Raw genomic sequence first — 72,089 nt, forward strand, 5'->3', positions numbered from 1 at the left:
AGATATAGCGCGAGAAAAACTAAACCTCCTACTGATAGATAAAGCCAAAGCCAAATTAACAATGGGGAAAAGAACACTTTACGAGTTTGGAAATAAACCAGGTAGAACCTTAGCAAACGCCTTGAGAGAAACACACAAAGGTAACCAGATCGCACAAATAAAGACATTAAACGATGAAACAGTCAGCACACCACAAGAAATCGCAAATAGCTTCAAAAAATACTACGAGAAACTATATCAGCTGGAGGAGAAAAGGTCAGTAGAGAAGGAAAGAGAGAAAACAGAAAAAGCCAGGGAATACATAACAGACACTCTGATGCCAAAAATACCAGAGGATATAGCAAAGAAATTAGACGAGCCAATCACAACAGGGGAATTTATGGATGCCCTAAAAATATTAAAATTGGGTAAAGCACCAGGCCCAGATGGGTTTACCCTAACATATTATAGATTGTTCTCGGAGAAACTGGCACAAAGATTTACATCAGCTTTTAATTCACTAAGGGAAGGAAATAAAATACCAAACGAAACACTAATGGCACACATAGTGGTTATCCCAAAAGAAGGTAAAGACCCCTCACAATGTGCCAGTTACCGCCCTATATCACTACTAAACGTGGACTTAAAAGTTTTCACTAAGATTCTTGCTACTAGGTTAATAGAATTTATTCCAGATCTGATACATCCAGATCAAGTGGGATTTATACCAGGAAGAGAGGGAAGAGAGAACACACAGCGAGTGGTAAATGCGATATACCTAGCTAAAAAGCAAAAGAAGTCAATGATATTAGTAGCCAGCGACGCAGAAAAAGCGTTCGATCGAGTGGAATGGTCGTTTCTGAAAGCAACATTGCAGTATATAGGACTGAGGGAAGGAATGCTGAGTTGGTTTACGAACCTTTACTCAGAACCACGTGCGAAAGTTAAAATAGAAGGTAGGATATCTGACCCATTTAACATTCGAAACGGGACAAGACAAGGCTGCCCTTTATCGCCCATAATCTTTGTGTTGACTATGGAGCCTTTCCTACGGAAAATTCGAGCGAATGAGAATATTAGGGGGCTAGCAGTTAAAGGAGAGATACAGAAAGTTGCGGCATTCGCGGACGATTTAATTTTTTTTATAACATCTCCAATTATCTCCTTGCCGTGTCTAATGACAGAAATACGAGAGTATGGAAAGCTGTCCAACTTTAAAGTCAACTACGGGAAAACAGAAGCATTAGGAATAGAAGTAAAAACGGAAGTACTGGAGCTGATTAAAACAAATTTTGATTTTAAGTGGACAGACTCCCATATAAACTATCTGGGCACAAAGATAACGGGTTGTTTAAATAGACTTTTTGAGCTCAACTATGTAACGCTGGCAAGGCGTATAAAAACAGACCTAGACAAATGGGACAGTGGGACCTTTACGTGGTTTGGGCGGACAAACATATTGAAGATGAATGTGCTCCCAAAAATTTTATATATAATACAAGCCCTACCAATCAAAATCCCTCAAAGCTATCTAAGAGAATTAAGATCAAAATTCTTGAAATTTATATGGGCAGGGAAACCAGCAAGGATAAGTAGGACCATTCTATCTCTACCCAAGGGGAAAGGTGGGATTGGATTCCCAGATCTGATAAAATATCAGGAAGCAGCACATCTAGCTAAAGTCGTGGATTGGTGTGGGCGGAATAAAAAGCCGTGGATAAGAATGGAACAAGCTACGGTAGAGGTACCATTAGAAGGACTGGCATGGACCCCAGATAGGGAAATAACACCAGAAGTTAAAAAACACCCCATGATAGGAGCGACTATACGAATTATTAAAAAGATTTTTGCAAAAACAAAATTGTCAGAGGATCCAAGCCCACTTGCACCGATCCTGGGAACTAATGCCTTTCAAATGGGAATGACAGATCCAAAGTTTAAGGCCCTGCGACAGAGGGGTATAAATAGGGTGATCCACTTCTCAAAAGAAAATCGACTAATGACAAGGGGAGAGATGGAAAGAGAAGGGATGCAGGAACTAGACTTTCTGAGGCGGATGCAATTAGAAGCATTTCTTCGAACAAAGGCAGGTATCTACACGATAGTCAGGGCCCCATCTAAATTCGAGCGGACATGCCTAGGAGGAAAGTCAATAAGACACTCCCTGTCCTATTTCTATGCAATATTAGTAAATCTAGATATACCACAAGAATTTAAATTCATACAAGAATGGGAGAGAGACCTGAAATTAATATTCACACAAGAACAAAAAGATAAGATCTTGAGTTTCACGCATAAAGCATCAGTAGCAAGTAAATACGAAGAGGGGGGTTATAAAATATTAACAAGATGGTACAGAACACCAGCGGTGCTACATCGAATATACCCAGAGATGTCAGAAGTCTGCTGGAGATGTCTGGAAGCGGAAGGGACACTAGTGCATATCTGGTGGGAGTGCAGAAAAATACAAGAATTCTGGCAAATGGTAATAGAAACAATCGATAAAATTACAGGACTTAATTTGACGGGTAGACCATCGGCGGTTCTACTATTAGATATCCCAATGACAATGGAAAAATATCAAAATTCGTTGTTAAGACACCTTATCATAGCTGCAAGAGCGTGTATCCCAGCCTTGTGGAAGCAGGAGATACCTCCATCAAGAGCACAATGGCTCGCAAAAGTGGCAGAAATCCAACAAATGGAAAACCTAATATCGACATTGAAAGATCAGGATGGGAGATACCAATCGATGTGGGCCCCATATGAGAGGTATAGGGAGGGGTTGGTGGGGGGTAACGGGGAATAGCCAGCGGAAACCTTCCTCTTTTTATTTTTTTTTATTTTTTTTGGGGAAGGGGGCAGGAGAGGGAAGGACTGTAAGGGACAGAAAGAAAGATAGAAAAAGGGAGAAGTATCGCTAAATCAGGATGGAAGCGGGAGGGGGAATGGTGGGGTTCTTATTTTTATGTTTTTTTCCTTACCATTTCTCTAACAATTCGATGATATAGTTTATGCAAGTGGTTGAACCACAACTTATAAGTCCTGTTAAGCAATGCTTGAAATAAATAAAGAATTTAAAAAAAAAAAGAAATACAGGGAAAAGGTCCCTGCATTATTTCTGGAATTGCAGTCCACACTGGAACTGTAAGTTAGGGCATTAATGGCACCCGCAAGCATCCAGTGCGTTTTTCTATTCGGGTGGTTGCGGACCCGCAGCGGGAACCACCTGCACATATGTTAAACTAGCCTTAGTGCATAGGGAGATAAGTAGGTAGATTCAGAAAGAGTTAGGCCGGCTTATCAGTAGATAAGCCGACCTAACTCAGAATCTACGCCGACTTATGTTTAAGTGTATGCTCAAACAGAGATACTCTTAAACATATCTAAGATACGACGGCTTGCGCCGTCCTATCTTAGATTGCAATATTTTGGATGGCCGCTAGGTGGCGCTTCCATTGCGGTCGGCGTAGAATATGTAAATGAGATACGCCGATTCAAAAACGTACGCCCGGCCGACGCAGTACTTTTACGCCGTTTACGTAAGAGATAGGCCGCGTAAAGTTAGAGCTAGGCTCTAGTGGAATAGTAATGTCAAGTATGGCCGATGTTCCCCGCATCGAAATTCAAAATTTTTACGTCGTTTGCGTAAGTCGTCCGTGAATCGGGATTTACGTCGTTTACGTCCACGTCAAAATCAATAGGCCCATGCGGTGTACTTAGCCACAATGCACACTGGGAAATGTAGGCGCCCGGCGCGAATGCGCAGTAACAAAAAACTTAAAAAACGTAAGGGCAAGCCTGATTAACATTAAACATGCCCCCCTTCTACACATTTGAATTCGGCGCCCTTACGCCCGCCCGCTTTAGGCTACGCCGCCGTATATTAGCAGGCAAGTACATTGAGAATCATGTACTTGCCTAGCTAACATACGGCGCCATAGCCTAAACAGGATAAGCTACGCCGCCGCAAGTTTGCACGGATGTACCTGAATCTACCTAAAGGTGTGAATGTGATAAATGTGTAATTAGATACATAAAGTCATAGCTGGGAATATCAGCATCTTTATACTGCGGCAGGTCGGCACGATCCCATGAGCCGTCATAGCTGTATGTCAGTGCCTTTAAGCAGGATAGCAGGCATGTGCACGCCAGCTGAACTGCAGGGGTGCAAATGCTCATGACTGCCGGCCATTCGCACGAGAGGAAGAACAGGGATGTGTGTGTAAACACACACGTCCCTGTTCTGTGAGGAGAGGAGATGCAGGTTGTGAGGTTTCTCATAGCTAGGAACCACAATCTGTCATTTCCTATTGTGAGTCCCCTCCCCCCACAGTTAGAACACACACTAGGGAACACAATTAACCCCTTGATCGCCCCCTAGTGTTAACCCCTTCCCTGCCAGTGAAATTTTTACAGTAATCGCTTTATAAATGCCAATGGTCCCAAAAATGTGTCAAAAGTGTCCGATGTGTCCGCCATAATGCCGCAGTCCCAATAAAAAAAATCACAAATCATATCACTAGCAAAAAAAATTATAAAAAAAATGCCATAAATCTATCACCTATTTTGTAGACGCTATAACTTTTGTTCAATATCAATATAGGCTTATAGAGATTTTTATTACCAAAAATATGTATAATACATATCGACCTAAACTGAGAAAAAAATGTGTTTTTTTAAAAAAAAATTGGGATATTTATTATAGCAAAAAGAAAAAAAAGTTGTGTTTTTTCAAAATTGTTGCTCTTCTTTTGTTTATAGCGCAAAAAATAAAAAGCGCAGAGATGATCAAATACGCACAAAAACGAAAGCTCTATTTATGGGAAAAAAAGGACGTCAATTTTGTTTGGAAGCCACGTCGCATGACCGCGCAATTGTCAGTTAAAGCGATGCAGAGCCGTATCGCAAAAAATGGCCTGTTCATTGAGCAGCAGCGCCAATCCTAGGGTCACAGGCGCCTAGGTTCAGAACAGCCATGGCTGAAGCGGGTACTGAGACATCCGGGGTCTAAAAGACACTGCATGTATCCCCTGTGCTCCACTGAATGTAATGCAATGCACATTGCACAGTATTACATTCTTAAACTGTCAACAGGAACCCAGAAGTAACATTATACAACAAGAAGGGGAGGAGAGCAGATGTGTGTCCGTTCTCCTCCCTCCCCTCTACCCGGCAGCCAACCACTTGTCGGGCGCCGGGCATATGAATTACAGCGGCAGTTTTTTTTTTGGAAGCGCCTGATTAGAGCCATACGCTCTAATAGGCTTCCTGATAAGAGCAGTAGGCTCTAATAGGCTTCCAAAAGGGTAAACAGCGGGAGCAACGCTGTGCGTTCGCTGATTACTCAGTATTGTGTTAGGGGAGCAAATACATCACTTCCCTAACACTAACCCGCCTCTCAGCAAATCAGGTGTCCTTGGGTCTGGTTACCCTGTCACCTGATTGACTGAAACAACAGGCGCCGCTATTGGACGCCTGACGGGACGAGAGGACAGTGTCGAGAAGTGCCCGCAGGAGACATGAAGGACCCCGCTCGTCGCCGTCACCCGCTGCCCCACCAAGACAGGGTAAGTAAAGGGGGAGAGTCACACTGGCAGCATTTAGGCTCCATTCACACCTAGGCGTTTTGTCACCTGTAGCCCGACGCTACAATACGCCGGAGGGTCGAAATTGCATTGTTCTCTATGGAGACTGTTCACATCTCCTAACGCAGAACGCCGTACGTCGATAGAACGCCGAATTTCAAAAAAGTCCCGGACCCTTTTTCGACACGCGTATCGGGCGGCTTAGGCGTTTCCGCATAGCCGACAATACAATGTAAAAAAAACGCGGTTTAAAACGACGCGTTTTGTCGCCGCAAATCGCGGGACAAAACGCCTATTTTTTGTCGCCGCAAAACGCATACACGAAGGTGTGAATGCAGCCTTAATGGGCACACTGGCAGCATTTGATGGGCACACTGGCAGCATTTTGCACAGTGGCAGCATTTGAGGGGCACCCTGGCAGCATTTAATGGGTAGTGGCAGCATATGGGCACACTGGCTGCATTTGATAGGCACTCTGGCAGCATTTGATGGGCACAGTGGCAGCATTTAATTGCACAGTGGCTGCAATTGATGGGCACAGTGGCTGCGCTTGATGGGCACAGTGGCTGCAATTGATGTTTTTAAAAAAAAATCAGTTCGTTTGCGTCCCCCCAAAAATGTTGGGCACCAGCCGCCACTGTGGAAAATACTTTTTGATAGACAAAAAGTGGATTTTACATACATCTATATGGATCAGACCAAAATGAGGGACAAATTAGGAGAAATGAGGTACAGAGGGACATTGCTCCAAATCAGGGACATTTGGGAGCTATGCTTATCCTGGGGGGAGGTACCCACCACACTTGGTGGGAGAGGTGTGTGGGGTGCAATTACCCTGGGGGGGGCAGGCTGGGGTATGTAGAGATTGCTGGGACCTGTAGTACATCTATAGACAAAAATTAACATCTTATTCCAGGCTGGGAACTGAAGCCCCATTTCATACACAGTGCATGCTGGGAGTCGTAGTTCAACAAGAAGACAGAAATTGCTAGGAGTTGTAGTTCCTCAGAGCCTGAGCGTGTCCGTGAGCAGCAGAGGAGGCGGAGAACCGGACACACTGTGACCCGCCTGTAGTCCGGTCAATTACTCCTCCCTCCGCCCCTCACCTGCATGAACGTGCCTCGTCAGCGCGAAGCACAAACAAACTCAAATATTTCTCCTATTGTGCGCAGGCGCCGTCTAGCCGAGTTACAACCTTTTCGGATTACAGGATTTGCGGAAATGACATCACATTCCAAGCCTCGGTTCGGCGCACAGCGGGTGGAACGCAAACCCGGAAGTCGTAGCCTCCATGGGAACAGGTAAGTGTGTGGATGGTTAACTGCTCACCTCTGGCTTTCTGGGCTGCTTGTTGCTCCATGGTTTATAGTTGTACTTGGCGTCACCTACACTTATCCTCAGGCTTCCTGCAAGGACAAGAGAGAACACATGTTCTGCCATGCAGTGTCACTATTATCCTTTATTATTTTCTTTTGTGAAGCTTTGCTGATATCTGTGAGCTGCACTTGTCATTGTTTTAGAATCCTGTGTGCAGGGAACGAGAACGATCACGAGAAAAGATAGCAAAAATGATAAAATTCACATATAAGGCTTTGTTTATTTGGGACTATTACATCTGTATGCCATGCTGTGCCAGCACGGGCAATGAATAATAGGGCTATCCATATAGGAATGCAAGGAACGCCTGTGCTTCCCGATGCTGGTAAAATATGGCCTGGCATAGATGTCATCGCCCTGTGTGAACGAGGCCTAAACCGGTCTAAAAACAGATATGAGAGGGGAATTCTGTCCAGGTGAGCCTTCCATCTCCGTGTATGATGTCTCACCAATGGATGAGCTATAATATTTGGATTAAAATATAACGCAAGGTCACATAGTAGCCATACAAACTGTCAAAGTAGAACTAAAGCCAATTATTTATTTTTTGGGGGGCTTTTAACAGCTGCCGGTTTATATTTTTTGCCCTCTTTGTACCGATTGGGAGCTTTCCCTTCACTTCCTGTCCTACTTCCCCAACAGGAAGTGACGGACAATACCTTCAAAGTGAAGGAAATTCCTGGTTGCCACCAGAAGATCACCCCTCCTATTTTTGTTCTGGTGACAACTAAAAATTTGGGGGTTTCTTTCATTTCCACTCTTGGTGATAATAGACAAATAGAGAGGGTGAATCTCCCTAATAAGGTCACACACAGCAATAAAAATCTAATAGGGGTTCTAATCCCCCTTCACTCTATCCGGAACCCCCAAAAAAGCTTGTTAGTAACATAGCACATAACGGTAGAAAATATGCATATTTGACACTTTGGCAGGATATTATAGTCGGGTAAAAACGTTGATTGGTAAAACCATCTAGATGTCGATGTACAGTGGATGCATCAGAATAGGCTCGACGCGTTTCATGGACTTCATCCACTTATCAGGAGCAATGCATCCATGTTCTAAAACGTATGAATGACCATTAGGGTCTGATGTAGCAACCAACATAGGGAGCTTGAAATAAATGAGAGATAGCTGGCCATACCTTAAAAAATAAATACAAATATTCACATATGAACTGAAACATGCGATAATGCGTGCCAGAGGTTGTCCAATAATGTCTGAGCTGAGAGCTGAGGAAGGGATCCAATAGGAAAAACCGGGAGCGTGTCCGCAATCCCTCATGGAGTGAGGTAGGTCCTAATCTTGACTAGGGCTGAAGCTGGGGATCCATATACAGCTTGGCTCCATGAGGACAAGGATTTATTTGAATAATTTTTGGAATAATTACACAGATATTTGTACAGTAAATGTTAGGGTTGTCCCGATACCACTTTTTTAGGACCGAGTACAAGTACCGATACTTTTTTTTCAAGTACTCGCCGATACCGAATACCGATACTTTTTTTTAAATGTGTCACCCCACAAATGCAGCCATGTCCCCCCCACAGATGCAGCCGCGCCGTGCCGCCGCTTGGTTAATACGGGCGTGGAACATTACAGCTTTCATTTGAATAGCTGTATTTTTTCGCGCCGCGCTGCGTATAGACACTCCCCCTTGCTCGGGATTGGACGGTTCACCCGAGCAAGGGGGAGTGTCTATACGCGGCGCGGCGGAAACACTACAGCTATTCAAATGAAAGCTGTAATGTTCCCCGCCCGTATTAACCAAGCGGTTATGCGGCCGGATGCAGCAGCGGCGGGGGAAGTATTCTATTTTGGTATCGGGGGTATTTGCGGGAGTACGAGTACTCCCGCAAATACTCGGAATCGGTCCCGATACCGATACTAGTATCGGTATCGGGACAACCCTAGTAAATGTCATAAGGCACTGATTTTCGGTGATCAGTTATATTATAAGTTTTATATATATATATATATATATATATATATATATATATATATATATATATATATATATTACATACACACACACTTAGGTCAGTTTTACATTGTTATTGACTTGTTTGTTCTAAATACTTTCTTGTCATTTTAAAGTTTAGATCTATGAATCTGTAGCATGGAAAGAGATGGAAGCAACAGTCACTGGGACTGGTGCAGTCCTGAAACGCGTAGACGTCTGGAAGACCTGTTCTTTGATGAGCGTGGTTACATTAAATCTAACTCAGAGGAAAGCAGAGAGTTTTGGGTGTTTTTTGAACGCTTTCAGCGATTTCAAAGTGTTCAGAAACAAAGCACAAGAAGAAGTGAGGTGGGAGAGGAAGAAGGGCATACAAATAAACTTACTGGTCTTCCAAAGGAATATGATCCAAGATATCGCATTAACATGTCTATTATTTTGAGCCGAGAGGCTGAGAAAGCTCTTCATGGTCATCACAAGAAAGGTCATAAATCCAGAGACACTGATGTAATACCCAACGACAAACTGACTGAGTTCAAAAAAGCCATCCTTCACTATTTGGACTTTAACCAGAGACAGAGTTTTGGCAAGTTGACTAAGCTTCGGAAAGAGAGGTCAAGCTTGCCTATCTTTCAGTATAAGGATAAAATTGTGCAGATGTTGAGGGACCACCAGGTTGTGGTAGTGGCGGGGGACACTGGATGTGGAAAGTCCACCCAGGTTCCTCAATACCTACTTGCAGCTGGGTTTGGACACATTGCATGTACTCAACCTCGTAGGATTGCCTGTATTTCATTAGCAAAGCGAGTTGGATTTGAGAGCCTTAACCAATATGGATCAAAGGTGAGATTCCATTTTTAGGAACCCGATAATGTATCTAATGCAGAATGTTATTTTTTGGCAATTTCTTAAAGCTGAATTTCACGCAATCGGCTAATACCTAGATAAGAAACTTGTTTACTTGCCAAATAATTTTTATTCTGTTCATCCATTCTGGGTATTTACACAGATCTGCCACACATTACAGTTCTGTTTGGTGGGGTAGAGTTTTTTTTTTCTACAGTTAAAGTGGTTGTTAACCCACACTAATAACTTCATATAATTCTCTTTGTTTCCTAATGATATGTGTTTCCCCCACTGATGTCAGTTGGGAGGAGAGAGCCGACCGGTCACGTGAGCGCCAAGCGGCGCTCTGAAAACAGGTCTAAACTGCATTTTTATATCATTAGGAAACAAAGGGGATTATATGAGACATTTAAAAGTTATTTCAGCAGCAGAAGGGGAGGGGGTGGGCACTGACAGAGGAGGGGGGAGGGGGGAGGAGGACAGAGGGAAACACAGGATAGCTGCAGATGATGGAGGCATGTAAACTGACTACAGTGTCAGGACTCAGCAACTCGGCAGCCATGATAAACCGTGGTCAGTTTACAGGGGGGAGGGCAGAACCAGGCAGGATCAGCCAGGTATTTCAGGTGATACAGGGGGCCAATTTACACAGCACAAGGACTGTAGTTTTGCAGCAGCTGGAGGTCTACTAATTGCATATCACTACTTTTTATTTTTTTTATAGGGTAACACAGGGGTTGACAAATTTGCTCAGAATCTAGGAGCCAGCTAAAAAAGTTAGGAGCCAGAAAACGCGCCCCGTCCCGACGAGCTTGCGCGCAGAAGCGAACACATACGTGAGCAGCGCCCGCATATGTAAACGGTGTTCAAACCACACATGTGAGGTATCGCCGCGATTGGTAGAGCGAGAGCAATAATTCTAGCCGTAGACCTCCTCTGTAACTCAAAACATGCAACCTATAGAATTTTTTAAACGTCGCCTATGGAGATTTTAAAGGGTAAAAGTTTGTCGCCATTCCACGAGCGGACGTAATTTTGAAGCGTGACATGTTGGGTATCAATTTACTCGGCGTAACATTATCTTTCATAATATTAAAAAAAAATGGGGATAACTTTACTGTTGTCTTATTTTTTAATAAAAAAAAGTGTATTTTTTTTTTCCCAAAAAAGTGCGCTTGTAAGACCGCTGCGCAAATACCGCATGACAGAAAGTATTGCTTAACTTGTAATACCAACGGTCACCACCAGATGGCTCCAGCTTACACATCTGGTGGTAATAACTTGTAATACCAACGGCTCACCACCAGATGGTGCCAGCTCACAAAAAAAAAAAAAAAAATATTTTTTTTGCCCCCCCTTCCAAGCCAAGTGGCCAGGACCCTATTTCTAGTCGCCATGGCGACCTGGCGCCCGGGATTTGTCGAGCCCTGGGGTAACAGACACTTTAAGTAACTGCAACAAGTCTTGTCCCTCCCCCAGCCTGTGACTTGACAGTGGAAGGAAAATGCAGACCTGAGTAGACTGTTTTGTTGAGCAACTATATGACAAATGAGGTTTCATTTTGATAAATGTAAGGTTTTAACACAACGACGTGCAGAGAAAAATGAAGTTCAATGCTTCCGAGCATGCGTCGACTTGATTCTGAGCATGCGTGGATTTTTGACCGATGGATTTCCTCACAGACGATCGTTTTTTTTTTCTATTGTTTTTTTAACCCCCAGATAATTTTAAAACAGGTTCTAAGTTTTTTTCACCGATGGGGGAAAAAACGATGGGGCCCACACACGATCGGTTCGTCCGATGAAAACGGGCCATCGGACCGTTTTCATCAGACGAACCGATCGTGTGTTTGCAGCATTACAGATAGCTAAAAAAAAAATTGGTATCTATGAGAACTTATCTGAGAGGCCGAATTTCCTTTTTACTCAAGGAACCCCCAGCAACCTTTGGAGTAACCCTAGGGTTCTATGGAAGCCTGGTTGAGAAGCCCTGATCTAGAGCAAACAAAAAAATAATTTAAGAGGTAAACATTTTAGAGGGAGAGACATAATATTGCACCTGTGCAAAGTAGTAAAGCCTCATCTGGAATATGCAATTCAGTTTTTAGCACAAGTTTACAAAAAGGATATGGGGGAACTAGAGAAAGTGCAGAGAAGGACAATCACACTGATAAGAGGCATGGAGGAGCTCAGCTTCGAGAAAAGATTAGCGGAACTGAAATTATTCTCTCTTGAGAAGATTAGGGGGGATATGATCACTTCCATATAGTGAACTTATAGTGAACTTTGTGGAAAATTATTTACTTTAAAAAGGAGTTCCAGCTGGGGATTTTTTAGCCATTTTTCAGCTTTCAGTGCTGTCGCAATTTGAATGACAATTGCGCAGTCATGCAACACTGTACCCAAATAAAATTTTAATATTATTTTTTTTCCCACAAATAGAGCTTTCTTTTGGTGGTATTTGATCACCTCTGCGGTTTTTATTTTTTGCGCTATAAACAAAAGAAGAGCGTCAATTTTGAAAAAAAAAGCAATATTTTTTACTTTTTCGGTAAAAAAAAAAATCTCAATAAGCGTTTATTGATTGGTTTGCGCAAAATTTATAGCGGCTAGAAAAATAGGGGAAAGATTTATAGCATTTTTTTTTTTTTTTTTTTTACTAGTAATGGCGGCGATCACTGATTTTTATCGTGACTGCAACATTATGGCGGACACATCGGACACTTTTGACACCATTTTGGGACCATTCACATTTATACAGCGAACAGTGCTATAAATGTGCACTGATTACTGTGTAAATGTGACTGGCAGGGAAGGGGTTAACACTAGGAGGCGATCAAGGGGTTAGAATTACTCGCTAGGGTACACATTTATCTGTAGGGGGAGGGGACTGACTGGGGGAGGTGACCGATCTGTGTCCTTATGTACAAGGGACACAGCATCGGTCTCCTCTCCCTGACAGGACGTGGATCTCTGTGTTTACACACCGAGATCCACGGTCCTGCTCAGCTACTGGGCAATCACGGCTGCCAGGCACACGCATTGGGTTCCCAGTGACGCGACGGGTGCGTGCACCCCCTAGTGGCTCGAGAAGGTGATGATGTCCTCCCAGAACGAGAGGCTTATCGTCCCGCCGCTATTTGATGATAGGCGGTAAGCTAGTGATTAATATATGGACACTTGACTGTCCATGGAGCCTGTGATGTCAGCACCCCAGACGATTTTTGGATCGACTCCCGGGTGCTGCCGCCGCCATTCCTGGTAAGGGAAACCAGCAGTAAAGCCTTGCGGCTTCACAGTCGGCCCCGTACTGCACATGTGCAAATCGCAATCCGCTTTCTAACTGGCTCATCGGCAGAGGAAGGAGGAGGGGGGCCAAATTTCTAAAGGGAACGGTGCCACAGCGCAGTCTTCCAGGAATGAGGAAGGGTACCTGTCAAAAACTCATAGCCAAATTCTCAAAAGAGATACGCAGGCGGAACTGCTGTTCAGCCTGCGTATCTCTGTGCCTAACTTTGGAAACGATCCTCAAAAGGATTTTTCCAAAGTTAGGCAGAAGATCTGACATCTGTAAGACACTTACACTGTCAGATATTAGGATGCAGTACCGCATCCGCCGCTGGGGGCATTTCTCATTGAAATGCCGCTTTGCGTATGCAAATGAGGACTTAAGCAGATCCACAAAGCTTTTAAGCATTGTGGTTTCTGCGTAAGTTCTGATTTGCTTGCGCAAAATTAGGGCTGGTTTTACAATGTGGAAAGTTAGTCCACCATGTAAAATCAGACCTTTTTTTTCGATCGCCGCGTTTTTTTTTTTAAATTTGAATTTTTTTTCCCGGCGCGTATTTTTTTTTTTTTCCCGACGCAACTTTATTGTCCCGTCGCGATCCACAAAGCCCGGCGTAAATTACGTTTGCGCGCTGCCCGTCGGGAAAAATGACGTCACACGCATGCGCAGTACGTCCGGCGCAGGAGCGCGCCTAATTTAAATGGGAATCGCCCATTTAAACTAGGAACGCCTTGCGACGGACGGAGTTAAGTTGCGCTGCCGCAATTTTCCGGGTAAGTGCTTTGAGAATCGGTACTTAATTTCGGAAAATTGCGGCAGTGTAACTTAACTCCCTAAAGTTACGTTAAGCAAGATTTTTGAGAATTTGGCCCTCAGTTTTTAGGGTCATTACAAAGGGACATGCTCAGTGACAGGAGGAAAATGGGTTTAACCTATACATATGGAGAGGCTTCTTCACAGTAAGAGCTGTGGAAATGGTGAAGAAACGCTTTCAGGAACAACTTCTGACCAGCTTTGTTATTTTTTTTTGCATTCCCTGCATTTAGGTAAATATTGCGTTTAGGATAGGAACGTTTTGCAGCGACAGTGGTATATGTAGTCTACATAAAGCCTATGTGTACATGGACACACAGGCTTTTATGGAGTTGAGTTTAGGAGCTCTCAGCTTTGGCAAAAGAACACCAAAACCTCCCAGCTGTGCTGTACATGAAGCCAAATTTGTGTTTTTATGTTTGAATAGAGCTCAGCTTTAACCTACTGTTTGAATTTTTTTTTTTCTTTACTCTTGTCTGTTAGGTTGGTTACCAAATCCGCTTTGAGAGCAGTCGTTCTCCAGCCACGAAGATTGTGTTTCTTACAGAGGGTTTATTACTGCGTCAGATCCAGAGAGATTCTGACGTTCCTCAGTACCAGGTTCTTATAGTCGATGAAGTTCACGAGAGACATCTGCATAGTGACTTTCTACTGGGAGTCCTGCGAGGGCTTCTTCCTCTGAGGTCTGATCTGAAGGTCATTCTCATGTCTGCCACAATAAACATCAAACTCTTCTCTGAATATTTTGACCAGGCACCAGTTCTGCAGGTTCCAGGAAGACTTTTCCCGATACAGGTAGTTGTTTGATTGCTTCTCTTTTGCTCAAGTTAATGTAATGGGTTCACACTGAATTTTACCAGATATTTTATTTCAGGTAATTTATCAGCCAATTCCTCAGGAAGAAGCGGTGTCAAAGTCAGAGAAACTAGACCCCAGGCCTTATCTTCGTGTGCTGCAAGCCATCGATCACAAACACCCTTCAGATGAACGTGGTGACCTTCTTATCTTCCTGAGTGGGGTGACTGAGATTAGCACAGTGCTAGAGGCAATACAGGTCTATGCCACCCACACCCAACGCTGGATTGTGCTTCCACTGCACAGCACTTTATCCATTGCAGAGCAAGATAAGGTGAGACTATTGCAATGCCCATTCTCTTACTTTTTACAAATAATTTTCTTAATGCAGCCAGATTAAGGTCCCTTTTACACCAGCGGACCGATCGGTCTGCCTGTCTGTCTTTGAGGCAGAACCGATTGGACCACCTATTGTTCTCTATGGGGCGGCGGATGTCAGCGGGCATGTGTCCACTGTCACCTGCCAGCATCCGATCTGGTTCGCTAAAAACACAGGGATGGGGATACGTTTGTCATCTGTATGGCGGATCGGATTGGATGACAACGGACTTGAGGGCTGAGTGCGTGTTCGCTTTAAATTGCGCAATGGACATGGACCTGTCATCTGCCTGCTCAGTGAGGATCAGCAGAGAGATCTCCCTGCTGAGTAGACGGAACCGCTTGGACGGATTCCACCCCATGTGAACGGGGCGTTTGGTTTGGGGTCAGTTTATTTTAGTTCTGTCTGCTCTTCTTCCTTTCCTATCGTTTGTATTAGTTTTTTTTTACAATATATACACATATATATATTTACAAATAAACATTTATTACGTGGAAAAGGATTGACAGAGCACTTTGGGTTATCAACAGAAATAGCAGACACAGATTGCTCTGAGGTTCCATTCGTCTAATTCATACTTTGGGCTGAAGCATCTGTTATTGCCCCATACACACGACTGGGATTTCCGACGGGAAAACTGCGATGAGAGCTTTTGGCCAGAAATCCGACCTTGTGTATGCTCCATCGCAGTTTTTCCGATGGGAAAACTGGCAAAAAAGAGAACTGGCTCTCTTTTTTGCCGTCGGGATTCCCGATAGACTTTTTCCAGTCGGAAATCCCAACCGCGTGTACGAGGCATTAAGGGGTAAGTCACTGATCTCACTCGCCTAAACCTATTGAGTTCTGTAATGGGCATCAAAAATATTTTTTTTTTTCAGCATTTTTAATTCACTGCAATACGAGTGAGGTGTATTATAGTATTTGTCACTTTTTCATTCTCATGCCCACATTACATTTTTACAGCTGCTGTTAGGGGCATTTGATGTTTTTTTAACTGCCTCTAAAAGCCCCCACATTTTAGCCTATGTGTCCATGCACATATAAACTGTCAGGCATTTGGAGGCATGAGCGTTTAGGGGCATGAGCGTTTAGGGGCAGTAGCAAAAAACCTCAGGCTGTGTTTCCAGGAGCAGTAAAAACGCGGCTAAATGCGCCAAGCCGCATTTAGCTGCGTTTGCATTTTTTTGGCGTTTTTACATTATAGGTAATGTTTTTAATGAAAATACGACAAAAAACTGTGGAAAACGCGGCTAAACTGAAATTTTTAGTACTGATGTAGCGCTGCAGCCATAAGGAAGAATTTGAGTATGTTTATTGATATCTGGACCAAATCGGTAAAAATATTTTTTATTTTATTTATTTTTTAAAGATAAATAGGCTGTTTACTTTGCAATGGAATTTTCCCTGGAGCTTAGTGAATGCTGTGAAAATTCACTTGGCATAAATACCCAATCATGTGCAAGAGAAAAAAAACAACAACACTTGTTTGCATATGATTGGATAATGGAAACCAGCAGTACTTCAGCTCATCTCTTTGTACAGTGAAATCTACTTGCCTTTGGTAAATCAGCCACTGTGTGCTACAAGTTTTTAATAATAATAATAAAACAAATTTTGTGTTGGAGGTTAGCCTGTCAGAATGGTCAAACATTTGGCAAAAAAGCAGGACATTAGAGGCTGCTAAAGGCCTTAGGTGCTTGCATTTTATACCTGCAGCAATTTTTTTTTTTAATGTCTCCTTTAAAGAAAAATATGGGTCCCCCCCAAAAAATGATACTCACCTAGGAGGATGCAGCATCAATCTACCGCTGCTTCTACACTGAGTGATCAAACACCGCTGCTCACTCGGTTCTCCCCCTCCTCTCTGAGCAGACAGCTGTGTGACTGTCAGCCAGTGGCTCTCTGCTCTCCTCTCCAATGCTCACTGGAAAGCTGAGCTGTGGAGGGGGCAGGAGGGGCTGGCTTAGTCACCTACTTGTAGTGAAGTATGTTCCATGTTGTGCAGGAAACTGTGTCTTTTTGAAACCTTCACTGCAGGAATGCCTGTCCTCTTCCTGGCTCTGGCCTTCGGGGGCTGCAATAGTTAAAAGCTTTGGCTATTCAGACAAAATAGCAGTACAGATTGTCCAGTGGAGACCCATCCTCCCTTCCTCCTCCCATAGAGAAACGTTATTTTAATTGAATACTCCTTGTAACATGATTTTGTGAAAAGGGGCAGAGTATATGATCTAGTTTCATTGTTGATAATGCAAGTTCTTTGTTCTTTTATTTATCCTATCCACAGGTTTTCGACTTGGTTCCTCCAGGGGTTAGAAAATGTATAATCTCCACTAACATTGCTGAGACCTCTGTCACCATAGATGGAGTAAGATTTGTTCTAGACTCCGGTAAGTAGTCATTGGGGTTTATTTACTAAAACTGGAGAGTGCAAAATCTGGTGCAGCTCTTCATAGAAACCAATCCGTTTCCAGGTTGTATTGTCAAAGCTTTATTGAACAAGCTGAATTTAGAAACTTAGGGCCAGATTCAGGTAGGGAGCGCGTAACTCTGTGCGGGCATAGCGTATCCTATTTACGCTACGCCTCCACAACTTTGACAGGCAAGTGCATTATTCACAAAGCACTTGCTCCGTAAGTTGCGGCGTAGCGTAAATTGGCTGGCGTAAGCCCACCTAATTCAAATGTGTAAGATGTGGGCGTGTTTTATGTAAAATCATCATGACCCCACGTAAATGACGCTTTTTACGAACGGCGCATGCGCCGTCCGTGAAAGTGTCCCAGTGCGCATGCTCCAAATTAACCCGCAAAAAGTCAATGCTTTCTAAGTGAACGTAAATGATGCACAGCCCTATTCGCGAACGACTTACGCAAGCGACGTAATCGACGGAAAAAATCGACGCTGGCCCGACGTCCATACTTAAAGCGGTAGTTCACCCTCCTTCACCCCATTATTCCATTACTTTCGGCATCGTAGCGCGAGCTACGGTATGCCGGTCTTAAATTTTTAATCCCCGTACTCACTGTGCTATTGTTGATTGAAGAATCCGACTCCCGCGGGGAATGGGCGTGCCTATGGAGAGGGAGGATGATTGACGGCCGGCTCTGGCACGTCACGCTCCCCGAAGACAGCCGGAGTAGGTCTCGGCTATTCACAGCGCCTGCGCACAGGCTATGCGCAGGCGCCGTGAATAGCCAAGCCTATTTCGGCTATTTCCGGAGAAGCGTGACGTGCCAGGGCCGGCCGTCAATCACCTTCTCTCACCATAGGAACGCCCATTCCCCGGATTCTTCAATCAACGATAGCACGGTGAGTACGGGGATTAAAAATTTAGGACCGGCATACCGTAGCTCGCGCTACGATGCCGAAAGTAATGGAATAATAAAAAAAAACATTTTTTTTTTTTTTAACAGGGTGAACCCCCGCTTTAACATTGGCTGCGCCTCATATAGCAGGGGTAACTTTACGCCGGAAAAAGCTTTACGTAAACGGCGTATCTGTACTGCGACGGCCGGGCGTACGTTCATGAATAGGCGTATCTAGCTGATTTGCATATTCTAGGCGTAAATCAGCGTACACGCCCCTAGCAGCCAGCGTAAATATGCAGTTAAGATACGACGGCGTAGGAGACTTACGCCGGTCGTATCTTAGTCAAATCAATGCGTAACTGATTCTAAGAATCAGGCGCATAGATACGCCGTTGTATCTCCTACCTGAATCTGACCCTTATTGGCTACCATGCACAGCTGCACCAGATTCTGAGTGCACCAGTTTTAGTAAATCTCCCCCATAGGGTAAGTGTATTGGGTAGGGGTGTATTTTACATTCGGTATTTGAGCCTGTGCAGAGTAGTCTATTCTTTGGAAACACAATGTGGTTCATTTAATTTACATGCCATATTTATGTATCTCTGATTGCATGTCTGTTGGATCAAAGGTGTCCTGCATATGCTGTCCACACAGATGATAAAACTGAAATATCACCACTGAAATGTGATCAATTGACATACATTTCAATAAAGTGTATACAGTAAAACCTTGGATTGCGATCATAATTCGTTCCAGAAACATGCTTGTAATCCAAAGCACTTGTATATCAAAGCAAATTTCCCCATAAGAAATAATGGAAACGCAAATGATTCGTTCCACAACCATTTATTCATAGGTCCTTCAGTTTATAGTCCATATAAAAAGATTATAGCAATGTAATAGGTTGTGTAACCATAAAATATCCAATCACAAATGGAAGCCTCCACAAGGGGATTAGAAGAAAAATCCAGCAGGAGCTTCAGAGCATTAAAGAAAAGAGAGGCGCCTCTAAGTGTAGTAATATGTTTCTAAATGTTGTACCTTCATTAAATGTAACCATATTGCTACACTTGGAGGCGCCTCTCTTCTCTTTTATACTCAGTTATGACATGACACTACTTGTATATCAAGACATCGCTTGTATATCAAGTCAGAATTTATTAAAAAATGTAGGTTGTCTTGCAAAACGCTCTCAAACCAAGGTTTTACTGTACTTTTTTAATTACAAGATTGCAAATGCAAAAAAATTTCTAAAATGTCAGAAAACCCCAAAATGTTCTATGTGTCATTGGCTCTAAAATGAATTTATTTTAATGTGTGTTTAAAGTAGATGTAAACCCTCCATACACCCAGTGAAGTGAACAGCCTCAGATGATACACAGAGATTAAATAAATCTCTCTACATAGGTTTTACATGTATATCTTCACATTTATATACTGTTTAGAAAGTTCAGATCATGTTAGGAGATTTTCTCTTCCTGGTTAACACAGAGTGTGATGTCTGGGCATACAGCTAACATTTCTTATTGGAAGAAAGGCACACACCCCCTCTCATCATAGGCAGAGACTCTCAGAGGTGTTTTGTAATAGGGTCAGCTCCCTGTTAATCTATTTTAACAACCACCCTTGGCAGAAATTTCAGGCTGCTTTTATCTGACGTGTCAGAGAATTTGTCAAGAGTTATCAGGCTGATAACAGAGGAACAGGTCAGGAGAGAGTTAAGGGACTTAGCTCTTTGAAGAGAGATAACAAAATACTGCAAATATATGTGCCCAGCTCAAATTTCATGAATTGGGTTTACATTCACTTTAACCTTTCTTCCATTGCTATGTTTTTATATAGTAAATACCTTGTTGATTCTGTTATTTTCCTCTACTTCCTTGTGGCAACGCTGTTCCAGTCAATCTACATCTTCAGCGTTGCCTCTCTTATTGCGCATACTCCAGTTTTGCCACAGGGAGGAGCTACTGTATGATCAGCTCTGAGCCCGAGATTTAAATGAAAGAACACATCCCCAGCATCCCTTAAGATGCACATGTTTCTCCCTGTTATTCATCGGGTGTTGAAGGCATTGGCTGTGAGATCTGTTCAGAAGTGTAATCAAGCAAACTGTACAGTTAAAGTCAACCACCCAATGGCAAAGAGGGAAGACCCTGCAAGTCTAAAGAGATTCTGGGGAGATGTTCTTTCATTCTCAGACGATCGCCACACACTGATTCACAAACGAATCCCCACCCCGGTATCAGATAATGAGGCGTGGAGGTACATGAGCTTCATCATATGAAAGGTATCTGAACTTATTGAAATGTTGTGATTTATGGCCAGTTATTGATAAGGTCTTGGGTAATGCTCATATGCAATAGGTAGTTCCATTGGGTGTACACACAGTTTAAAGCGAAAGTCCACAGTTGTTAAAAAAAAAAAAAAAAAATAGTAAATGTAGCAGCATTGATATCATGATCAGTTTGCTTTTACAAATTCTTTTTTTTTTTTTTTTTGCAATGAAGTCTGCAGAGCATTGCACCTGTGATCATTGTGCAATGCACAGGCAATGTTTTCCTCCCAGTATCAGATCTGCGTAGAAATGCATCTCCCACATTCTCTGAATAGTGTCACTGCCTCTCTAGTGGTTAATAAAAAAAACGCCAAAGCCCAAAAACGCTGCATACAAACGAGCAAAAATGCGTGAAAAACACTCACTAATACGCTACACTCCGGTGTAAATGCAGCCTTAAAGCTGAGGTGATATGCCCTCTAATACTTTTTTTTTTATTTGCCAAGTAGCTTTTGATATTAAACGTCTTCCAGCTTTCTTTTTTCAATATTGATTTTTTTGCAAACTTGTTGTCCTGATGTGATCAGAAAGCGGGATCCCATTTCTGGGTGATCTGTATTATGATGAGTATTTACTAGGCTTTATTTGTGCTACTTTGCGAAAAGTAGTATTCACCATGTACAGGCAGCAGCATTTCTTTGTCAGGAGAGCTTTTTTTTTGTCTCTTGATATGTGGTTGGTTATACCTGATACTTTTGGTATTGTAGGGAAAGTGAAGGAGATGAGTTTTGATCCCAAGGCTAAGATGCAGCGACTACAAGAATTCTGGATCAGCCGTGCCAGTGCAGAGCAGAGAAAAGGACGAGCGGGCAGAACCGGTCCTGGTGTGTGTTACCGTCTGTATGCAGAATCGGATTACGATGCTTTCGCGGCGTATCCTGTGCCGGAGATACAGCGTGTGGCCTTGGATGCTCTTATACTTCAGGTGTCTTTTGAATTATTCAGTATGTTTTTAATCAGCTAGTGACAGCTAATAAAGAACATTTCCACGCTGATATATAAAACACTTCTAAAGCTGAGCGTAAGGCAGAAACTAAAAAAAAACACCATCTAACCTATTTATGTATTCATTAAAATGTATTTTTAGATAGTGCTTAGCGCTTACATACGTGTATAGCACTGCACATTTACACAGTGCTTTACATGCATACATACATGAATATATATTGTACATTCACATCAGTCCCTGCCCTCAAGGAGCACACAATCTAAAGCCCTGTACACACGGCCGGGATTCCTGACGAGATTTCTGGCAAGATTTTCTTGCCGGCCGAGTGTAGGTGGTTCTGTGGTTGGGATTTGAACCAACAACCCTAGTGCTGCTAGGCGGAAGTTCTAACCACTTAGCCCCTAAGCTGTCTTCAGTATTCAATAATATAGTACAGCAGCATTTGGTGGATAAAGGAAGCCTGCATGTTTTATTTGTCACATATCTGGTTAGGGTTAGCCTGGTTTATTGAAATGCATAGTTTGTTGTTTTTATGTGCTTATCCTGTCTTTGGGCTACTCCTGGCAGCCTCAGTTTTAGGACACATGGCTGTGGCTGGCAATATAGTGTACATTCTGGCATATTTATCAGCCAGGGATCCCATAGGTAAAGCCACCTATAGAAGGCAATGGCTATATGCGCATTAACACATATGCATGCGCATGAGCGTACAACTCTGGGCCCAGAAATTTTCATCCTGAGTTATACGCCTTATACACACATGCATGTTTACACAGGTATGCAGATAGATGAGGAGAGTTGGCAACTTGCACATCCAAATCAAAGTCTTTATTTAGCTACAGAATAGTGAAGTTAAGAACAGTTTACATGTTTCGGCAAATATCTATGACTATGACCCCTTTCACACGGATGCCTCCGCTAAGCGGAATTCACTTGCTCAGCGGGGATCTCTCTGCTGATCTACTCTGAGCAGGTGGATGACAGGTCCGTGTCTGCACCGCTATGCAGAGCGGACACTGACAGTCCTGCTCTCCTCTGTGGGGCAATCGGGGCAAACCACCTGTCTTTTTCTATCAGATGCAATGCGATCCGCCAGACGGATAGGGGATAGGACCACCATCCTTCTGTTTTTAGTGGACAGGATCGGATTGGATGTCGGCGGGTGTCAGCGGACATGTGTTCGCTGACATCCACCATTCCATAGTATAGACCGGGGGGTCCAATCGGGTCCTCCTAATAAACTGACAGGAGGACCTAATTGAACAACCCGTGTGAAACGGGTCTAAGGCTATTTTCTGAATCATGTAAGATGTTCTTATCTTCACTATTCTAAGCTAAATAAAGACTTTAATGTGGATGTGCGAGTTGCAGGTGTTTTATCAGATTACCCCTACCCATCAGAATATGCAACCGGAGTGACGTTCTGTTGCGGCCATCTTGGTACACCCACACTCGTCCGCAGTAACCTGGATAAGGGCTTAGTCCAATAGGCGTGGACCCCCTTTGGACACACACTGGAAGAGATGGAAGCGTGTTTAGGTTGCCCCTTTGATGGTGCCAAATAAAACTGGCTGCCAAGTGAGTGGCTAATTATTGAACCTCCACCCTGAGTGGGTATCCAATAAGCAGATGTGTTACAAAAAAGGAAATAAGAATGATAGTGAAAAATAATGAAAAAAACACAATACAATTCAGGTCAGGACCCTGTGCAGGCCAGCAATTGCTGGGTAACCTGTGATCGAAATGTGCTCAGGTGTGACACAATTCCTAGTGCACCTGGAAATAAACCTTATTTGAACTCCTGATTCCTAAAGATCACCAATAAAATCAGTGTGATAATGACAACAAGTGCAATGAAATATATTTACATATATTCAGCAGCGCCACCATCCCATTGTTCGTATATTCATCCTACTGGTCTCTATTGAGACTTTTCAGGGAGGCAGCAGCTTTTTTACACTTACCCTAAGCGCGGATTCTTTTCCTATTTTACTTGTCCGCAGTAAGCCTACAGTCAGAAGGCATCAAGCGGACATCTTTTTACACCCAAGTCTTGCATCACACACTCATTTTTACCAGTAAACTCTGCTTATATGGTGAAATACAGTGTTTTGAAATCTGTAACACTGTTCTAACGTTGAATTTTAAAAGCATCGGCAAGCCTGCTGATCTCACAGGTTTGCTAGTCTGACAGAATACAGCTGCCTTTATAATTCAATATCAAAACAGTGTTACGGATTTCAAAATACTGTATTTCTCTATATAAACTGAGTTTATTGGTAAAAATAAATGTCAAATGCAAGACTTTGGTGGGTGTAAACAGATGTCCGCTTGCTGCCTTCTGACTGTAGGCTTACTGCGGACGAGTGTGGGGTGTACCAAGATGGCCGTGTACCAAGATGGCTGTGACAGAACGTCACTTCGGTTGCATATTCTAATGCGTGGCGGTATTCTGATAGAACACAGGCTCTGCTTATCTATCTGCATTCTGTTCGGGTGTGTTGAGAACACTTGGAGCGAGAGCCCCGACTATTCAGATCCCTCACATGTCTATTCTGGAACCCTGAAGTGAGCGCTGCATCTGTTTTTCATTTATGTTAATGCAGGCATACATGCATACACCTGTTTACTTTTATAGACAGCACCTGTGGGCCTTTATGCTATACAGCCAGATACAGCTGTATCTGATATTTGCCTATGGCTGTTTAGGGGCTCTACCTCCAGTAGGTGGCACTGACACAATGTCTAAGCTTTGGTAAGCTCTGATTCTCTCTGCCCTTATTAACTGCTTAGTTTTCTGAATATATTTACTGCCAATCCTAATCTTATACCTGACACAACTACAATTCTGCTTTATACCCGCTGCCACCCCTAATCCTGTCTGTACTCTCAGCTCTCACAGGCAAACTGTCTAACCCTGGTACTCTGGTGTAGATGGGGTGACCACATTTCCAAACTACCATTCAGGGACACCCTCCCTTCCCAAAAATCAGCTTGTGCTGTAACGAATCACAGCACAGTGATTGGACACAAGAGGCGGGATTTATAATTTCTCCAATCACAAGCATGGGGCGGGGATTGTGCTTCTCCAGACATTCCCGGCCAGGACAAGTACTGTCAGTGAGTAAAGCGGTGATGTGGCGGCCTTTTTTGGGGGCATCAGATTGGCCCGGGGGAGTGGCTGTGTCAGTTTCATTCCGGGACACTGTACTGCAAAATGCGGGACTGTCCCGGGCAATCCAGGACATGTGGTCACCCTAAGTGTAGACCAGGCACTGCATCCTGTTGTGGGACTTACTCTATGCTGTACTTCAGGGGTCTCCAAACTTTTCAAACATGGGGCCAGTTTACTGTCCTTCATACTTCGGGGGGGGGGGGGGGGGGGGTATTGTGACCAGTGAGGGTAGAATAAGTCCCAGGCCCAGCATCAGTGAAAATAAATATGGCCTCAGGCTTGGTGGTTAGTAGGCGGAGTAGTGCCATATCATTAATGTTAGTGTGAGAAATACTACCCCATCATCGGTATCAGTGGAAGGAATAGTGCCCCATTGTTTGTGTCAGTGGGAGAAATAGTGCCCCGTCGTTGGTGTCAGTGGGCGCAATAGTGCCCAGTCGTTGGTGTCAGTGGGAGAAATAGTTCCCTGTTGTTGGTGTCAGTGGGAGGAATAGTGCCCCGTCGGTGTCAGTGGGAGGAATAGTGTCAGTGGGAGGAATAGTACGCCGTTGGTGTCTGTGGCAGGAATTATGCCCCACTGTTTGTGTCAGTGGCAGAAACGGGGCCCCAGTGTTAGTAGGAGGAATAGTGCCCACAGTCTAGCAAAGGCCCGCGGTTTGGAGACCACTGGTATACTTCATCTGCACTGATTGCTGACCTGCAGATTAGCCCCTGCCTTGTTTGGACTGCTTATTGATCTTCACACCAGTCCCTGTGCTCGCTGTCTCTGGACCCTAGACTTCTGTGCCTTCTCTGCACAGGACACCTATTATACTCCTATCATCCGTTTTTCTTATGTGTTTTTATTTGTGTGTATAGCCAGTGGGTTAGAGTTGTCACACATCTTCTCTGTGATTATTTTTCAGATGAAAAGTATGGGCCTGGGAGATCCCCGTATTTTCCCATTTATCGAGCAGCCTCCTATGTCCAGTGTAGAGACAGCCATTCTATACTTGAAAGATCAAGGAGCATTGGATGTTTGTGAAGAGCTCACGCCAATTGGTAACCTGCTGGCAAAGCTTCCGGTGGATGTAGTTATTGGTAATAATGTATTTTATTTAACTATTTTTAATTCTTTATTGTGAATCTGAAGTCTTCCACTACATAAAGATATTTAAATGTTCAAGTAAAGAATTTGAAAAGTTCAGTAGCTCATCTAATTCAGTCAGCAATCCTCTTTCCCTGGCCTAACTAATGTTAACCCATAGCAAATGAGATTGCTTAATAAACTTTGAACGTCACCCTGCTCTAATATATTACATAATTCTTATTATCTTACATTGCCCTACAGGAAAAATGCTTATCCTGGGATCGCTGTTCAGCCTTGTGGAACCGGTCCTGACTATAGCTGCTGCCCTTAGCGTACAGTCTCCGTTTCTACGAAACGCCACCAGCAATCCAGAATGCGCCACAGCCAGGAAACCCTTAGAGAGTGAGCTTGGAGATCCATTCACATTGCTCAATGTCTTCAACGAGTGGCTCCAGGTGACTGAGTGCAATCTAAAAACATTATAATAATTATGCATTGTATAAAAACGTATTGGAGTTGTGCAGTTCTGATTTGAAAATTTGATATTTGCATTGGTTAGAGAGATATATTGGTGAGAAATCTTCCTCAGCAAGCGAAATTTATTATTTGACAACATGTGTTAAGTTTCAGACCACAATAAAAAATGTACCTTCCTAACTTGGAACAATATCAGTAGACTGCTAATAGTTAACTATTTGTGCTCATGTCATTACAGGTACTTATAATGTCAATGTATTATACTTCTGTGTTGGAACTGATTGCTTTTCAGCTTTGGAGATAGAATGGATGGTGTTGGCTTCTGAGGATTGTCTCTGCTAAGCCTAGTACATGCGGGCAGAATGACGGACAGCATTCCCATTCAATAGAAACCGGCCAACATTCAGCCTGTGTACTGCAGCCGGTCCAAAAAGAAGACGGCTGTTCGGCCGGCTTTTATCGAAGGGTCATGACCGAAAATGGTCTGCTGAGCGTCTCCTTATCTGCGCTCTCAGCTAATAGCTGAAAAGCTTTGACTGGAGTGTTCTGGGGGGGAGGCCGTCCCCCTACAAGAACACAGTAGAACAGCAAGGGAGATTGCTGTATGAATATCGAGTAGTTGGTACAGTGGCTCTGACCTGAGCTGCCAGTTTTTTTTTTTTTTTTTCATTCGGCCCGCTGTGTTGAATGGAAAAAAAAGACAGTGGAACCTTGAATTATGAGCATAATCCATTCCAGGAGAATGCTTGTAATCCAAAGCAAGTTTCCCCACTTAAGTCAATGGAAACAAAGATAATTCAAAATGCACACTTACAATGTACTCCTTGTATGTGAGCATGTAAAATCGCCGCTCTTGAAGCTCGGCACAACGATCTGCGTTCCAAAGAGCGTAACCAGCGTCCACCCGCTTAATGCATTTTGACCCAGGAAGTGTCATCGTAAGCCAGCATGACCTGGCTCTTTAGGGCTTGTTAAAACATACGGCCGAACGATGGTAAAAGCAGGCAGTTGAACCGTGGTTTTATGGCCACCTGACTGCAGTTGCTCAGGGCTGCACATATGCTGTGGCTGTGATGCTTTGAGATTGATTTACTAAAGGCAAATATACTGTGCACTTTAGGTGCTGTTGCTCTAGATCTGAGGGGAAGCTCTGCTGGTTTCTATCATCCAATTATGTACACGCAAAATTCTTGTTTTATTCTGTTTTATTATCCTTGCATGTGATTGGGTATTCTTTGCAAAGTGAAATTGTACCTCCTTTACTAAGCTCTGGAGCAAGTCCACTTGCAGTGCACAGTATATTTCCCTTTAGTAAATCAACCACTTTGTATGACCAATTAAATGGCATGTTGCAATTGGCGGGCGGTGCTGACCACGACCCGTTAATTGATTTTAAAGAAGTGGCAAGGACTGCCGCACTTATAAAAGAGCCCTTAGGGAGAGAAGTAAAGTGCTATTGTATATTTGGTTCACGAACTTTGTTCATAAATACTTTACATGGTGTGGCCCACATCTGATTTTTATTTTGGAGACATCTGAAAATCAAACTGCAGAGCCCATATTAAATGAGTTCCATTCATGACTGCTTGCTTGGTGTTGTGAAGCTGTGATTGGCTCACAGGTATCACATGGTACATGGCTAAAAAAAAGTAAAGAAAAAAGAACATACTTGCACTAGTCAGAATTTCTGATCACCACCACACTGTCATATGTGACCAAAAATATACAACTTCAAAAAACTCACCATGTCTCTTACTAAATAAATATATAGGACTGTCTACTTGCCAAACATTGGTAATTTAAGGGGCATTTGTACTGTTCTGACATTTTAGGGCCTCAAGAAATGAGTTTGTCAGTACATCATTGTTGATCAATTTTGTAGATGTTTTAACCTTCTCACAAACCAATCAATATACACTTATTGTGATTTTTCTTTCATCAAAGACATATAACAAAATGGGCAAAATTTTTGGAGAAATTTTACATTTTATTTTTGTTTATTGGATATGTTTGAGAACAGAAATTAGAAACCAATCTCTTTTTTTTTATTTTTTTTATTTGCGTACAGATTTACATGATTGCATAATTGGCAGTTAAAGTAGCAGAGCGCTGAACAACAAAGGCCCTGGTCATGAAGGGGGTAAAACCTTCCGCTGGTCAAGTGGTTAAATTTTGTTACCCAGTATAGTCCAAGTTTTTGTATATTGGTTTTATAAAATATAAATGGACATAGCAATTTACTGAAAATTATTTTAAATGTTTTGCATTAGATCAAGTCAAGCCGTGGCAGTAACTCCAGGAAGTGGTGTCGAAGGCGAGGGCTGGAGGAGCAAAGGTTATATGAAATGACAAACCTGCGGCGTCAGTTCAAGGTAAGTGATATCCTTTCTCTTGATTTTGTCTTGTTGAGTGATGAAGGTAGAAACAAACAGGTTTATGTAATTGGACCCTTCAAATTATAATAACATTGTATATAGTGCAGTAAACATGGCAAGTTGCCCACACTTACCTTTCATCAATACAGAGTTTGTAAAAGCAGGTCTGCTTTAGTATAGCCTGAATGGATGGCCAAATCACATACTAGGGTACTATATTGTAGTAGATCATTTGTTTTTTCCCCCTAATTTTAAAAAGTCTGATGCCTGCATGTAAGCTGTAATTTCAACTATCTGCAGGTTCCTTAAAGTGGTTGTAAAGCAGGGATGCCCAACCGCTGGCCTGCAGCGTTCTCTGATGTGGCCCGCCACCTCCTGCTCTGGGATGACAGGTCGGTAAGCCCTGATCGTGGGTTCCTGACCCGCCATCCCCCAGCATCTGTGTGAAGAATGGAGCCGACATTCGAGGAAGTAGAGCCGATGCTTCCTGTATACCGCCGGCTCCTGTCACAGATGGAGTGATACCAAATGTACTCCACCTGTGACAGGAGCGATATAGGAAGCATCGGCTTTGCTCTCTATTGCAGCTGCATGCTTCCTCCAGCGCCAGCTTCTGTCACACTGATGCTCGGGGATAGTGGCCCTCGCTCCTTAAAAGGTTGGGCACCCCTGTTGTAAAGGCTAAGGGCTTTTTACCTTAATGCATTAAAGTAAAAAACCTTTTCTGCTGCATGTGTTTCCCCAGCCCTCCCTTATTCTTATCCGATCCTGATCCAGCATTGTACTCTGTCGCGCCTCACTGCACAGATTGATGGCAGAGGGCACCATTTGCTCCCCTTGCTGTCAATCAAATTCTGTGATGGGCAGGGGCCGAGCCACCTTGTCTGTATCAATGGACACAGACAAGGCAGCTCAAAAGCGAGCCTGCACAAGTGCCCCCAAAGGAAGTAACTTCCCATGGGGGCACTCACTAAACAGCAGGAGCTGGGGCTATTCTGTGCAATACCAATGCACAGAGCAGGTAAATGTAAAATGTTTCTTATTTTAAAGGGAAAAAAACCTGAAGATAAACCATATAAAAAAAAAAAAAAAAAGGCCCCATAGCAGTTAAAGTCATAATGTGCAAGTATGAACTTGCCTGAAAACAAAGCCCTCCAGCGGTGCGTTGTCACCAGGGCCGCCATCAAGGGGGTACAGGCAGTACACCTGTAAGGGGCCCGGAGATCCCCAGGGGCCCGGATGGCAACCCCCTTTAAAAAAAAAAAAACATTATTTTTTTCTTTTTTTTAGGGTTTCAGAGGTCCCCAGGGGCCCGGAGGCCGCCAGGGCCCCAGATGGTAATTTTTTACTAAAGGGACATTTTTTTTTTTTTAGGGTCCGGAGGCCCCCAGGACCCTGGATGGCAACCCCCCCTTTTTTTATTTAGTTTTTATTAAAAAATATATTTTTATTTTATTTTTTATTAAAGGGCCCCCCTATATACTTTTTTATATATATATATATATATATATATATATATATATATATATATATATATATATATATATATATATATATATATATATATATATATATATATATATATATATATATATATATATATACTTTTTATTAAAAAGAGGTCCCCATAATTCCTGATGGCTGCCCTGGCTGTCACCACTGTAGGCACTTCCATCTTCACCTGTCTTCCTCTCAGGTTACTGGGCCTCGGCCATATGCATATGCGTGCCTAATTTACGGCTACGGCACAGATTTCTGCATGGATGGCACAGCCCATTCAGAGCTCGGTGCACCGGTGACTACACTGGCTTTTGCTAAAGTAAATATCTCGGAAATGGTGTACATTTAGGAGATATGTACTGTGCCTATAGGTAAGCCTTACTACATACAGGCTTACCTATTGGTAAAATTAAAGCACATAACATTCATTGTAAGCTTCTCTATACTGTTTTGTGACTGTATATGTGAATTACCCCTTGGGTTTTATCCCTTTGTGATCTTTCTCTAGGGGTTACTAAAGGACCATGGAATGCTGCAGGAGCGTGAAACCCGAACAGTTGACCGCTACAACCGCCATCGGCAGCACAAGGAGCGTAAGGAGCTTCACCAGCTGAAGAGAGAGCATGAGCGCACAGAGAAACGCAAACGCAAAGTGCTCAAATTGCAGGATGAGGAAATGGGAAGCTCCAGTGATGAGGACAGAAAATCTAGTAAAGAAGGGAAAGATTCTGTAGATATCCAGGCAAGTGATGAACATGGCTTTCACTCAGGGAAGGTCATTGGTCAATTTCTTATGCTTAACAATTATGAGATTTTGCATTATTTCAAATTATGATATATTACCTTCATATTGTTCTAGCTTGCTGTATCCATCACAGCTTCACTTTTTGTTTCTTGTTGACGTTGGAAAACTGATACTATATTGCAGGATGTGAAGTTTAAATTAAGACACAATGTGGACGAGCTGCGAGAACTATCTGGTGCTGGAGAGGAGTTGTCAAGCAAACAGCTGTCCTTGCTCAAGCTTATTGTGTGCCATGGATTGTACCCGCAACTGGCACTACCTGACACCTTTAACAGTTGCCGAAAGGACTCTGACCAGGTGAGTGGTATTGTGTTTTTTTACTTTAAAAATGTATGTCCAGCTAAAACTTTTTTTTTGCTAGTTTTGGATTCGGTGGGTTAGATTTAGAACTCCTTTCAGGATTTTATTGCTATCTGGAGCCCCGTTGGCAGGGGACATATCCCTAGGATAGGATTAAAAACCACACAGAAGCTCTAATCAATCCCCACTCTATCAGGTTGACATAAACTGTAGGCTGCTTTTAAAACTTTCAAAATGATCTTTCCTCATTCTCTTTGTAGGTCTTTCACACAAAAAGCAAGCAGGGGATTGTCCTCCACCCAACATCGGTCTTCTCCAGTAACCCAGAACTCCTTCAAGTGGACGAGGACCAAGAGGAAGCCAAAGTGAATGGTATTTTTATTTATTGTAACTCCATCATCCCCTTTGAACTGGTTCAATTAATTGTTCAAGACTAGCATAATTAATATAGAAAAAAAGTAAAACAACTTAAAGTGGTACTAAATGGCAGTTTTTTTTTTTTTTTTTTTTTTTTTTTTTTTTACTTTAACACATTCTCTGCATTATGGTAAAGAAAATCTAAAAAATCCTCCGTGAACGACCCCCCCCTCCCCATTCACCAAACAATTTACCTGTGGTCTGTTGTCACCACCGTTGGTCCCCACGATTAGTCCCCCTTCCTTGATCATTCCGGTTCTAGAGGTACTGCCTTCAGTCGAATTGCTGGTAGGAGGAAGTAGTCAAGGGTGGGGTTTGCTGGGCAATTTGTGTGTCTATGGATACACACAGCACAGGCTGGGATAGTGCTCGTACAGGTGTCTCCCTAGTAGCCGGCTTGCTAAGGAGATGACCATAAACCAGTAAGGAGGGCTAACGGCTTGGGGACTCCAGATGCAGCTTGAAAAATAGATTAATTGTACATTTGTAAGTGTTAAATATCACCTTATTTGAATAAAAGTACATTATTATGGATAAAAGTAAAATGAGCATAAATATTATGGATAAATTGAAAAAGGATCTGAACAGAAATCTGTTATGGTTGCTCAGTTAATCATGGCTATTAAAATGAGCTGATCTAGAAAGCAGTCTTTGGTCTGCCCTTAAAGCAACTCTAATGCCGCGTACACACGATCATTTTTCGGGTTGTAAAAAAATACGTTTTCAGCCTCTAGAAAAAACAAAGTTTTCTTTCAACTTTATCATTAAAACAACGTTGCCTACACACGATAGTGAAAAAAAAATGCTCTAGCAAAGCGCTGTGACGTACAACACGTACGACGGCACTATAAAGGGGAAGTTCCATGCAGATAACGCCACCCTTGGGGCTGCTTTACCTGATTTTGTGTTAGTAAAAGACGGTTCGCGCTTTTCTGTCTGTTACAGTGTGATGAATGTGCTTACTCCATTACGAATGGTAGTTTTACCAGAACGAGCGCTCCCGTCTCATAATTTCCTTCTGAGCATGTGCCTTTTTTCTTTTCACGTCGTTAAAGCCCACACACGATCATTTTTTACAACCTGAAAAACAACATCGTTTAAAACGTTGTAAAAAAAAAGGAGCATGTTCGAATTTTTTTTTGTCGTTTTTCAGAACCCGAAAAATGCTCTGAAGCCCACACGTGATCATTTTAAATGACATTTTTTTAAAAACTTAGTTTTTTACAACCCGAAAAATGATTGTGTGTACGCGGCATAAGAAGAACAGTGCGCAATCTGAGTGACTTAGTATGTTAACAGATTTATTGTGGTGAAAAGACAAATGGCAACTTACATTGTGACAGCTAAAATCAGGCTCATCATATAGTAAGGACTTCCGATGGACAGCAGGGGACCTCAGACCAAGATAGAAGTACTGCCTATACACCTGCAGGACCAAGAGAACACACTGGGGGGCACCAAACTAAATGCAGCAAGAATACTATTGAGAAATTCTTGTAAATTAGGAACTCGCATGGAAAGAAGAAATCGGGCGTTAGGCTGGATGATGGCTTCGATGAGGAAGTGGAAACCACCAATATGGCGTAGAGCTTTTTATGGGATGCAGAGTAGACCAGAAGTGATGCCATCTGGCCGCCCAAGCCTCTTTCTCAAGCTCTTGCTCTCAGGCTTTCTAAAAAGCTTGAGAAAGAGGCATTGCAACTCACAGTAGTGACATCCCCAAATTTCACTCCAAATTTCTTGAGATGAACAATTGGAGGCAGAAGTGCCTTAGATTTCACACTACAGATATACAGGGGACCCCTGATTTCTCAGCACTGTCAACATCATAGCATGCCTTGTGTTTTTTCAATGAATACAAGGAGTACCGTGATCGTGTGTGGTGGGGATTGTGATGTCATTGTCCCTCCTCTACTCCACCATCTCCATTTGGAGAATGTTCTATGAATGTTGTCTTTACCGAGCAAGAAATTATTGTGCAGTGGGACAGCTGCTCACATAGAACCTGGGTGATTGCAGCTATCGCTGTATTAGCACCAACTACAGTGATTTCCAGGTTCCTAGCAACTCTTCAGGTACAGTATGAGATATCCATACTTGCATTGTGGAAAGAAGTTTGTAAAGCACCCCCGCGCAACCGTGCCTATCTAATATAACCGATCCCTGGGTGGCTGCTGCCTAGTTAATGTGAAAAACATAATGCACAAATATTAATAAATATGAGCTGTGCCACCTTAGTCTTGGCCTCTTATAACATATAATATATACATCGTAAATTCATACAAGTGCTATACAATGTCATACAAAGTGCAATAAAAGTGCCAAAGTGTTATAAATCTTCTTAAATAAATAAGTGCTATCATCCATGCCACTGCAACACAAATCTTGTTTCACTCTGTGATTAGTGCCCCGTGCCCTTCTGGGACCAAACACACCAGATGGTTTTGACCACCTGAGCTTACATTGAGGTAGGTCAGAAAGCGCTGGATCACAGTCCCCCTGTGTGTGGCAATTTCCCAGGGTCAATCTATGCAAGATACCTCACACCCATATATGAGAGGAATAAAACAAGAGAAAGCTTTATAGCGTTATACGGTTTGGTGTCCCGGATGCGGTAAAATGCATAGGAGCAGGTGACTTCCGATTCATGCACCATTCCCGCCTTGTAGGACACAAGCCGGCTCCCATGCTGGCTGGAGCGGCAACAGTCAACACTAAGCTTTGGCAAATGATTCTAGGGTGCCAGGTTGGCCACCGAGCATTGGGAGTGTGGTTTTATCTTTTAAGTTTTTAATAAAACAGATTTGCGCTATGAAACTTTCTCTTGTTTGCTTACTCTCATATATGGGTGTGGGGTATCTTGCATAGATTGACCCTAGGAAATTGACACACACACACAGCATGGCTATAATCCAGCGCTTTTTGACCTACCTCAGTGTGAGCTCAGGTGATCTACACCATCTGGTGAGTTTGGTCCCAGAAGAGCATGGGACACTAATCAGAATGAAACAAGGTTTCAATTGGAGTGGCACAGACTAGTGCACTTTATTTAAGAATATTTATAGCACTTTGTATGAAATTGAAATTGTATAGCACTTGTATGAATTTATGATTTATAGATTTGTATGTTATAAGTGGTTAAGATTGAGGTGGCACAGCTTAGATTTATTAATATAAACTTACATTGTGCTAAGCTGGACCAATATAAGTATGCAATACAAATAAGTGTGGAGTTCAGCTTTAAAAAATGTATTTTAAAATAAATAAATGTTACTTTACTGCAGGCACAATGGTCATGTTTTAACCAGTCTCGTTGTTTTATTTGTCTACAGATCCAAAGAGTCATGGGCTGAGCAATAAGCACCAGATTGTAGGATTTGTGTCACTACTAGAGACCAACAAACCGTATTTAGTGAATTGTGTGAGATTGCCAGCTTTGCAGGTGAGTCTCCTATTACTCCAAAAAAATAGGGAAGGGAAACAAAAAAGCACTCACATTTGCCAACATCCGAAATATTGAATAGGGGAAGGGTTACTGCTAAGGGCAGTGACAAGGCAGACTTTTAAGGCAAGACAGGAACATAGGGTTTAGAAAACTATAAACTTTTAATTACAAAAATACAATAAAATACATAAGGAAAATACATAGAAAAAACATATAAAGTATATGTTCAATTGCAAAAATTCCTTTTCGTCTACGCGTTTCACCTTTTGGCTTCCTCAGGACGAGGTTAGGAGAATTTGACAGTGAGATATTATATATTTCATTAATCGGAATAATCGTTAGCCGTCCATTGCATCGGGGACATTTAAGATCGCAGACGTACCATCAATGTGCAGCTTATGGAAGAGCTTAGTACAGCCAATCAAAGAGGAATTCCTATATACGCACAGGCTATTCCCCGGGACGTGCGATACCCTTCCGTCCGAGAGGCCCTTAACCCTTTGATTTGTCCTATAACGGATACTGCAGTGTGGCTGCCCATTTTGGATACATTCCCCATCTTGGCCTCGCCCCCTGCTTTTGTGGTCCCGGCTCTGTTTGTCATTCTGGTTACCTGTCAGACTCTACTCTTGTCGACGGACACTATATATACGTGGGTCTGATGTCCCTTAGAGGAATTCCTCTTTGATTGGCTGTACTAAGCTCTTCCATAAGCTGCACATTGATGGTACGTCTGCGATTTTAAATGTCCCCGGTGCAATGGACGGCTAACGATTATTCCGATTAATGAAATATATAATATCTCACTGTCAAGTTCTCCTAACCTCGTCCTGAGGAAGCCAAAAGGCGAAACGCGTAGACGAAAAGGAATTTTTGCAATTGAACGTATACTTTACTTTTCTATGTATTTTCTTTATGTATTTTATTGTATTTTTGTAAATAAAAGTTTATATTTTTCTAAACCCTATGTTCCTGTCTTGCCTTAAAAGTCCGCCTTGTCACTGCCCTTGGCAGTAACCCTTCCCCTATTCTCCCATTACTCAAAACACAAACGGAGAACTTCACTGACTTCTCTGTCTCTGTAAAACAGTACCAGTCTTTGATTACTAGCAAAGCACTGACCCAGGGATCACGGCTATCTGCTGCTTACTTGTCTACTTGGGAGTATTGGAGTTATTTATTAGGGCAGTATAGAGTGATATTGCTTTGAGCGCATAAACCAAGTGACAAGCAGATAGATACAGCTGTCATTGTGTCATCATTGTCTATGTGGTAGGGTCTTCTACTTCTGGCTCGTTCCTTGGACACCAACACTGACTGTTGCCGCATTGTGTCTGATGGCTGGATAGAGGTGAACATAGAAGATCCTGAAGGTGCCCTGCATCTGATCTCTGAGGCTGTAAAAGTGCGACTGGCGTGGGAAAAGGTATTGCGCTCCAGGCTGGAAAAATCAAGCGGTCGTGATTTTGATGAAGATGACAAGCGTCGAAGGAGGAGAGAGATTGATGGTTTAGGGCATCGTCTGGTTGCCTATGTTCGCTCCGAGGTAGGTCAGTTACTACTATCAAATGTATTCAGGTGCAAGGATGACCATCTTTGTCTTAATGTTTGCTGCTTCACTGTCACTTCAGATGACCTGGCCATGCAGAGCTTATCTACATGGAGCTCTTTTTAAATGTGTTTTTAATGCATAAAAAATCTCTTGCATTCATCAACATCTTTTTCCAGTTTGATTTAAATGAATGCATGCAAATCTCCTACTGCCCATTCTTGTACTGGCTGATTTTTATCTAAATGGGTAGCTAATTTGACAAATATCTCCCAATTTTGCAGTACAGTCGATCGTAGTAATCACGATGTATTCATTTTCATGTTCAACATTTTGTTTTCATGTGGAATATAATCAGTCTCTGCTTTTACTGTACATTCAGAATGCGTGGCCAGCAACAAAATATGGTGTAATCAATATTACATTTGAGCAGGAGAAATGGTTAAAGTCAGTACTATTCGTGCTTATTTAACAGAATGCTGTTGCCAGTGTTTTTTTTTTTTGTAGTACAGATACTCCTCGTTTTAACGACTTAGCTGTTTAACGACCACTCAGACTTACAACCAGCTCAACCCCATCCTAACATCCTAACATCATTGTATTGTACAGTACAGAATTTTTGTTTGTGTTCTGTACTTATGCAAATTAAAACAACATTATTGAGATGGAGTTTTGTGTTTAGACCTTTTTTGTACAGTACAGTAGTTGAGAATGCTTAAAATATTGATTACTTGTGGCTCCTCATTTAACGACCAATTAGTTTAATGACCTGGTTGTTGGAACGAAACCTGGTCGGTAAGTGAGGAGTACCAATTGAATGCATCACGTTTTTTTATAAAGACATGTTAATAAATTCACTTTGATACTATTTATTCAAGCACCCGTTTTTAAAGGGGTTGTAAAGGTAAAAAAAAAATCCTAAATAGCTTCCTTTACCTTAGTGCAGTCCTCCTTCACTTACCTCATCCTTCGATTTTGCTTTTAAATGTCCTTATTTCTTCTGAGAAATCCTCACTTCCTGTTCTTCTGTCTGTAACTCCACACAGTAATGCAAGGCTTTCTCCCTGGTGTGGAGTGTTGTGCTCACCCCTCCCTTGGACTACAAGAGAGTCAGGACGCCCACTTACACACAGCTCCTTTCTCTATCTGCAATGTAGAGAGCGTCCTGACTCTCCTGCTTGCCCCCTCAAGGGAGGGGCGAGCACGACACTCCACACCAGGGAGAAAGTGTTGCATTACTGTGTGGAGTTACAGACAGAAGAACAGGAAGTGAGGATTTCTCTGAAGAAATAAGGACATTTAAAAGCAAAATCGAAGGATGAGGTAAGTGAAGGAGGACTGCACTAAGGTAAAGGAAGCTATTTAGGGGAAAAAAATTACCTTTACAACCCTTTAAGTTTTGAGAGCATATTCTGTTGCTATCTCCTTTTCACACCTTTTTTCACAGCAGATGTCCTTGCAGCTTATATTTTTATAGGATTTTACACCGTACTGTTTGGTGCAGAATACTTGTATTTGGAGTAGATCTTTCCATATTTGGCCAAGATTTTATGCAAATAGGCAAAAATGCAAGAAAACAAAAACCACAAAATATCATAAATGTGCTATAAGAGTGCAAAGCCAGCTGCTAATTCATTAAACAAAACAAAATGTCCTTTTCAAAATATTTGCATAGTGAAACAATTCATGAAATTGTGCAAAAACTTTAAAGTGACCAGTGCTACAATTTATCACTTTAGTGATTTAACCAAAAGTGACACGTGCTATAAATATGTAAGTCCTTGTTATAGTGCTGCAAAATGTATGTGCTGAAACATATGATAGGTCCTTGATATAGTGCTGAATAAAATCACTTGATCTGGTGCTGCAAAAGATCACAGAATAAACCATACGGTGTGCCAGGTGCTCCCCTTCTTTTACTACATTCACCAGAAAGCTCTCTATTCACAGGGGTAACCATCATTCACAGTACCACCTGGCTGTATATGGATATCCAAATCCCATGAAAGGGATTGTAAGTATTGCGTTTCTTCGCATCTAACTCGCATGTCAGGAGATTGTGATAGGCTCTCTATGGAGCCGGTTCACACTTCTCTGGAGTTGCTTCATTGCGAATTGCACAGTCCTGTGCGTCTTTTGGTCAGTTCCAGGTCTCAATTTAGCCAAAAATGCATGCTGAAATCGGACCTGAAACTGTGAACGGGAACGCACCGGACCCCTGCAGTGAGCTGCTCTGTGCTGCGTTGTGAACCCAGCCTGAGCTTAGGTTCACGCTGGGCTGTGGGAGTGAAGCCGTGCTAGTTCATCTGAACTCGCACAATTTCACTCCCGCTGGCAGTCCTGATTTCGGCCACGATTACAGAGACATCTGTGCAGGTTTCTGCACAGATGTCAATGTAAATCGCGGGGCTGAAATCGAAAAAATGGCCCAATAAAGCTAATAAATGCTGAATAGCCATTTTCTGGTGTTTTTAAGTTGTTTTCAGCTTTTTTCAGAGTTAGAGTGTTTTTGCAGCTGAAAAAATTCCTATCGATACCCACTAGTTCTGTTTTTTTTTTCCATCTAGAAAATGCCCCAGCCAAAAACTGCTGTTAACAGCCTATGTGTGCATGGACCCATAGGATAACATGCTGGGGAGTTTATTGACTGCTAGGCCATAAGGTGAATTAGGAAAAAGTGTCTAGAAAATAAGTTTTGTTCCCACACTATGCATTTTTGCATAGACAACACCCCTATGGACTTTATGTTAAAAGTTCTCCACAAAGTATCCTGAAGTTTTTTTTTGTCACGATCCATAAATGTATGAAATTGTGAACCAAAAAAAAGAAAATCCTATGGTGCTGGGTTTGCTTGTAAATTTATTTCTAGTCATTTTAGCAACACAAAATATCTCTTAAACTGACAGTTACACATATGCGTAACATTTGAGACAGGTATTAGTGCTTTAATATACTCAAGAATAAATGTAGATCATAAATTATAATTAATATAAATTAAATCAAAACTGACATGTTGTATTCATCAGTATGCCGTGCAAGCTGAAAACGCATTTCAGACATAATAGGTCTCAAGATGGCCACAGGCTCCGTCCCCTATAGTAGAGCTAAAACCTTTGGGTTCAAATCATCAGGAATATCAACATAATGGGCCAGTGTTGGTTCCTGAGTTGCACCAGTAATCCAGCAAATCGGATTGAACAGTTTTAGCGGCACAACAGATTTTGCTTCACTCGCATCTAACTAATCTGTCGTGGGTGGCCACGGGAATGTCTTACCGAGAGTCATGTAGAAGCATCTTTAATATCAATGCTGCACTATAAAGTGTCCTTGTGTTGTCTGTAGTATTGATAGAGGCCATTGAATTTGGTCTTTGTGGACCATCTGTTGTACTTGGTGTGTTTTCACCACTTTGGCTAGTGGTCTCAGTTGACTCTGTTGTTTCAGTACCTGATGGATGAGGTAACCTGTCTACCAGCTTGTATTTTTCACAGATGTTGGCATCAAAACAAGGCTCATTGACTTGGCTAATGTGTCGTCAGCTGTTGGCACCAGTGTGTGTTTGGTACTTATTGGGATTTATACCTTTTCAGTTTGTGACTCTACAAGCACCTTTTATGGCAAAGACAAAAGTAAGGCATTTTATTTTGCTTGCGAGAAAGAGGAATATCTGGGTAGCAGTTTTAACCTGGGCCAGTTTACCTTTTCAACTAGTTTACAAATGTGTGTGCCACCTGAATGGCCAGGGATCTGCAAAAAATGTGAACGATGCAAGATACAAAGCATTCTGCATGGCATCATCAGCTTTGCCAGAACTATCAATGCCTCTGACAAGTGATGCCCTTTATCAACACTATAAAAGGGGCAAACTACCAAGCAGGCGTAATGAGACATTCTCTGAAAGGTATAATGTGAGCCTCATCACCCATTGGCAATGGATGGCACCTCAAGGATGGGAAGTAAACCGTGACCTGGATGACTAGAAATCTTGCTCCTAAAGTGTGTTGCAGGTAGTCCACTGCAGTGGAAAGCAAGGCAAATGTGAGACTGGAAGATGTCCCAGTATGTCTGCAAGACTGTCTTGTACTGATTTATGTCGGTGCAAAAATTGTGAAAATGTTTCCCAAGAAAAAGAGGAAAGAGCTACTGTACATTGGACGGTAGTTCTGATGACAGTGATAGGAATGAGACTGATGAGTGAAGACACGGTTTAGTATTTTAGGGTGTTTTTTTTAGCTGTAATGAATCTATTGTAGAATTGTCCATTTTTTGGCATTATTTGGCATGGAGGGGGATGGGGTTGCATTTTGAGTCATTTCAGCCAACTTGTGGCAAAGTGTGCTGCTTTCTTTGATTACACAGTGCCTACTGAACATTCTGGTGGATACAACATCTCAATTTTGATTTACAATGTGTATTTTTAATTTTGCTCGGTGCCAATCTGTGAAGTTGAAGCGTATTTTCTACAACTTTGCCATATTTCATGGTCTACATTCACTCTTTGATTATACCAATGCACCAATACCTGTCTCAAAAGTTATGCACGTGTGTAAATGTCAGTTTAAGAGAGATTTTGTGTTGCTAAAATGACTAGAAATACATTTAGAAAGCAAAACCAGCACCATAAGATTACATTTTTTTTTGTTTCATAATTTCAAATCTGACAGTGATTCTAGACGTGTTTAGACATTTATCCTCATGTCAGTGAAACTACTGTCATTGGGTGAAGAGGTGATGGAAAATATTTTAATGGAGCCCTGGATAGGAGCAAAACTCTGCAATACATTCAAATCAGATCACACAAACCTCTTGTAGACTTATCTGTAGTTCTCTGATCATGTTGTGTTTATATTCCCTGACAGGTAAAGTACAGTATGAGGCGCCTGGCAGGTTTAGAAATGCAGAACCTGTACGTGGGTCCTCAGCTAGTCACCGATGCCATCAGCTTAAAGGGTGTTTTCAGCGATGAGGATATGAAGCCCGATGATGTGAAAGGTGGATACACTGTGACCAGCTTCCTGACTTATAACTGTTTGAGGGTAAGTGAGGATATAGATATGCATCAGTCATTTACACCCAGATTTACAAGAGTTAAACACCATCTGCTGGTAATCTTGAAGGCATTATTGTCTTTCTCATTCCGCCACTCTTACCAAATGCTGTGCTGTGGAAGTGCTGATTTTATTCGAAGGGCATTAATTACAGCATTATTTTCCATATGATTCAAGTTTAAACCTCTTAGTATAAACAATAAAGAAATGGTAGTACCATCATCCTAAAAGTCAATTAGAATAGAGTTTTGGACTAAGGGGACCCCAAGGACCCATAGGACCAAGAGAGTGGGGGGCAAGAGGACTATATCGGTAATATAGAGAAAAGTAAACTCAAAGTAATAAAGATTAAAAGATATATATCAATTTATTAACATAGTATCAAAAAAGCATAGTCATAAAAAAACATCGGAACAATAATACAAAACATATATTGCGGGACCAACCAGACAGGTCACCGGGCTACAGTAGTCCCCGAGGGGAGAGTCACGGTGAAAGAGGAGGTCGCGCAAGACATGGGTCTCAACTAGTTTCACGACTGAGTCGCTTCGTCAGGAGAAATCTATAAAAAGAACACCCAATCGCCTGGAAGTCGCAGCCGCCCGCAGGAAAATCTCCCACGGCGACCAAAGGGGGACAACTGCGGTGGTGAACCTGTTTGACTGTGTATAATTCAAGGTGAAGATAAAAAGGAAGGGGCCCTAGGACCCAGTTGCCAAGTGACAGATATGTGACCAGTGGGTTACAAGAGCCGCACAATGATACTGTGTGAAGTGTAGATACAGAAGTAGGATCTAATGCAATCTCACAAATAACGGGCAACTTTTTGCTGGGTAGATCAAGGGGAAGTCCTGGGGCCTGGTGTCCAACACTCTGTTCGTTTCCTGACAAAGCGACTCAGTCGTGAAACTAGTTGAGACCCTGTCTTGCGCGACCTCCTCTTTCACCGTGACTCTCCCCTCGGGGACTACTGTAGCCCGGTAACCTGTCTGCTTGGTCCCGCAATATATGTTTTGTTTTGTATTATTGTTCCAATGTTTTTTATGACTGCTTTTTTGATACTATGTTAATAAATTGATATATATATATATATATATATATATATATATATATATATCTTTAATCTTTATTAGTTTCTGAGTTTACTTTTCTCTATAGTACCGATATAGTCCTCTTGCCCCCCACTTTCTTGGTCCTTTTGGGTCCTATATATATTAAAAACATTTATATAACAGCTTTATGAGTTTTTCTTAGGATTTCTATTTCGAAGTTCTCAGTGTGCAGCAATTACAGTTCATGTTTGTTTCATGCAGAGTGCTGCTGATTTGTACAGTGACTGTTTGCGCACGTTCTGGACTTGTCCTCGCTGTGACCTATACATGCCATTTACACCTCTAGAACGCATGGCACATCAAAACAGCTGTACAGAGGAAGAGAATACTGGTAAGTTGACATCGCAGAATCTGTTGCTTCAGTTTTGCACAATTGTTGTATCACATGCTGATATCTTTTCTGTGAGATCTTCTCTTCAAGCTTTTTTCAGGCTTTCTGGTTCTATGCAACTGGCATCCATTATGTGGAGTGATTCACTTGCTTCTTTGTACTTAGAAGCAATAAGTATTTACTTTACTGCTAGCAGATAACAGCATGGCGAAGGGGCAAAGTAAAGGTAAGTATGTGATGCTGGCGAGGAGCAGTGACGTTGTTGGTTTGCAGAATTTATCAGAATAACCCTGCAAAAGGAATTCCTATCCTTGCAACCTGTTAGGCCCTGTACACACGACCAAACATGTATGCTGAAACTGGTCCGCGGGCCAGTTTCAGCATACATGTTCGGTCGTGTGTAGGCGCGAGCGGGCCGAATTCCAGCAAACATTTGCCCGCCGGGCCTTTTCCCAGCGGGCAAATATTCCTGGACGTGTTTTAAAACCGTCCGCTGGAATCCTGCCCGCTCGGACATGTACGGTCGTCAGTACAGACCTACCGTACATGTCCGAGCGCCCGCCGTCCCTCGCATGCGTCGAATGACTTCGACGCATGCGTGGAAGCCTTTAAATGGCAGGCCCGCCCACGTCTCTGCGTCATCGCCGCGTCGACGACGCGGACACGCCCTGCGTATTGTTTACGCGCGGACTTCTGTACGATGGTTAGTACAACCATCGTACAGAAGCCCTCTGGCAGGCATGTACGGTGAAAACGGTCCGACGGACCGGTTTCATCGTACATGTTTGCTCGTGTGTACCGGGCCTCAAAGGTTTTTGATCTATGGCCACCATTTCTATCCAACACTTCTGGGGGTTTGTCAGATAGTGTGTTCCCTGCTGCATGCTATGGTTCCTCCTGTTGACCTCCTACATTACTACAGGAAACAGTAGTGATGCAGAACTTGGTGAGAAGAACCACAGTGCTCAGTAGAGGACACACCTGTGGAAGCGTTGGATTGCAGTGGTGGTTGTAGCTCAGAAAGCGTTATGATTTAACATACTGCTATCTGGAAAGGTAAGTATTCATCATCTTTTTAGTGACTGGCTTAATTGCATTGTTTTTTAACTTTAATCCCAAAGTGGACCAATTGCATATACAGTGGATATAAAAAGTCTACACACCCCTGTTTCTGTGATGTAAAAAAAAAAAACAGACAATGATAAATCATTTTCAGAACTTTTTCCACTTTTTTTATGTGACCTATAAACTGTACAACTCAGTTGAACAACAAACTGAAGTCTTTTAGGTGGAGGGAAGTAAAAATAAAAATAAATAAAACAATGTGGTTGCATAAGTGTGCACACCCATACGCTAGTACTTTGTTGAAGCACCTTTTGATTTTATTACAGCACTCAGTCTTTTTGGGTGTGAGTCTATCAGCATGGCACATCTTTGCAAAAACACTCCAAATCTGTCAGATTGCGAGGGCATCTCCTGTGCACAGCCCTCTTCAGATCACCCCACAGATTTTGAATCGGATTCAGGTCTGGACTCTGGCTGGGCCATTCCAAAACTTTAATCTTTTTCTGGTGAAGCCATTCCTTTGTTGATTTGGATGTATGTTTTGGGTCGCTGTCATGCTGAAAGATGAGGTTCTTCTTCATGTTCAGCTTTCTAGCAGAAACCTGAGATCCGGTTCACACTGGGGCGACCTGGGATCCAACTTCAAGTTGCCCCAAGTCGCGCGGTCGAGAAAATGAATGGAAGTGAATGAGAGCCGTCTTAATGTACACTACTGAAGTCGCTCCGACTTCAGAAAGGGTTCCTGTACTACTTCAATCCGACTTCTAGGCGACTTGTAGGCAACTTGTACCCATTGATTTCAATGGAAGTCGGATCAGAAGTCTGATCACTGTCTTAACTGAAGCAACAATACAGGAAGATAACATACATTTCTCAGGCAAACCCCTCCCTCCCACAGAGCTGATTGTTGTTTGATTGGCCGCTGGAAAGCTTCCTGTCCTGGAGGCGACTTGAAGTTGCCTTGTACTGTCCTGGAGGCAACTTGAAGTTTCCTTGTAAGTTGCCTGATGATTCATACTCAAGTCGTGTCCAAGTTGCCTCCCAAAGTCGTGCTAGAAGTCGTGTTGCCCCTGTGTGAATGGGCTCTCAAGGTTTTGTGCCAATATTGACTGGTATTTGGAACTGTTGATAATTCCCTCTACCTTGACTAAGGCTCCTGTTCCAGCTGAAGAGAAACAGCCCCAGAGTATGATGCTGCCACCACCATGCTTCACGGTGGGTATGGTGGTGTTTTGGTGATGTGCAGTGTTTTTGCGCCAAACATATCTTTTGAAATTATGGCCAAAAAGTTCAATCTTGGTTTCATCAGACCATAACACATTTTCCCGCATGCTTTTGGGAGACTTTGGATGTGTGTTTTCAAAATTTAGCCGGGCTTGGATGTTTTTCTTCATAAGCCCAGACATATGAAGAATACGGGAGATTGTTGTCCCATGTACCACACAGCCAGTACCTGCCAGATATTCCTGCAGCTCCTTATGTTGCTGTAGGCCTCTTGGCAGCCTCCCTGACCAGCATTCCTCTCGTCTTTTCATCAATTTTGGAGGGATGTCCAGTTCTTGGAAATGCCACTGTTGTGCCATATTTTCTCCAATTGATGATGTCTGTCATCACTGTGTTCCATGGTATATCTAATGCCTTGGAAATTCTTTTGTACCTGTCTCCTGACTGATACCTTTTTAACAATGAGATTCCTCTGATGCTTTGGAAACTCTCTGCTGTCCATGGCTTTTGCTTTCGGATGCGACTAAGGAAATGTCAGGAAAGACCTACTAGAACAGCTGAACTTTATTTAGGGTTAATCAGTGGCACTTTAAATGATGGCAGGTGTGTACTGACTCCTATTTAACATGAGTTTGCATGTGATTGCTTAATTCGGCTACATCCCTAGTTATAAGAGGGTGTACACACTTATGCAGCCACATTTTTTTTTTTTATTAGTCCTGTCTGGATTACTGACCATGCTGGGGATTAAAACCCCAGTACCATCATACTGCACAATGGGAGTTCTTTATATTCTCTTATTTTGAGTATGGCAGCATATGCAGGTCGGATCCTTAAAGGACCATAACCCAGATGTACTGGTGGAAGTGTACATGATAGCAGGAGGGTCCCTAGTGCACAGGAGGCTTGGAATTATCCATAAATCAAGAGATCTTGCTGGATGATGATATATAGGCACAACACCTAATGATTGGAGGTGGGATTTCTGTGATCACTGAGGTATTATTAGATATGCAATCGAATGAGCAAGGAAGAATTTGCACTTTAATTGCACTAGATATGAAGAGAGGTTTCACTTTAATCCTATGTGGATGTTGATTTTGATGATAATACTTTAGCCCTGGTTCACACTGGTGCGTTTTGACATGCGATTTGACATGTCAAATTCGCATGTCAACCTGCCGGCAATGGCATAGTCCTAATGGGTGCGACGCCGCATCTGCAGCGCTGGACCAATTTTAAAAAGTAGTTTCTGTACTACTACCGCGATTTACATTGATATCTGTGCAGAAACCTGCACAGATGTCTCTGAAATTGCAGCTGAAATTGGGACTGACAAGCGGGAGTGAAATCGTGCGAGTTCAGCTGAACTCGCACGGCTTCATGCCTGTAGCCCAGTGTGAACCTGGGCTTAAGAATTATTTAAGATGCACAGGTTATATGGTTGCACAATGTATGCATTACACATTGTTTTATGTAGCATGTTTGTTTTTAGTGATGAATATGTGCACATAAATATTCATCACTAAAGGGATATAGGGATTTTAGAAATTTTGATTTATACTTTAATCACTTCCATACCGGGCCTATTCTGGCACTCCTCTCCTACATGTAAAACTCAAAATAATTTTTCTAGAAAATTACTCAGAACCCGCAAACATTATACATGTAATCAAAAAAAGGGGAGTCTAAAGCGCTGGCCAATAGTGAAACGTGAGGTGTATAAATCATAATGGGGTAAATGTGCAAACAAACTGCTGCTCAAATCTATATTGTTACTAACAACAAAACAAGTGGTATAAATAAAAAGGGTGATGAGCGCAATTATATACTGGGGTGATAAGGACTCAGTGTTCCTGAGAACTGGTGCAAACAAATAAGTGTAAGTTCAAATGAGTTCAAATTATAACAGTAAATGCAACCATCACTATGAATCAAAGTGAATGGGAAACCAAAAAACAAACAAAATGTGAAGCTGCAACTATACAACTATAAAATATCCATACAAGTGAATAAATGGAATCCATAAACTGCTGGCATTAAAGAGAATCGCAAAGCAAAAGTGATGATAACTTGAAATAAATCTTCACAGAACGTTGGGCTCACAGAGCGCTTACCTCCCTGATGCGGGGAAAATGCTTTACATACATCCACAGTCGGGTGTATGGAGACTGCTGTAACTTCTCAGCTTTAGTCTGCAATGCCGGGCTTCAAAAAGATGGAGGTTCACCAGGGGATGTGGATTAATAACCCAAATAAGAGAACAAAAGAAAGGACTCCCATCGTGAAGATGTAAAAACAGGGGAAATTTATTAAGCTGAAAAAATATGCTTACACGCATTAAAACATCGGGACGCCGAATACAATGCTTCCGGGTAGACGAATGGGGCTCCACGTCACTTCCGGTTTACGTCTAGCTTACGGCGTTACGTCACGACACGTGACTTCATCAGGGCTTCTACACTGGAGCAGTGCCCTGGCAGGATGCTAAAAAAAAATACTGCAAGCAGCATCTTTGAGGCATTTTAGGAGCAGTGTATACACTGCTCCTAAAGCAACCCTGCCCATTGAAATCAATGGGCAGCGCCGACAAAGCTATCGGCCTGAAAAACGCAGCTAAAACGATGGAAAAAAGCGTCACTTTACCGCCGACGCCTCAGTGTGTGTGTGTGTGTTTTTTTTTTTTTCTGAATTTATTTGCTTTCTAGAGCTTTTCAGAACTACCACCATTTTAATCTCTAGGGCAGTGGTCCTCAAACTTTTTAAACAGGGGCCAGTTCTGACTGTTGGGGCGGGACTATAGTTTTAAAAAATGTAACGAATTCCTATGCACACTGCACACATCTTATTATGCAGAATGCAGGGTTCAGGGGTGCCCTGCAATCAGAATGCAGGGACCCTGCCCATAACAGTGTCCTCTGCCCCCTTCCCGTCACCACCACCCACACACTCACACTGATGTCCTCTACCTCCCCCTATAACAGTGACCTCTGGCACCCTGGGAGAAGCCGGGAGCGGGAGGCAGCAGAATGACTTTCTATATTTGCAAGCTGGTGATTGGTTGCCCCGTGTCCTAGCAACCAGTCACCTGCAGCTTAACTTCAAAAGGTAATTTGGGCAGCTCCTTCGTCCTGAGCTAAGCTGCCTCCTGCTCGCCTCTATTCGCTGATGACCGCAGTAAAGGAGGCTTTTGGGGGACCCATGGTAGGGCCAGCCCTAACGGGCCAGGTAAATGACCTTGAAGGGCCATAGTTTGAAGACCCCTGCTCTAGGGTGTCTGCTTTCAGAAAATATATAATGTTGGGGCTTTATGTGTGCAAAAACGGCTCTGGCATCGAATGGGTTGAAGGAGAAGTTGCATGTTTCACCCGTAAAGCTTTTTTTTTTTTTTTTTTTTTCTGGTTCCTAGATTCAAAGCAAATTTGTCAAGCCCCATATGAGGGTGTGTGTGTGTGTGTGTGTGTGTGTGTGTGTGTGTGTGTGTGTGTGTGTGTATATGTATATGTGTATATGTGTGTGTGTGTGTATATATATATATATAATGGGCCACATTCACGTAGATCAGCGGATCTATAGATCCGCTCGATCTACGTGATTTAAGATCCGCTCCCGCAAGTTTGGGAGGCAAGTGGGTAATTCACAAACCACTTACCTCCAAACTTGCGGTGGCGGATCGTAAAACCCCCGGCGGAATTCAAATTCCGCGGCTAGGGGGAGTGTACTATTTAAATCAGGCACGTTCCCGCGCCCATTTTAAATGCGCATGCGCCGTCCGGGGAATTTCCCAGCGTGCATTGCTCCCACTGACGTCGCTAGGACGTCAGTGGTTTCGACGTGAGCGTGATTGTGAATCGGCGTACGCAAACGACGTAAGAAAAATCAAACTCGACGCGGGAACGACGGCTATACTTACCATTGGCTGCGCCTCATAGAAGCAGGGGTAAGTATACGCCGGGAAAGCCGCTACGGAAAAGTCGTAAGAAGACTGCGTCGGGTCCGCGTACGTTCGTGAATTTGCGTATCTCGCTGATTTACATATTATTTTTAAATTGAAAATAAGATCCGACAGTGTAACACAGTGTAACACTGTCGGATCTTAGCCATATCTATGCGTACCTGATTCTATGAATCAGACGCATAGATAGGACCAATTTCAGGCAGTGTAAGTCAGAGATACGACAGTGTATCTGGAGATACACCGTCGTATCTCTTTGTGAATCTGGCCCATAGTGTGTATGTATGTACAGTTTCTTATTACTCTACAGTGCAACACTTTTTTTAACTACCGTAATATATTATACTTACCTTTGGTGTGGAAACACAGACTTGTTGTTTGCAACTGTGAGCATTTTATAATTTACAGACACACTAGCACTGTAGGTTAATGTTGGTGGTGCAGGAATTACATGTAATTGTTCCAGTACCGCCATAGTTTTCTTTTTAATTGATGTTCTATTCTTTTAATGGATCTCAGAAGGGTACAGCAACACTGGATAGAACCAGAGCCTTTTTTTTTTGCCATTAAACCTTGTGCTACTTGGCTGCTTAAAAGCTGTGAACAACCCCCATAACATATGATCAGCACCGAACAGATATTTTGACTAGGCGGAGGTGACAGTTTTCTCTGGTTGCACTATAATGCTAAAGACATGCATGCAAATGAGCAAAGCAGATGTACAATATGTTATTATCTTCTATTGCAACACTAGACAGGACTTTACAACACCCACATATACATTATTATTATTATTATTATTATAATAATGTATATGTGGACGTTGTAAAATCCTGTCTAGTGTTGCAATAGAAGATACATTACAATGAAAAGTGTTAACTCTATTAATATTGTTCTTCTATAGAGTCAGAAGAACCAGGAATAAAGCCCTCTTCACTGACTTCTCTACACAAGAAATACCACTGTGATGTATGTGACAAGGACTTCACCTTGACGCCCACTGAGATTCTCAAACACAAGAGGCAGCATCTGAACTCTTAGAAAAACGAATGCTGGGAATTTTCACACCTGTGTGTACCTTCACCGACATTGAATATATTTACTATTCTAGATATAATCAAGGACTTTGTCACCTGAGGCCACAACGATATCGGCATAGCCTTGGTCGGCTTTATCAAAGATCTTCTAAATATAAATACTTGAGAAGATGGGTGGTTTATAGGATTCACACTAGCTGTCGACATGAAGGTGCTGTTTTCTGTGCTTCTACTGCCTCTGTTCTTTGAGGGTCTTCTGGCTCAATGTCCCACACCCTCGGAACTGGTGAATGATACAGGGTAGAAGCTCTGTGCCCGCATGTTTGAACACAGCAACATGTACTTTGACCAGTCCTGCAGGGGGGCCATCCTCGATGCCAAGAATGGAGATGACTTCCCCTACATGCCATCTGGATGGGGTAACAAGATCTCATCTCTGGTTGTGAGTACTCGCTGCACCCTGAAAGTATGGAGCAAGTCAGGCAAAACAGGGAACAACCGTTCCTTCAACACTGGAATGGTCTACCAGTTAAAGGACTTTACCAATGGACTGTTTGGAAACTGGAATGATTCCATCAATGCGTACTACTGTACCTGCACAAAAGGAGACCATGCAGGTGTACTGATGGAAGCCAGAATGTTTTGCTTTTCAATAAAAGTCCATTTATGGATTCAATATTTATTTCATTCTAACTTTCAGGTTTGTCAGATGTTTTATGGGGTGCATTAGGCTACTGTTTTGTACAGAGAACCAGATATACACTGTATAATTAGATCTTGGCTCACAACCTGCATTGTCTTCTAGACCATGGGGGAATTTAATAAAGCTGCTGCGCCACTTTTCTGGCGGTAATCCCTCTTGTTAATATATTGCGCCCAATTCAGGAAGTGTTTGCAACACTTTTGGTTCTGATAGCAACTTGTGCACCAAATCCAGGTACTGTATTTGCTGGCGTATACGACTACCTTTTACACTTAAAAAAACTGTCCAAAAAGCAGGGGTTGTCTTATACGCCGGGTCAGCTGCTCGGATGCCTGCTGGATGTGCGGTAATACTGTATGTGGCTTTGGCTACATACAGAATATACCGCTTAGCCAACCCCGGTGAGCGATGTATTCAAATGAATACAGAGCCTACTCGGATTGGCGTAACAACCTCTGCCAATCCGAGCAGGCTACTTTATTTGAGAGTCAGAGACGCGCAGGCTGATGATGTTACAGCCTCTGCCAATCCAAGCAGGCTTTGTATTCATTAATAGAATAAATTGCTCGCCGTGATTGGCTCCAGCAAGAAGGAAGAACAATATGGCTCCTGAAGGAAGAAATATAAAGCGTTGGCAGCCTTGGAAGGTCTTATATGGTGAGTACAGGAAAAAAAATCTTAAACTGTAAAATTAGGGGGTCGTCTTATACGCCCGGTCGCCTTATACACCGGCAAATACGGCAATTCTAAGTGTTTCTTAGTTTCTGTCAGTAAGACCCCTTTCACACTGGGGCCGCATTCGCGATAAAGTGCTGCTCGCTTTTTTTACCCCTGTTTAACCACTTCCCACCCGGCCACTGTACACGGCCAGGTGGTCCTTTCCTCTTTCAGGAACATCCTCAGAACGAGTGCTCGATCCTGTGATCGTTGTGCTCGGGATATGGACGCTGTGATTGGCCCTCCCGCTCATGTGACAGCTGTTTTCAATTACAGCCGTTGCAATGTACACAGAGACGTGTGTCTCCATGACAGTGCTCCCCACTGAGAGCTCAGCGCTTTGGGGAGCGGGGGAATCTGCATCCCTGTGACAGCTCTGTGTAAGGATAATTTTATACAGAGAGCTGTCATAGATCTCTCCCCCCGAAAACAGTACACCAAGCACCACTGTCACCCCATACACCAGTCAGTGTCCCTATAAAACATCTGTCACAGTGCACAAAACATCTGTGTGTCCCCATCACATCCGTCAGTGCACAAAACATCTGTCACAGTGCACAAAACATTAGTCTGTCACATCACATCTGTCACAGCGCACAACATCTGTTTGTCCCTCATCACATCTGTCACAGCGCACAACATCTGTTTGTCCCTCATCACATCTGTCACAGTGCACAAAACATCTGTCTGTCTGTGAACAAGCAAGCTATCCCTTGTGAAATGCATCAACTGCTGTTCCTGTGTTCATCTGACATTTGTGACAATAAAGACTCATCAAGAGATTTTGGAGTTTCAGTGTGCGACTTCTTTGTTTTGTCCCCCATGTCATTGCTACCATAGATTGTGAACTCTATAACTTTCACACAGACCAAATAATATACACTGATTTGGGTTATTTTTACCCAAGAAATGCAGCAGCATACTTTTTGGTCCAAATTTATGAAGAGCAATTACTTATTTGCAAATTGTTATAATAAAAACAAAGAAAATGCATTTCTTTAGAAATGTTTTGGTCTTTTTTTCATTTGATCAAATACCACCAAAAGAAAGCTTTATTTTTGTGAAAAAAATGTATTATAAAAATTTAATTCGAGTACAGTGTTGCATGACTGCGCAATTCTCATTCAAAGTGTGAGAGCGCTGAAAGTTGCAAATTGGTCTGGGAAGGGAGGGGTGAAAGTCCCAGTATTCCCTATTTTATTCAAAACAAAATAAATAATTTGTGTTACACATTAAAATATTCCTAGTCATGCTGGATTACAGGTTAGATACCATTATGATTTATTTTAGAAGTGGAATATTTCCAGAATTGTGACCCAGAACAAGCACACTGCCTGTGTATTTGAATAGCTGTACCAGTTAATGACTCGGTAAGAAAGATGAGGTTTAGCTAAAAAAGAAAGAAAAAGCTACTTTTTAAATACTTTTCCCCCCTATTTTATTTTGCGTGTTATACACCGATAAAACGGTAATTAGGGATTCTGACCAACCTCGGATGCAGAAAGTTTGCATTCAGGGATGATGTTTCTGGTCGCAGCTAATCTACCAGTTTGTATGCAGCTACAGAAAATACTGCTGCCTCCAGAGGCTAAAGCTGGATACACACTATACAATTTTCTGTAGATTTTTTTCCTTCAGATTTACCAAAACCATCTAATATGAGGTCAAACCTTTAAGAGTTTCAATTCGTATGCAATCAGGCAGGCCCTTGCACAACATGATTTTATAATCGGACAACTAAAGTTGTATAGTGTGTATGGGGTCTAAGTTTAGCAGTAGCCTAACTGCCCCAGATCATCCCTCTGAATGATCTCTAAGCATGCACACTACCCATACTTGGAAACAATTTCAATATCTGCCACCTTGGCATGTGTAATTTAGAAAATCTAAACAATACTGCTTTCAAGGTCCTTCAAAAATGCTTTGCAAACCCATGTCAGAAGCAAAACACAAATGTCTGTGTAAACTGCTGTTCAGTAGCCCCCTTCAGACTTACCTGAGCCCCATCTGGATCTAGTGATGCCTACCTTCACCACTGTGTACTGAAGTTCCTGCTTCTGACCCCTGTGTCACTACAGGGTACAAGAATCCAAAACTCCTGGAAATGTCATATAATAAAGAGACTAATGGGAGGCTGCAGTGCTGGAATGGTGGGAAGGTAGGAGGCACGGGTTGTCAGAGAGGTGAGTAAAAGAATAGAATAGAAAATATTCAGTTTTATTCTATTGTTTTGTATTTTATTCCTTTGTTCTATTATTTTCTGTTTTATTCTATTCTATTTTATATTCTATACTATTCAGCGGCCTAAGTAGGGATCATCATCTTGTTTCACTTTTATACCTTACTTTATTTAGTGCAATATGTTTCCATTTCAAATTCGAATAACAAATATATCAAATGATTTCCAAAAACAAATCATTCTAACATAACGAATATGACGAAATTAAATTATTAACTTGACAAACAAATCCTAAACTAATTACTTTTTTCCATTGTGCACATCTCTACTCAACAAAAATCTTGAATGGATGACAATGAAAATTACCACTGGCTTTTTTTAGTAGCCATGCATGCAGATAGATGGAGCAAATATACCTTATTTACCGTATTTATCGCGGTATAACGCGCTCACGCGCACCCCTAAAGTGGCCCCGAATCCTGTGGAAAAAAAGTTTTTTTTGTACTTACAGTTTTGAATACTGCGCCGACATATACAGAGCGCAGTACACTCATGTATTGTCGGGCAGGCTCGGCAACACTCGCGCTCACGCCCTGTACGTCCAGGACGTGAGCGCAGAAGGAGCCGAGACTGGCCGACTATACCCGAGTGTACTGCGTTTGGTATATGTCGGCGCAGTATTCAAAACTCGGCGTGGGAAAGCGGGTATCGGCGTATACTGCGCACCCCCGATTTTGCCCTGATTTTCAGGGCAAAAAAGTGCGTGGTATACGCCGATAAATACGGTAATTCCTTCGAGACATGGTAGAACTTTGGAAAATTTACACAGGCTTATGCCGCGTACACATGATTGGAAATTTCGACAAGAAAAGTCCAATGTGAGCTTTTGGTCGAAAATTCCGACCATGTGTATGCTCCATCGAACTTTTGCTGACGGAATTTCCGCCAACAAAATATTGAGAGCAGGTTCTCTATTTTTCCGACGGAAAAAAATTCTATCGTCTGTATGTAATTTCGACACGCAAAAAAACACGCATGCTCAGAATCAAGCAGAAGTGCAGAACTACCTTTCGAACTTCATTGATCTCGGTTCGTCGAACGTCTTGTACGTCACCGCGTTCTTGACAGTCAGAATTTCTGACAAGATTTGTGTGACCGTATGTATGTAACACAAGTTTGAGCCAACATTCCCTCAGAAAGAATCCACGGTTTTCTTGTCGAAATTTCCGATCGTGTGTACACGGCATTAGAAAAAGGCACAAATCCATTTAGTTCAACCAATAGAAACTACATACAGCATATAACACTAAGAAAAGTTGTATTACAATATGAGGGCTGAACAGGAATAAATAATTCTGTGCCATACCTCCTGAAATGTGTGACAAGGACATCATTTGTAAGGCCCGTACACACGGTTAGACTTTTTGCCAACAAACTTCAAAATCTGCAAGTTTTCAAATTTGTCCGATCGTCTGTACACTCCATCGGACCAACTTTTTTGAGTTTCATCGGACAAAAAGTTCGGTCTGCAAACAGACAAACTTTTCGGCAACAAAAGTCCGATGGTGCCTCGTCCGACCGTGTGCACAGCAAGGCATCGGAGTTTTGTACAAAGTGCAAATACGCATGCTCAGAACCAGAATGTTAAAATCAACCAACAATAGCAGAAGTTAACCAAAGGGTGGCGGTAAAGAGCAGAAAAAACATGTGATGTTGGGAAAGTTTTAGAAAAGTTTGCAGAAAAGTCCGAGCGTGTGTATACTATGGGTGTGACCGGATAACTCCCTTCGGACAAAAAAACAAGGGAAAGTTTGTTGGATGTCCGACCGTGTGTACGAGGCTTTACAAGCACTAAGACTTGCATACATATGATTCCTAATTTAAAGCCTCAAAAAAAAAACATATTTTGGGAATTTTCACACCTGAGTATTTCTCCACATACACGACACATGTTTACTCTCTCATTGAGCAAAGATATCAGCATGTTTAGTACATCAAGGCCACAACAGCCTTGGATGGAAAACATATATAAACCAGAGGGCTGGGTTGGTTTACCACACTCGGTGTCTACAACATTCAGCTGTCGCCATGAAGGTGCTGTTTTCTGTGCTTCTGCTGCCTCTGTTCTTTGAGGGTCTCCTGGCTCAATGCCCCGCACCCTCGGAACTGGTGACGGAGAAGGTCTGTGCCCGCATGTTTGAACACAGCAACATGTACTTTGACCAGTCCTGTGGAGGAGCCTACCTCGATGCCAAGAATGGAGATGACTACCCCTACATGCCACTTGGATGGGGTAACAAGATCTCATCTCTGGTTGTAGGCACTCGCTGCACCCTGAAAGTATGGAGCCAGCCCGGTAAAATTGGAAACAACCGTTCCTTCAATGCTGGAGTGGTCTACCAGTTAAAGGACTTTGCCAATGGACTGCTTGGAAACTGGAATGATGCCATTAGCTCTTATTACTGTACCTGCACATAAGGAGACTTTGGTGGCAATGATGCCAGCATGAAGGGTTCTCAATAAATACCCATCTACTTATTAATGCTGTTCTAATCTCTTTTTAGCTTTGGTTTTGCTAGAAGATGTTTGATGGTGTGTGAGAGTATACCATTTATTTTTATTAACAACTGGGGGTATGTAACTGTAATGCCGCGTACACAGGGTCTGAATTTCCAACAACAAATGTTCGATGTGAGCTTTTTGTCGGAAAATCCGACCGTGTGTATGCTCCACCCGACATTTGTTGTCGGAATGTCCGACAACAAATGTTTGAGAGCTGGTTCTCAATTTTTCCGACAACAAGAGTGCCTGTCGGAAATTCCGATCGTCTGTATGCAATTCCGACGCAACAAAAATCCTACACATGCTCGGAATCAATTCGACGCATGCTCAGAATCATTGAACTTAATTTTTCTCGGCTCGTCGTAAAGTTGTACTTGACTGCGTTCTTGACGTTCGGAATTTCCGACAACATTTGTGTGATCGTGTGTATGCAACACAAGTTTGAGCCAACATTCCTTTGGAAAAAAATCTACGGTTTTGTTGTTGGAATGTCTGATCGCGAGTACAGTACGCGGCATTAGTTTAAACTACTGTTTAATACAAGATCTTCAGGAAAGTAATTTTATGGTCTGTGAGTACATACTTATTGTTTTACTCTGTCAGGCTATGAAAATTACTAGTGATCAATCACTAAACAGTTTGCCTAGTAGAAGCGCGTGTAAAATTGTTCTGTACAAATTGGGCAAAAACAAATGTTATTAGGCTATTTCCTGTGCTAGACTAATGTTTTTCTTTGATTTAAAAAGTAAAATACTGTACTCGGCCTCTAGATGGCACTAGGTACTGTATATTATGAATTTCTTGGGATACTCAGCACCATCTATTAGCCCAATTTTTAATTTTTTGCTTTAAATTTAATTAAAAAAATTCACAAACGAGCAAAAGCCTAATAATAGTTGTTTGTTTGCCGCTTTCACATGGAATTAATGTACATGCAACATAACTGGGCGAATTGCAATGCAATTATTTTTTTGTTTATCAATATACCCCTATGTGTAATGATGGAACCCTACACTAATGAAACAAATGGATTTTCAGGCTGCAAAGGAGATTTCAATACTACATGATTGCACAATGCTTACAAATAGTGTGATTAGTCACTGCTATTACCTGTGTAGTGTACATCATAATTAGGAGCTATTTTCCTGTATGTCTAGAGATTTTCATATAGAACACTGAACACTAAACTGTAGGTGATATCTTGTCAGTGTTGTCTTAAAGGGGTTGTAAAGGTACAATTTTCTTTTCCTAAATGGCTTCCTTTACCTTAGTGCAGTCCTCCTTCACTTACCTCATCCTTTCATTTTGCTTTTAAATGTCCTTATTTCTTCTGAGAAATCATCACTTCCTGTTCTTCTGTCTGTAACTACACACAGTAATGCAAGGCTTTCTCCCTGGTGTGGAGTGTCATGCTCGCCCCCTCCCTTGGACTACAGGAGGCAGGGCCGGCCTTAGGTGTTCAGGCGCCTTGTGCGAGCTAATCCTGTGGCGCCCCCCCCATCTTCACCCGTTGCCCCCTGGTCACCTAAACATACACAAAGAGGCTGTCCGGGGCCCCTCTATCCTCTGCCGGGAGCCTGGGGAGTGACAATGAGGAGGCTGCCTTCCTAATCCGCCTAGTGGTAGCGCCGACCGCCCGGCCCTGCGACTCACATTTTGCGATCTGCGATGGCCGCACGGCGCCCCTGTTGCCCAAGGCGCCCTGTGCAGCCGCACAGCTCGCACACCCCAAAGGCCGGCCCTGACAGGAGGGTCAGGATGCCCACTAACACACAGCTCCTTTCTCTATCTGAAATGTAGGGAGCATCCTGACTCTCCCGTAGTCCAAGGGAGGGGGCGAGCACGACACTCCACACCAGGTACTTACCTGGCAGGGGAGACACCTTGATCATGAAGGTGGTTCTCCCAGGGCCGAGGCTCGGCCATTGCACTCTGGCCGTGCTTGGTGTCTTCCCTGCGGCTTCTCTGCCTTTTGGCTAAGATCAAGTGTAGTATATGTTCTTATTAGTTGTCAGAGGAGCGCTGAAGCACCTCCTACATGGGGAGGGTGGATGCAATCCAATGACGTCATTGCACCTGGAAGGATGGTTTCAGCAGTGACTACGCCGTGCTGCCCGACAGATACTAGGGGCCAGCCCATGGTCGAGTCTGAGCCATCTGGAAGGGTGCCCCTGGTGAGGATGGGTGCTGTACTGGTCTGGTCTTTTTGCAGAGTTCTAGTCTGGCCTTCTGGCTGGCTGGTGTGTTATCTCTGTCAGCGATCTGGTTGGACGAGCTGGTTCTGCCCTGTGATGGGTTCGGGGTAGGACCATGCAAATCGGCCGGGATGACGGAGGGTCTGGAGGGGCTAGTATTGGTGGAGGCTGCTACCTGAGCGGCAGCTCTCCCCAAGAAAACCTTGAGGGCTCTCTATCTGGCAGGGGTGGAGGGCTGCACTGGCTGGTCGGTGGGTTAGATTTGGAAGGAAAAGCCTATGGTGCATGTGCCCCTGGAGTGGCAGTCCAGGTGTATCTGAGAATCACTGTGTGTGAGGGACACTTTGATTTAAAGATACCACGGTCACTGCACTAGCTAGATGCTTTTTTTAGCACCTGCCTCCTGGGCCGGGCCTTTTGGCTAGGACCGGAGGAATTTTTTATTCCTGGCCGGAGGGCCTGGTCATTGTTGAACACAATGGCCACTTCTTTCACTCTCCTCTTCACTATCCCTTTCCCCCACTTTATTTAATTTATTGCCTATGTTTTGTCACGTTTTTGTCTTTTTTTTTTGTGCACGTTTTGTCTCACAGTGTGATTAGTAGGGTGTAGGTCCTTGGGCCAGCCCTGAACGTCTTGGGAGTGGGTGGACATGGCCTTCTGGCTTAGTTCGCCTGCTCTCATGGGGTCTCTCTTCGGGGGAGCCCCACCTAGTACTGGGAGGGTTCTGTTTCGGCAGTCCCTCCGAGGAAGTTGGGTCCGTGTCGGCTTCGGTTGCTCGGTCCACAGTACCTCAGTCCCCTTCTGGAGCCTAACGCCCCGGGGGATCAGGGTTTTGGGTCCCTTCTTCACAGGAGGACCACTTGACGTAGCGATGACCCCGGCCTGGTAGGCCATCACCGGGGTCCGTTGGATGCGCACACCCTGAAGGTGGATGCCGCACCTGGAACCCACGAAGAACCAAAGAAAATGGCGTCTGTCACAGATATACTCTCCCCCAGCATGCACCGCAAGGACAAACTCCTCTAATTGGCTGCTGGGGAAAAGTGGCTCTGTCAGAACCCCTCTAGCGCCAACTGTCGCCCAGGGGTGGAAACAACACCCCTGGAGCGCAGACTGACCTACAGGACAGTTCAGGAATGACAGCAGCCCAAATTTAGAAAATTGTGAATGGGAGCAAAATAGCTCTCCCATTCCCCACTAACTTTAGCGTAGTGCCCATACTGAAAGTAAGGGGGCGCTACATATATATATATATATATATATATATATATATATATATATATATATATATATATATATATATATATATATATATATATATATATATATATATATAACCACTATAATATACATTATACATGTTCACTGGAATGTTGCTTTCTATGTAATGTGTGCAGTTTAAAGTATTTCTCTTACTGTCCACTAGATGGTAGTGTGCTATCACCAAATTCACTAATTATTGGGTCAGAATGTAAGTTGTGTTTATATTCTATGGCTGAGCTGTAATTGTAAGTAAACTGTAAATTTAAGAGTATTTTCTTAAGTGCCTTTTACACTGACTTAGCAAATGCTTTCTTCTTTTTATTGGTATTAGCATTTTCAGGCTCCTTTTGTTGTTTTCCTATCTGCTTGGAAACACTATGTTTAAGTGGTTTATAAACTGTCTTTGCCAGGAGAAAGCATTCCCAGCTCGTTGTATTATCCTTTATTTTTAGCTGTGTGTTTTGGCTGGCAGATGAAGATGCTGCACAGAGCGCTTGTGAGTTTTTGATGCTTTTTAAGCTATAAAGAGAAAACTATATAGTAGCATCAGTAAACAACAACAGGTAGATGCATCAATGTCAAATGTTCCATTCTGTTTTTGTATCTATACAATTTTAGTTAAAACACTAAAAGGGGAGAAAGCAAACACTTCATTCATATCCGAACCAATAACTTTTGCAAGCCAGAGACAAGTCTAAAACCACTCAAAACTGTTACAATGTATCCAAAACCAAAAATGTAATCCAGTAAGTAGAGAAAAGTATCACCCCCTTTTAAAATGTTGCTTTCCAGTCTGAAATAAAGACAGACATGTTTTTTTTTTTTTTCCGCATGTAGTTACTCAACTTATAATATGTGAAAGATATAACACCAACATGTCCGAAAAAATAAAAACAACTCAAAAACAGAATCCTTGGAATAAGGATCACCCCCCCCCCCCTTGTTTTAGTATTTTGTTGAGCCACCTTTTCCTTTAATTCCAGCCTAGTGTGTTGGGTTAAGTCTTTACTAACTTTGCATATCTAGGCCCAGATTCTCAAAGGGCTTACGACGGCGCAACGCAATGTACGTCGTCGTAAGTCCTAATCTGGGCCGTCGTATCTATGCGACTGATTCTTAGAATCAGTTACGCATAGATAACCATTAGATCCGACAGGCGTAAGGCTCTTACGCTGTCGGATCTTAAATGCAATTTTTTTTTCCGCCGCTAGGTGTCGCCTCCGTCGTTTTCCCCGTCGACTATGCAAATTAGCAAAATACGCGAATTCCCGAACGTACACGTGGTCGACGCAGTGAAGTTACGACGTTTACGTTAGATTTGCGACGCGTAAAGTTGCCCCTGCTATATGAGGGGCAACCAATGTTAAGTATGGCCGTCGTTCCCGCGTAGAAAATTTAAAAATTTACGCCGTTTGCGTAAGTCGTCCGTGAATGGGGCTGGACGCCATTTACGTTCACGTCGAAACCAATGACGTCCATGCGACGTCATTTAGCGCAATGCACGTCGGGAAATTTTAGGGACGGCGCATGCGCAGTACGTTCGGCGCGGGAACGCGCCTAATTTAAATGATCCACGCCCCCTACCCGGCTCATTTGAATTAGGCGGGCATGCGCCGGGGGATTTACGCTACGCCGCCGCAACTTTATAGGCAAGTTCTTTGTGAATAAAGCACATACGTTATGCCGCCGCAGTTTTACACCCATCTACGAGAATCTGGGCCTTAGACTTTGCAATATTTGCCCACTCTTCTTTGCAGAACGTCTCAAGTTCTGTTAAATTTCATGGTGACCGTTTGTGGACTGCAGTCATTCCACAGATTTTCAATGGGGTTGAAGTCTGGGCTCTGACCAAGCCATGCTAGAACATTGAAAAGACTGATTGCCAGCTTGAATCGTCCCCCTGAAATACTAGTACACTGGGGTGGTTCTGCTAGGTCAACCCAAAATACTCTTTGATCTCATTGTTAATCAAAGTGAAAAGCCACCATTTCCATGAATACCCTCTCAAGTCTAATTACCATCAATAAATACTTTTTCTATGGTTCTTTATCATCCTTAAAGAAGAAGTAAACCTCTTTTGCTCGCTGCAAAGCCTGCAAATGAAAAGCATATGTAGCCTGCTCGGATTAGCAGAGGTTGTTACTCCAATCTGAGCAGGTTTAGCAGGATCTGTAGTCACCAACAGAGTGCATCGTCCGCCGGGATTGGCTGAGTGGCGCATGTCCTGAATACATAGGTAGGTAGGTGGACTTGCATAAGATCAACACATAAAAGGGTCATCAGCTGTCCCTTTGATATTGAGTTGGCAACTCAACTATTATCAGCTGAACTCTGGCCTTGTCAATATTGTGCTGTATGTGTACACATATATAGTAATAAAATATCATACATAAATCGGCCAACATATTACAACACTATTAAAAGAAATAAAAACTCTCTGGGCTAGATTCAGAAAGAATTTACGTCGGCGTATCTATTGATACGCCACATAAATTCTAAGCTGCGCCGGCGTATCTTCTTTCTGTATTCAGAAAGCAAGATACGCCGAAATCTGGCTAAGATCCAACTGGCGTAAGTCTCTTACGCCGTCGTATCTTAGTTGCATATTTACGCTGGCCGCTAGGTGGCGCTTCCGTCGATTTACGCAAGGAATATGCAAATTAGGTAGATACTCCGATTCAGAAACGTACGTCCGCCCGGCGCATTTTTTACGTCGTTTGCGTAAGGCTTTTTCCGGCGTAACGTTACCCCTCATAAAGCAGGGGTAAGTCATGTTAAGTATGGATGTCAGAAACGTCCGAACAGCGTCATATTTTACATCGTTTACGTAAGTCGTTTGCGAATAGGGCTGTACGTAAGTTACGTTCACGTCGAAAGCATTGACAGTTTGCGGCGTAATTTGGAGCATGCGCACTTGGAAACGTTCACGGACGGCGCATGCGCCGTTCGTAAAAAACTTCAAATACGTGGGGTCACAATTCATTTACAGAAAACACGCCCACATCATCCACATTTGAATTAGGCGGGCTTACGCCGGACAACATACGATACGCCGCCGTAACTTAGGGCGCAAGTTCTTCATGAATACGGAACTTGCGCCCTAAGTTACGGCGGCGTAACATATCTGAGATACGTTACGCCCGCACAAAGTTACGGCGGGCTATCTGAATCTAGCCCTCTATGTTAATTTTTAAAAGTGACTGGTGCCCATCTTACCATCTTGCACTACACCCACCAAGCTCTCCCTGACTCTGGGGGTCAACATCAGGCCCTTAGAGGTCGGGGAGACCCCTACAAGTGTGAAAGCAGCCTTTTAGTAACACAAAGCATTAACCTGCATTGTGGCAAGCTTTAACACAGGTGCTTTGCCTTAGTGCAGGGGTCTCCAAACTGCGGCCCAAGGGCCAGATGTGGCCCTTTGCTTGCCTTTATCCGGTCCTTGGGGCTTTATTCCTCCCACTGATATGAGGCACAATTCTTCCCCACTGACACCAACAAGGAAGCACAATTTCTTTCATTGATAACAATGATGGGATACAATTACTCCTACTAATAGGGGCACTACTCTTTATCCTACTGACTGCAAATTCTGAGGCATATTTACTCTCAACAATGCTGGGCCCGGGAATTTTTTTAAACCCGCTGGCGACAATCCAGCCCTCTTAAAGTCTGAAGGACAATAAACTGGCCCTTGGTTTTAAAAGTTTGGAGACTCCTGCCTTGGTGCGTGGCGTGACATTCAGAATAAATTGCACTGCAATGCAGTAATGCATGTTACATGCATCACTTCGCTATGCAGAAATGTGAATGGGCTCTCAAAGGTTTTTTATAGCTGAAGGTTAAATGTTCTAGGAATGCATTTTTTTTTTTTTTTACTTATTCTTTTCCTTATTAATGAATGGAAATATGTATTTTCTTTAGCCAACAGACTATGACTATGTAACAGCAAAGCAAAGCAAACTAAAACATCTTCTTTTACAACATCTCTACAAAGCATACATAGAGCATTAAGGACAATATGCAGTTTATTCTAACATAATGATTTAATTCCCCTGCCTAAATATATTACATTTGCCAGAGATGTAGCAAGGCTTTTAAACAAATGATTGCAGTAATTCATATAGTCAATCACTGAAAATGGATCTTTTTTAAAACTGTTCTTTCTAAAATGATTTCTCTACAAACTGGCATGTAGATAATACCTGTGCACTGACACAGGAGGGCGATGGCGTGCCACTGACAGATGTGGTGGTGTACAGATGATTGTATTGGCTATTGGCAGAAAATCCCTGCTTGAGTCCAGGTGGGTCAATATTTGACTCGGTGATCCTGATTGCAACAATAAGGATAATACACAACTCTGAGGGGTCTCTGATTGATTGGAGGGGGATGAGGGGTGTGCTGTTGTTTGTTTGTCATTTAACACGTTAATATTATACTGCTGTGCGTGCATCCTGGATTATTATACTTATTCCAGTTCCAGCTGCTTAGGCTAACATAAGTGGGCAGATCATGTACTCGGGATCCGAGTCTTCTAAAATTGAAGTCATTAAAAGCAAAAAAAATAAATCCAAAATCGGATTTGATGATCTGGGGATGATTCATCTATTGTCTGCTAATATGTCTTGTGGACTTTAGAGACATGGGCCCAGATTCACGTACAGCGGCGTATCTTTGTGCGGGCGTAGCGCATCTCATATGCGCTACGCCGACGTAACATAGAGAGGCAAGGCCAGTATTCACAAAGCACTTGCTCCCTAAGTTACGGCGGCGTATCGTTAATGGGCCGGCGTAAGCCCACCTAATTCAAAGTAGGCAGGTAGTGGGCGTGATGTATTGAAATGAAGCTTGACCCCATGTAAATGAAGGGCCGAACGAACGGCGCATGTGCGCGCATGCTCAGAATCACGTCGCATATACTCCCTAAGATACGACGGCTCAATGCCTTCGACGTGAACGTAACCTACGCCCAGCCCCATTCACGTACGACTTACGCAAACGACGTAAAATCCGACCGCTGTTCCGACGACCATACCCTAACATGACTTACCCCTGCTTTATGAGGCTTAACTTTATGCCGGACGTACGCCTTACGTAAACGGCATAGATTACAGTGACGGGCGTAAGTACGTTCGTGAATCGGGGTATCTAGGTAATTTACATATTCGACGCGTAAATCAATGGAAGCGCCCCTTGCGGCCAGCGTAAATATGCGCTCAAGATACGACAGAGTAAGAGACTTATGTCAGTCGTATCAAGCCAAAATTCAGGCGTATCTTGTTTCCTGAATAAGGCGCATAGATACGACGGCGCATCCGTGGACTTACGCGGCGTATCAGAAGATACGTCGGCATAAGTCCTTTCTGAATCTGGCCCCTGATATTTGTGATTGAGCTTATAATTTATTCTCCTTGTTAGGGGTCTCATTTACATTACATTGCAGCTTTAGCAAAGTCCATGTTGAAAATGGGTGGAGATGGGAACTCAGGTAGAAAAATATTGTTGCTAAAGTCCTAGAGAGTCATTAGAAGCCAGCTTACAAACCAGCCCATGTCCATTCAACAGTAGGTATTGCTAGGCCCCACTTGGGGCTCTTGGCATTGCCCATTGCCTCAGGTCTAGTGAAACTTGACTTGTTAGAGTGCCATATCCATCATAGGGAGGCACAGTTGGCATAATTCTGGCCCAGCATCAAATACTGCAGCTGCTGACTTTTAAAAAAAATGGACACTGACCTGTCCAGTGCGCCCGCTCGTCTCTCGGCTGCCCCCGCCTCCATCCTTGATGAGGGAATCAGGAAGTAAAGCGTTGCGGCTTCACTGCCCGGTTCCCTACTGCACATGCGTGATAGGCGCGGCCCGTCCTCACTGGTCCCCGCTCTCTCCTGGGAACAGTGTGTTTCCCAGGAGAGAGTGGGGGGGGGCAAGAAGTGACGTGGGAGTCTATGCCCAGGTATCTGCACCCCCTCCCCCCTGAAAGGGTTACGAAAAGTGGAAGTTCCATTTTTGGGTGGAACTCCGCTTTAAGTCAACACTGATAAACTATTTCCTTTTCTTAGCCCTCACTGACCAACAACTTTAGGAGACAGTATCCACTGACCATCATCTTCACGAGATACTCACCACTGAACACAAACAAACAAGGGCACTTACCACTGACCAACAATGAAAGGGGGCATGCTGCTGTATGTTGTCACATCTTGCCGGTTTCATTGTATATTGTAGCTCCATGTAGCACTACCGCTGATGATGCTGAGTCCTTTGCTTGTTCTCTGGCCCTGGATCCTCACTCTTACTGGCACCACCAGAATACCTTGGCTGGGGACTCCCGGCGGTCACACAGGAATAGCACACAAAACAGCATGTATTGGCAAACAAAAGTCGAAAAGCACACACAATAAAAAAAAAAACACATTAAATCAGTAATTCAACATTAACACATAAGAACCCAGTGTGATAACTGATACCATGCAGTCAACCCAGGTACCTCTAGGAGTGAACTCAGTATGTACTACAGTACTAAACATTAACGATAGCCCTCCGCTGGTAAGATTATGCCCCAAGTGACCGAAATGGACTAACAATAAATGTGACAGATTAGTTCACTTGTGGATTCTCGGACCAGAGGAATTAGGCTTAGGCTTAAGAGTTTGAGACACTACCCTCAACCCAACTCTGCCTTCAGGTGCCATCAAATCTGGCCAGTTCTGGATGTTAGCTTCTGCCGGCTCAGGTGGGGGCCTTTAATGTTGGTACAGATAAATTGTGGTGTTTTTGTGGGATGAAAAGTTTGTGGACAAGTAGATGACAGATTATTTTCAGTCAGTGGGTATGTTCCTTTAGGAGAGACATGGCAATGTGCATGCAAGAAGCTGGAAATGTATTGTGAACAGGGGATTTAGAGGTGGTAAGTTTAGAATTCTGTGCAACACTTGCAGTGTAAAAAGGGGTATAAATAGAGTCAGCATTCTGGGATGGTAGCAACAATGAAAATCATCTTTGACCTTGGGGTTTTCTGCTTTTACTGGCAAGGGGCAGCAGAGCATTTTTGCTTTCTCTTAGAAAAACTGGGTGAACCTAGGGAGAAGATACCCCTTGGGTCTGATTTCAAAGGGGAGTCACTTGTTAGGTAAGGCTCTTAAGTGGTTCCAAGACCCTTTTACCCTATTCTATTGCAGCAGTCTCTGGATGCTGGAGTGCTCTCTCTGCACGGTGGGGGCCCCTCTTAGTTGGCAATGCAGTAGCAGCGGTTCAGACAGATGTAGCTTGTGGCAGTTCCAGATAATGACAGCACCACCTAGGATCCACTCAGTAGCTGGGCATTCAGCCTGACAGCCTGTCCTTCGAACTCCAGTTTGGTCCTGTTGGTTGCACTTTAGCCTGGCCTGGTGTAACTCAGCACAGCACAGAACAGCTCTCCCATTCTTCTCTCCTGTTGGTGCGCCTCTTTCTACCTGCACAGCTTCTTCTTGGGCTTTTTGTTTTACTTTTCCTGTCCCTCCCCTTTTTTGCTCGTCCTTGTGGGCCTTGTAGTAATAAACAAAACAGAGACAAGGGGGCAAATCCACAAAAAACCTGCCTAACTTAACTTTCAGCAGTTAAGTTACACTGGCGGAAAATTTCTACCTAAGTGCCCGATCCACAAAGCACTTACCTAGAAATTTTCGGCTGTGTAACTTAAGTGCCTCCGTCGCAAGGCGGTCTTCTCATCCAGGAGGCGATGACAATTTAAATGAGGCGCGCTCCCTCGCCGGACGTTCTGCGCATGCGTGTGACGTCATTTTTCCCGGCGGGCAGCGTGCGAAATTACGTTACGTCGGGCTTTGTGGATTGCGACGGGACAATAAAGTTGCGTCGGGAAAAAAAAAAGTTACGCGGCGAAAAATAAAATTTGAAATTTAAAAAAAATAGCGGCGATCGGAAAAAAGGTATGTTTTTACAAGGTGTTACTAGTTTACACCTTGTAAAAGCATCCCTAATTTTACGCATGCAAAACGTAACTTACGCAGAAAACACAAAGCTAAAAAGCTTTGTGGATCTGCCTAAGTACTCATTTGCATACGCAAAGCGGCATTTCGACTCGAAATGCCCCCAGCGGCGGATGCGGTACTGCATCTTAAGATCTGACAGTGTAAGTGTCTTACAGATGTCAGATCTGCTGCCTATCTTTGGAAAAATCCTTTTGAGGATCAGATCCAAAGATAGGCACAGGGATACGCAGGCTGAACAGCAGTTCCACCTGCGTATCTCCTTTGAGGATTTGGCCCAATATACCTTAAAAATAGCCATGGCCTTTTATTTCAGTGTGCCAGCAGGTTGAAATATTGGTTAGTGAGACAGCTGCTGCCCCATCAGGTTGAAGACAGTTAACCGGTTTCCCACACTTTTTGCTGAGCTCTCTCCCTGTGCCAATAATAAAAGGGGCAAAGGCTCTGCCCAGACACAGAGAGTCTGCATGGAAAGGAAAATCACAGACAAGTCAAAATATGTAATCTCCAGCTGCTTACAGAGAAGAGAGAAGGGGGAGCACTTCCACCTCAGAGGGCCAGCCTGCCTGCTGTCACATCCACCATGTAGGGGGATTGCTGGGACCTGCAGTCCTCCTTGAAAAACACCAGTTCTGGAGATCTGCCACTGTGGACTCAGCTTTGTACAGACTCTTGCCTGTGCAGGTATACTGGGGACAGCCACAAGCCTGAGTTACGGATTAGTTTAGGGAAAAGACTGTGCACTTTGTTTTTGAACTGTAAGGCCTCGTACACACGATCAGTCCAAACCGATGAAAACGGACTGAAGTTCAGTTTCATCTGTCCAAACCGACCGTGTGTACACCCCATCGGTCTGTTGTCCTTCAGTCCAAAAACAGAGAACTTGCTTTAAAATTGGACCGATGGACACCTGACCGATAGGTCAAAACCGATGGTTAGTACGCATAAGCATCGGTTCCAAACCCGGGCATGCTCAGAATCAAGTCGACGCATGCTTGGAAGCATTGAACTTCATTTTTTTCAGCACGTTGTTGTGTTTTACGTCACCGCGTTGGACTCGATTAGTTTTTGAACTGATGGTGTGTAGGCACATCAGACCATTAGACCATCAGTCTGCTTCATCAGTGAACCGATGAAACTGAACTTCAGTCCCTTTTTATCGGTTTGGACTGATCGTGTGTACAGGGCCTTAAGCTGAGCGTGTCCAGTAAAGCTTTTAAAACGTTGTCCTTGCCTTATGTGAAGTTACTCAAGGGGTATAATTCAAGTAAACCCCAGCGTGGGTCAGTTAAGCACATTGGGGTATGAAGACAACAGAGTTATTACAGTGTGAAGATACAAATGGTTACCAAGGGTGATGAATATTTCTCTAGCAGCCTGAAACAAGTGTGTGGCAGGTGAAACAGCTTCCTGCAGAAGGAGTTGTCGTTGGCACTCTCTCCATGAGCAGGTCTGTCTCCCATTGCAATGGGAGCAGTTCAGGGCTTTAGAGGTCCCCAGCCTTTGCACAGGTGTGGAAGAGGAAGAGCTAACTAAGTGCATGCATGGAGTCCAGTTTGTTTCTTCAACTGTACATGGTGCACAGGCATTTCTAAGTTGGAAGTTCGCCTTAAAGGGTCACTAAAGGCAAACTTTTTTTTTTTTTTAAATAACAAACATGTTATACTTACCTCCACTGTGCAGCTCGTTTTGCACAGAGTGTCCTCTAACCCTGTCTTCTGGGGTCCCTCGGCGGCTGTCTCGGCTCCTCCTCGTAAAAGCTTTCCACCTTCATGCGAGTGAGCTCGCATGGTGGAAAGCTTTTGCGAGCCCGCATAGCCGCCAACTGTATCACTCGGCCCGCCCCCCGGCACACCGCGTCATCCGGACCTGTTTCCGCGGACATGTTCGGTCGTGTGTAGGGCCGACCGGACAGTTTCCTGGCCTAGCGGACAGGTTTCCAGCGGACAAAAGTTTCTTAGCATGCTAAGAAACTTGTCCGCTGGAAGCCTGTCCGTCGGACATGTCCGATGGTCAGTACGACTCATCGGACATGTCCGCTGGCTCGAAATCCCACGCATGCGTCGAAGTGATTTGACGCATGCATGGAAGCATTGAACTTCCTGGTGCGCGCACGTCGCGGCGTCATCGTCGCCGCCACGTCACCGCGTATTCTGTCCACGGGGAATTTGGTCTGATGGTGTGTAAACACATTAGACCAAATGATCCCAGCGGACATGTCCGATGAAAACGGTCCGCGGACCGTTTTCATCGGACATGTTTGGGTGGTGTCTACGAGGCCTAAGAGGGAGGGTCAATTGATACAAAAGGTAACTGAGAAAGTTAAACAGTGTTTGTTAGAAGCAGGATAGGCTTCTTTAAAGAAAAGGGTTTTCAGGGATCGCCTAAAGATGGATAGATTAGGAGACAGTCGGACAGATTGGGGTACAAAGTTCCAAAGGATAGGAGAATCTCGGGAGAAATCCTGGAGGTGAGCATGAGAGGAGGTGACAAGGGAGCTAGAGAGCAGGAGGTCTTGGGAGGACCGACTAGAGCAGCTTGGTTGATATTTTGAGATCAGGCTAGTGATGAAGCTGGGGGCAGAGTTGTGGATGGCTTTGTAAGTTATTGTTAGTACTTTGAATTTGCCATAATGCTCAGGGAAATTGAAAGTTGGATACTCACTTTGTTTCCTTTCCTGGTACATCTTGATGGCAGCATACATAGCGGGTACATGCAAACTTTTCAAGTTATCTGAATTCAGTGACATTTGGCAGGGAGGAGGGCTACCCCAGGGCTGCTTTGTAGTTGATGAAGCCCAGTAGTGTATTTAGGTTTTGTGCTGCCCTAGGCCTGACTAAACTTGTGCACCCCCTTATTAAATATGTCAAGACCACACCCCTTGCTGTTTAAGACCCACCCTGAAATCTTTAAATGTTGACACTAGTTCTGAGGGCCTGGGGGGGGCAATGAATTCCCTTAATTTGTATAGATTTCCTCTCACTTCCTGTTTAGCTATGGGGCAGGGAGTTAAGGGAAATCACTGCAATAAGACAGGGATGGTAAAAAATAAACTGTCAGGGTCTATAACCCTCCCTTACTCTATCCAAAATGAAAAAAAAAGTTTGCTTAAAGAAGAACTATAGGCAACAAATTTCAGATAATTTTATGGAGAGGACTAAGAAGAGTTAACCATGCCAATGGTGCAGCAGAAAACATATGGCACAGTGAGGAAGGTTTGTGGTCCAGGATGATAGGACAAAAATTAGAAGCAGAGCCCCCCCCCCACAGTTGCAGAATGCCGGCCTTTCACACACCGCAGTGCGGCCGCTTTATGGGGCGCTAGACTAATTCGCCTCTCAGCCCAGTCTGCCCCATAAGACTGGTGCTACACGAACAGTGCAGCGCAAGCTGGCGGAGACTCTTTCTGTGTTGCCCTCCTTCAAAGTGCTGCCCTAGGCCTGGGCCTTGTTGGCCTAAGCCAGGATACAGCATTGATGAAGCCCATGGCCATTATATCTTTGCAGAAAACCAAACATGATGGTCTTGTCATTTGTTATCCCCCCCCCCCCAAGAATAGCTCTACAGACCTGCTTTTCAAACATGGGTCACACTTGATCCTAATTAGGGTGGTATTGAGCCATGCATGTCTGCCCTAAAGCCTGCCCAATCTTTACTATTCTGGTGCAAAACTACTGCTTTACAAGCTTCTGACCTTCAGACACGGTGGGCCGGATTCAGAAACAACTTACGCCGTCGTAAGTCTGAGTGTGTGCCGTAGTATTTTGGCGCCTGATTCAAAGAATCAGATACGCCTCACGGTTGCCAAGATACGAGCGGCGTAAGTCTCCTACGCCGTCGTATCTTGGGGTGCATATTTATGCTGGCCGCTGGGTGGCACTTCCGTTGATTTCTGCGTCGAATATGCAAATGACCTAGATACGCCGATTCACAAACGTAGTTCCGTCCGGCGCATCTATATACGCCGTTTACGTAAGGCGTC

At 43.2% G+C, this 72,089-nt stretch overlaps 2 protein-coding genes and 1 pseudogene across 2 annotated transcripts; all 3 read left to right on the plus strand.

Moving 5' to 3' along the window:
• Positions 1 to 6,755: 6,755 nt before the first annotated feature.
• DHX34 (DExH-box helicase 34) lies at positions 6,756 to 51,191 on the plus strand. The gene is made up of 17 exons (XM_040323556.1): positions 6,756 to 6,868; positions 9,042 to 9,747; positions 14,335 to 14,646; positions 14,726 to 14,980; positions 17,310 to 17,412; positions 21,373 to 21,590; positions 25,695 to 25,869; positions 26,120 to 26,313; positions 28,606 to 28,707; positions 30,719 to 30,952; positions 31,139 to 31,312; positions 31,576 to 31,687; positions 35,065 to 35,174; positions 36,454 to 36,723; positions 41,586 to 41,762; positions 43,088 to 43,217; positions 50,366 to 51,191. Exons 2-17 carry the CDS (start codon positions 9,064 to 9,066, stop codon positions 50,500 to 50,502), a joined length of 3,387 nt encoding a protein of 1,128 aa, XP_040179490.1. The 5' UTR covers positions 6,756 to 6,868; positions 9,042 to 9,063; the 3' UTR covers positions 50,503 to 51,191.
• A 4,944-nt stretch (positions 51,192 to 56,135) lies between these two features.
• On the plus strand, positions 56,136 to 56,639 carry LOC120914442 (syncollin-like). The gene has a single exon (XM_040325134.1). It carries the CDS (start codon positions 56,186 to 56,188, stop codon positions 56,573 to 56,575), a length of 390 nt encoding a protein of 129 aa, XP_040181068.1. The 5' UTR covers positions 56,136 to 56,185; the 3' UTR covers positions 56,576 to 56,639.
• Positions 56,640 to 58,518: 1,879 nt separating this feature from the next.
• On the plus strand, positions 58,519 to 58,691 carry LOC120914651 (annotated as a pseudogene).
• The last annotated feature ends 13,398 nt before the right edge of the window (positions 58,692 to 72,089 follow it).

This window comes from Rana temporaria, chromosome 9 (genome assembly GCF_905171775.1).
Source record: "Rana temporaria chromosome 9, aRanTem1.1, whole genome shotgun sequence".
NCBI classification, from domain to species: Eukaryota; Metazoa; Chordata; class Amphibia; order Anura; family Ranidae; genus Rana; species Rana temporaria.

Bases quoted from the DNA above. Each gene is read 5' to 3' on its own strand.
- DHX34 (XM_040323556.1), top strand. From the start codon at position 9,064: ATGGAAAGAGATGGAAGCAACAGTCACTGGGACTGGTGCAGTCCTGAA. The intron at 26,314-28,605 runs GTGACTGAGTGC...GTTTTGCATTAG, and splicing joins TCTTCAACGAGTGGCTCCAG to ATCAAGTCAAGCCGTGGCAG. The intron at 30,953-31,138 runs GCAAGTGATGAA...ACTATATTGCAG, and splicing joins AAGATTCTGTAGATATCCAG to GATGTGAAGTTTAAATTAAG.
- LOC120914442 (XM_040325134.1), top strand. From the start codon at position 56,186: ATGAAGGTGCTGTTTTCTGTGCTTCTGCTGCCTCTGTTCTTTGAGGGT.